At 38.3% G+C, this 72,089-nt stretch overlaps 3 protein-coding genes and 1 long non-coding RNA gene across 7 annotated transcripts; 2 read left to right on the top strand and 2 right to left on the bottom strand.

The window, feature by feature from the left end:
* Nucleotides 1-38,428: 38,428 nt before the first annotated feature.
* Nucleotides 38,429-41,489, top strand: LOC110864487 (growth-regulating factor 8). The gene is made up of 4 exons (XM_022113564.2): nucleotides 38,429-39,037; nucleotides 39,115-39,258; nucleotides 40,302-40,551; nucleotides 40,841-41,489. The coding sequence occupies exons 1-4, from the start codon at nucleotides 38,794-38,796 to the stop codon at nucleotides 41,373-41,375; spliced, it is 1,173 nt and encodes a 390-aa protein (XP_021969256.1). The 5' UTR covers nucleotides 38,429-38,793; the 3' UTR covers nucleotides 41,376-41,489.
* A 207-nt stretch (nucleotides 41,490-41,696) lies between these two features.
* On the bottom strand, nucleotides 41,697-44,498 carry LOC110864486 (protein IQ-DOMAIN 1). 3 transcript variants are annotated; one of them, XM_022113561.2, is made up of 4 exons: nucleotides 43,958-44,498; nucleotides 43,042-43,293; nucleotides 42,707-42,793; nucleotides 41,697-42,631 (listed from the first exon to the last, which is right to left on the bottom strand). In XM_022113561.2, the coding sequence occupies exons 1-4, from the start codon at nucleotides 44,354-44,356 to the stop codon at nucleotides 41,906-41,908; spliced, it is 1,464 nt and encodes a 487-aa protein (XP_021969253.1). In that variant the 5' UTR covers nucleotides 44,357-44,498; the 3' UTR covers nucleotides 41,697-41,905. The 3 variants fall into 3 exon arrangements, with proteins under 3 accessions (XP_021969253.1, XP_021969255.1, XP_021969254.1); XM_022113563.2 differs by having other exon boundaries at nucleotides 41,697-42,589; nucleotides 43,958-44,497; XM_022113562.2 differs by having other exon boundaries at nucleotides 41,760-42,625; nucleotides 43,958-44,359.
* Nucleotides 44,499-45,102: 604 nt separating this feature from the next.
* LOC110863694 lies at nucleotides 45,103-47,559 on the top strand. Of its 2 annotated transcripts, XR_002549293.1 has the most exons (4): nucleotides 45,105-45,325; nucleotides 46,694-46,814; nucleotides 46,935-47,029; nucleotides 47,386-47,559. It is a non-coding gene; the product is annotated as an uncharacterized LOC110863694 (long non-coding RNA). The 2 variants fall into 2 exon arrangements; XR_002549292.1 differs by having other exon boundaries at nucleotides 45,103-45,325; nucleotides 46,935-47,559.
* Nucleotides 47,560-54,930: 7,371 nt separating this feature from the next.
* LOC110864485 (NAC domain-containing protein 12) lies at nucleotides 54,931-57,264 on the bottom strand. Its single transcript, XM_022113560.2, has 3 exons — nucleotides 56,994-57,264; nucleotides 56,616-56,893; nucleotides 54,931-55,550 (listed from the first exon to the last, which is right to left on the bottom strand). Exons 1-3 carry the CDS (start codon nucleotides 57,244-57,246, stop codon nucleotides 54,978-54,980), a joined length of 1,104 nt encoding a protein of 367 aa, XP_021969252.1. The 5' UTR covers nucleotides 57,247-57,264; the 3' UTR covers nucleotides 54,931-54,977.
* Nucleotides 57,265-72,089: the final 14,825 nt, after the last annotated feature.

Genomic DNA, 72,089 nt, shown 5'->3' on the forward strand with positions numbered 1-72,089 from the left:
TGTTTTGGCTAATCACAGTTAATCTTCTTTTTGTTTGGCCAATAAGATTTTTTTGATTTTTTGATTTAATTGTTTAACACTCACTTTAACATAATGTCCCACAATGCCCACATCTCCACTACACTCATTTTAGAAAAAAGCCTCATAATGTACCATTGCTGACTGGACTGCCACATGACGCACAACGCCCATGGGTGGGCATTATTCATGTATATATGTTGTGCGCGCGCGCGTGTGTGTGAAACCAAAACAATAACCCTGTTATCACTATCACTTCCTTCTTGGATGGAGCCCCATAACACTCATGGGGCGTGATGAAACAATGGTTAACCGGGCAGGGTTAACACACTGGTCTCGTCAAGAAGGGTTAATCCCTTTCTCTCGGAGATCGCTGGCTGGGTCACCGGTGGATGATCTCCTGCACAAGGAAACAAGCCGTGACTCGTAACAAGGAGGATGAGGTGGGGGGTGCTCCTTGTTACCACTCTCCGGCGTGAGAATCAGTAGTTTGCTTGGGAAGCAAAGCAAGATAGTAGTAGTGAGAGAGTTGTGAAGAGATACCTCAAACCTGGTTTGGGATTGGTATTTATAGCCGAGGAGTGAAGGAGGAGATTGATGGATGGGCTGACGACGAGCTGCACCGTTGCAGGTGTGTCAGTCTCGCCGGCCGTGGGGGTTACGCCACGTCAGCCCATTGCTTTAATAGCTCTGACAGGGGACTGTCGCCGGCGCCACTTGCCTTGTGGTGTCAGCCACTTGCCTGGCGTGTCAGTCCACTTGCTGGATATGCAGGGTGCGGTGCGAGCCGCATCGCTGCATGCGGTAACGTCTGAAGTTACCGCGTCTCCTACTTGTGATCAAGAAATACGCGAGATGCGGTGTTGGCCGCATCATCGTATGTGGAGACTATTTGCTCGCTTCCCTTGTCGTGACGAAAATGGCCATATGATGCGGTGCCAGCCGCATCGATATGCTCATCTTCTTTCGTACTTGGGTCAAGCTGTTCATCTTCGAACCGAATGGGTTCGAAGGGTGTGACCGCATGGGTGCGGTTTGCTTACTGGTAGGGGTTTGTTTGATGCGGGTAATGGTCGTTTTGGGACCATACCCCTTCAAGTCCCCCCAGTCTAGTGTTGCTCCCTTGTGCAAGTTGCACGTGGGAGGAGTACTGGACTTGTGGTGTAGGAAGGTAGTGTGGCAGTCTGGAGAAAATTCTAGGCCAGATGAAACTGGTGATCTGGTAAAAAATCCGGCTATGCCTCTTCCGTACCGGTGAAGGGATTTCGCTTGATGCGAAATTCTCAGCCGTTGCATGTCGTCAGGTGGGTTGCCACCTGTTGTTGTGTTGAAGGCCTGTTAGGGACCTTCATAGTAATGCTGCACAAACTTCGAACCAACCTCTTGGATGGTGGTTCGAAGGTTTGCACATGTTTCGAACCTCTTGGAGGTGGTTTCTTCTTCGAACCATTTGCCAGAATGGTGCACGAAGAAGAAAAGAAAAACTTGTAAACCAACCTTTGCGGTCGGGTTTGAAGGTTTTGGATGTTGTGTTAGAACTTTGCTCAAGTTCTATGTTCAGCATCCTATGATGAGATGACCATCCCTTTTTTGTGGGGTGTTCATGTTCGTTTTGATAGCTCTCAAGTAACCGTACGTTCTTTGCGGTTACTTCGTTGCGTCATTGTTGGCCGTGTTTGGTCGAACAATGTGGATCTAAACTATGGGTAAATAAACATGGTCATAGGCAAGGTGATGCCCATCGTTGTTTATTCCATGCGATCCATTGGTAGGTAAGCAAAGTCTTAAGCAGACTTGTTACCGCGGTCCGTTGGCAGGTAAACAAAGTCATAGGCAGACTTGTTACCGCTGTTCGGACACTTGCTGCTTGATAAGTGCTTGTTTAGAGCACGTATCTGCGTTCTTTCTGGAGCCACTTACCTTCACGCTCCAATACCGAGTTTATAACGAGGTAGCCTCGTTCGGTGATGTGGAGTGAGCTTTGCTCTTCCGTAGCAACCACTCTGCGGAAGCTATGGTTATGTCTGTAGCTCTTTATGGGTGTCTGCGATGTTGCAGTCCCATATTCGCTCAAAGTGTGCTTGTTGCACGGATGTAACTCTTGAAGGTTCAGGAGTCAGGGCTGCTGATGTGCGGGCGCGTAGATTCCGTTCCTTCTTTTTTCTGAAAAAGTTGTTCATGCACCCTCTGTGGTTGTGAACCGGACAGGAGGGATTTGAAGCTTGAAGAAAAGGAAGGCAATGCGCTTTGCCTGTTCCTGAGATGCGGTTCAGTCCAAAGAACCACACTGGTTCTGAGCATCTGACACATCTGAATGGGTTCATGTGTGTCAGTTCCGCATATTTCACGTGTGCTCGTGAGTGATGCGGAAAAGGTAATATATCCCTTTATAGTATAGATAGATATATTTCTACCTATTTTTTAGGGTATATAAAAAATGGTTAACCGGGCAGGGTTAACACACTGGTCTCGTCAAGAAGGGTTAATCCCTTCCTCTCGGAGATCGCTGGCTGGGTCACCGGTGGATGATCTCCTGCACAAGGAAACAAGCCGTGACTCGTAACAAGGAGGATGAGGTGGGGGGTGCTCCTTGTTACCACTCTCCGGCGTGAGAATCAGTAGTTTGCTTGGGAAGCAAAGCAAGATAGTAGTAGTGAGAGAGTTGTGAAGAGATACCTCAAACCTGGTTTGGGGTTGGTATTTATAGCCGAGGAGTGAAGGAGGAGATTGATGGATGGGCTGACGACGAGCTGCACCGTTGCAGGTGTGTCAGTCTCGCCGGCCGTGGGGGTTACGCCACGTCAGCCCATTGCTTTAATAGCTCTGACAGGGGACTGTCGCCGGCGCCACTTGCCTTGTGGTGTCAGCCACTTGCCTGGCGTGTCAGTCCACTTGCTGGATATGCAGGGTGCGGTGCGAGCCGCATCGCTGCATGCGGTAACGTCTGAAGTTACCGCGTCTCCTACTTGTGATCAAGAAATACGCGAGATGCGGTGTTGGCCGCATCATCGTATGTGGAGACTATTTGCTCGCTTCCCTTGTCGTGACGAAAATGGCCATATGATGCGGTGGCAGCCGCATCGATATGCTCATCTTCTTTCGTACTTGGGTCAAGCTGTTCATCTTCGAACCGAATGGGTTCGAAGGGTGTGACCGCATGGGTGCGGTTTGCTTACTGGTAGGGGTTTGTTTGATGCGGGTAATGGTCGTTTTGGGACCATACCCCTTCAGGGCGGCGTTCTGAACGCCATGGGGCTTTATAGCCCAAGATGACGCCCGGTCACGAGCCACTATACATGGCCTTATGATCCATTCACTTAAGGTCATCTATTTTTTCTGTCAAAAGGAATTTATTTTTATTTTTATTTATTTTTATTTATTTTTTTTTTGTTTAGTGTACAAGTTTTTAAACAAAATGTGACAGAGAGGGACAAATGGAGTTACCTCTTAGAAACTTCGAGTGGGTGAGATGGGTACCCCTCAAAATGGTGGGTTTTATGTGGAAGAGTAAACTGTCAAAATGGTCTCTGACGTTTGGTCACTTTTGTCACTTTAGTCGAAAACTCAAATCTTTTGAATCTGGGTCCCTGTGGTTTCAATTTTTTTGCCATTTTCACCAAAAATCAATTTCTAGTCAGATTTTTCAGTTAACACCCAACTTTTTTGTCTTTTTCCTCGCTTTTAAGAAAGGGCAAAATGAATAGATTTTTTTAATTTATTATAATAAAACGTTAAAAGACCATTTTTCCTTCATTAAAAAGAGAAAAAAGACAAAAAAAAAAAAAAAAAAAAAACTGGATATTAACTGAAAAATCCGATCTGATTTTGATTTTGGATGAAAATGACAACAAAAGTAAAACCACAGGGACCCATATTCAAAAAGTTTGAGTTTTTGAATAAAGTAGTAAAACTGACCAAACCTTATAGACCATTTTGGTAGTTTACTCTACATGGAACTGTTGCAACATCATACCCAACGGTGACTAACATAGTAACATCGGTATGCTAGAGGAGGATACTATAGAAAACTTGTTTTATTCATGTCATTATGATGTTGCCAAAGTATTGAATTGTTGGTGTTCATGGTAATGGAAAAACTGATCGATCAAGGATATTTTGGATATGGTACAGGGGCAATCCGAAGGGGCAGATAGTCCAAGAAGTTCAGGCTCAATCGTTCATCAACTGGATACATAATAGGTTAAGTTGGAAGACGATTGAATGGAGCAAGTGGTGTGAATCATCATATCAGCTTTTTCTAAAATGTTTTTTTGGTATTTGATTAATATACACTAGTAACCCATGCTTTTCAGCGGAAATTTCAGTCGATATTGGCTCAATTCATTACAGTATCGATTAGGGGTGTGCACGGTTCGGTTCGGTTTTTGGGTAAAATCAAAACCGAAACCGAAATGCCGGTTTTCGGGTTTTAAAAACCGTTCGGTTTCGGTTTTTTTCGGTTTTGGTTTTTCGGTCTTTACGTCGGTTCGGTTCGGTTTTTCGGTTATTTCGGTTTTTGGAACAAAATTATGTAAGATTCAAAAAATAAAAAGTATAATTTATATTATAATAATCTTTTTATATGTTTATATTTAAGTTATTATAGTTAACATCTTTAATTAATATTGTTTATATAAACCTAATCTTCAAATCTATTTTTATGTTTCTTCAAAGTTTTTATTAAATTTAGTTTTTATATTAAATTTTGTAATATCTTATAGGTAATAATAAATCATTTCAGTTATAATGTTTTTATTATAAACACTTAACATTCAAGAATAAAATTAACATTTTCTACTAACATTGGGTTAAACACTTAAACAATTTAAACTTAAACATAAAAATATATGGATTGTAACTTATCGGTTTGGTTCGGTTTTTTTCGGTTATTGAAAAAGTTTATCCGAAAACCGAACCGAAATTTTCGGTTATTAAAAGTCCGAAAACCGAACCGTCGGTTTTTGTTTCGGTTCGGTTATTTCGGTTATTCGGTTACGGTTCGGTTATTTCGGTTTTATTGCTCACCCCTAGTACTATCGATACGGTACCAGCACTCGGTATACTAGCAAAAAACAAAAATATAACAACCCAAAAGGATGTCAACACGTGTTTTACATCGATCGAAAACCATAAAAACGTATATCAGTATTGGTTCCAATAGTACCAATACCAATACTGATGTTTGGTTACCAATCTTTTTGGACCATATCAGTTTGGTTCGTTGTAATACCAGTATCGCCCTAACACTCACTTTAGCTTACGATACAAAAAAAAAAAAAAAAAAAAAAATACTATGTTGTGAATACAACTCCTTTTCCACCAAATTTGAACGTAGATAAATTTAAACATGCCACGTTGGTATATTTAGGATTTTATAAAGCATTACATTATAGAATAATGAAAAGGGTAAACAGCGTTAAAAATAGAAAAACTAAAAGTTTTGATAACATGTAGATTACTACTCACCACTCGATTTTGTTAAAATGTTATATTAAGACATAACCAACATGCTCGAAATTTCATAAAACGTTGTATTTTAAAAGATATAAAATAAATAAAATATGCTCAAAAATAATTGTAAAAACAAAATTTTAACTTAACAAAAAAAAAAAAAAAAAACAACTACACATGACATGGAATTCTAATATCAGAGATGAAGGATCATCAAGTGGACCAATAAATTGTATGATTCACGACTTCATGTTAATCATCAAAATGTTCAGCAAACAAACACCAACAAAAATACGTGGCCAGAATCTAAACATAACAAAGTTCATTGCATCAAACATGTTATATATATTTTTTTTTTTGAATGGAGAACTTCATTAAAAAACGCCTGACTCGAAACCCGAGACAGGAACCAACAACAACAAAGAAACTGAAAAAAACTACATAAAAGAAAAATTACACCAATCCGACCACGAGATGTGGTTGTTCCTTGATCTGTACTTGAACCACAAGAACCCCAGAGATTTAATATCGCAAAAGATACTCTCCACCTTGGCCTCGACACCCGAAAAGATTGCCTTGTTCCGCGCCCTCCACAAGCACCACAGAGACGAAAATACAATGCCCTGGATGACAGGCTTGGCAGCAACATTAATGTGACTGGACTTGTGCACCTCCAACAGGTCATTAAACACAAATGCAAAAATGGGAGGGATTTTACACCAATGGCTAACCTTTTGCCAAATCACAGTCGCAACGAAACACGAAGTGAATAAATGGTCAATCGACTCGGCTTCCGACTTGCATAGAGGGCAGAGACCATCACCCACCTGTACCCCTCTTCTACTTAAAGCATCCGCCGTCGGGATCCTACCCATCTCTGCACGCCAAACAAACAAATTGCATTTACCCGGAACCCATTTGTTCCACTCCAGAACATAGCTGACCGAAATCGGAGAAGCATCCACCAAAACCCTTTTAACCGAGTTCACGGCAAAGGACCCATTTGGATCTCCCAACCATCTCCACCCGTCTTCTCTCGAGGACAGCGAAACCGAAGCTATTTCCTCCAGTAATGATACCAATTCATCCGTTTCCACACCCGGGCTCGGGTCATGTTTCCATAACCAACACCCCGAAACCCGATCGCGAACCGAGCAAGATTTCACCACCTCCAAAGCAAAGATATTCGGAAATAACTCACAAAGCGGCTTCTCTTTTAACCACGGATCTAACCAAAACATAATACGATCACCTTTGCCCACCGACCCTTTAAACATGTTCCTGAGGACGACCGAGTCGGCTACGGGTTTCGAGAAAATAGAGGCAATGCTATTCCATACTCCAGAACAAGACTTTTTGGACGGAAGGAAGGACCAGTTTGTACCATTAGCATGCAAAGCATCCACCACTTTCACCCACAAACAGTCCTTCTCGCATTTATATCTCCAACCCCACTTGCATAGCAACGCAATGTTAATATCTTTTAGTTTACTAAGACCGACCCCCCCCCTTTCTTTTTGGGCAAAGCGATTCTATCCCAGGCAACCCAATGGGTTTTTCTAACTTCACTCGAACCACCCCACAGAAATTTCTTGATAAGCCTTTCTAAGTCCTCGATGACCCGTTTCGGGGCTTTATAGAGTGAGAAATAAAAGGATGGGAGACATTCGAGAACGGAACGAACAAGGGTAACTCTACCACCAAAAGACAGCAGAGCGGATTTCCAAAGGGCTATATATATAGGGTGGGGATTTAGAGAAAACGGTAGAAAGTGTGAGAACGCTTATCGATCGTCCAATCAAAACAATCTATGAACTAGATTGGCGCGGTGGCGTTTTCGTAAATAACATCAGTTTTATTACGTGGACGCGCTTCATTAAGGGTAAAAGGGTCTTTTGACTTCTCCACACAAAACGCAATCTCATGAAATAAAACGCCAAAAAAAAAAATACACAACATTCTGCTAAAAACACCATTAGATATAAAACGCCAAACTTAATTATAGTAAAATCCCGCCTAAAAAAACCGCCAAAAAAATCCTATATATACAACATCTCAGACCTTCAACTAAAAACACACACAAAAACCCAAACGCCATATTTGATATATCTCATTTGCCTTAAAAACGCCAAAAAACCCAAACATCAAATATCTTCTACCCCAAAATGTTTTTTTTTGAAATTCAGTTTGGTTGTCAGTAAGATTTCGCTCAATGAAATAGACAAAATCCTTAAGTGAGGATATTGTCCATTTCATTGAGTAAAATCTTATTGACTTATCCTCAACTTCCATCCAATTTATAACGCCAAAACATACAAAAACATTATTGAGGTTTGTTGTCAATAAAGTTTAGTTGTATGGGGTGGACAACATTGTCAGTTATCTTTCTTAACCGAGGATTAACAATGTTGTCCATCTTATACAGCAAAACATTATTGATTTTAGCATGATCAAAATTTGAGGTTTAAGGTGTTCTTATTTCGTGGCGTTCTTTTTATCGGTAAAACGCCAAAAAAGTTAAAAAAATCAAACATCGTTGATTGTAAAAATTCAAGATTGTTGGCTGAAGGGTCTAAACTCAATAACATTTTGTTGCATGAGATGGACAAATCTTTAAGAAAAAGATGCTGATGTCAGACCGTGTCTTCCAAACAGCCATACAAAAAACTACTAGAAAAACAAAAAAAAAAACAAAATGAATCATACGAAAGTCGAACCAGCCAGTTAACATGATTAAAAAAAGAAGAAAGAGACTGGTGACAGTGAAGATTTGGAAGATCAATTGTTTATGTAATCTTTTTTTTATTTTCCTTTTCAGTTAATTGTTATATAATAAAAACGTCATATATAATAAAAACGCCAAAACAGCCAAAATAATTGTTTAAACGATATCATCCCATTAAAATCAAACTTGAAAATGCAACTAGAAACAGTAAATACAAATCAGTAATACGGAAGATAGGGAAAATTTATTATATTAGAATCTAAAACGTCAAACTTGAAAGATGGGACGTGTTACAGACTTCAAAGATAAAGCTTATCAAAAACAATAATTACAAAACAGTAACTGAAAAGACGAATACTTTATTATAATAATTCATCGCCTAATTTAGGCGCCAAAAAGACATCATATAAAATGATACGTCTCAGCAACTTCCATTTGATCAAACCAAAAAAAAAAAAAACAAATGCCAATACTACTAAATACCACTCACTGTAAAACGCCAAAAAAAAAAATCAAAGATGGCTAATATACTTTCTTGGATATTCAGAATTGTTCTTCGTGAAGTTTCACTGAATGAATTGTTATCAGAGGGGAGTAACTTAGAAAGATTTTGCTGCATGAGATGGACAAAAATTCAAGAAAAAGATACTGATGCCAGTCATATGGCATTTTGTATTTTTTGTTCCTGAAGAAAGTTTGGATGAGGAGAAGAGATCAATGACACTGAAGAGTGGGTTGATTATAAAGATGAAGATCCAGATAAAGAAAAAGCGAAAAGCCACTCACACGTCATATATCTATGTCCCCAAACATCCACAAAAAAAGCCAGTTCAACAGACGAGCAGGCAAAAAAATCAAATCGATGGGTTTGTTAAGTTTTACATAAAACGCCATATATTTGGTTCTTGTACTATTAAAGAAGAGAGAAACTGATGACAGTGAAGATTGTGAAAAGAGATCCGATTATGATTTTTAATTTATTTTCTTCGCTTGTATTTTTTTTCCTGTGGTTGAAATATAATTTAACAATAGTAAAACGCCAAGATACCACAAATGCCAAAATGTTTATAAAAAATAATAGAACAATGGGTCATCTTATTTAAAAACCCCTTGAAAACCGCCATTCAAATAGATTTCCTGTCCCCCTGGGTTCCAATGGCATACGATTTGAATAAACGCCATAAACGCCAAAATGTTGATACAATGAAACCATTAAAACGCCATTAATTATTGAATTTGGTTAACGTCAAAAATCTTAAAAACCAAAAATCTTAAAAACCAAAAATTAAAACAATATTGGGAAATTCGGAACTGTAAAAGCAGAAGATGAAAGGACAAAAAAGCCCCTCCGCCCTTTTCTAAGCGGCGTGACACGTGTTAGGCCAGGAAGCGTTCTCACCGTTCTCACACTTTTGAGCGTTTTCTCCTGATCCCGTTTCTATATCCGTTTATATATATATATATATATATATATATATATATATATATATATATATATATATATATATAGGGGAAGGATCTGTTAGTAACCACCCTTTATTGCGATAACCGCGAGAACCAAAAAAAATTTAGTAGTAAAAAAAAATCGCTACTTTTAGTAGCCAAACTTTTTTTTTAAATACTAAAAGTAGTTATTTAATGTAAAAAATATAAAAAAAAATTTGTGTATGTTTTTTTTTATTTTTTTAGGCTTTTTTTGGGGTTTAGTTTTTAGCATTTTAGCTTGGGGGGGGGGTTGGGGGGGGGGGTGTTTAGGTTTTTGGGGGGTGGGGGAGTGGGTGTAGGTTTTTTATTGTGGGGGGGGCGCGGGGGGGGGGGGTTAGGGTTTTTTTTAGGTTTTTTTGTGGGGTTTAGTTTTTAGCATTTAGCTTGAGGGGTTAGTTTTTTTTTTTTTTTTTTAATTTTGAGTGGGGTGGGTGGGGGTTAGGTTTTTTAGGTTTTCTAGCTATTTTAGGTTGTGTTCACATTGGTTCTCGTGGTTCTCGCAATAAAGGTAGTTCTCGCATGAACCTTATCCTAACTTTGTTACCTTTTTGCAATTAGTACCTAATAGGTTTTATAACTTTTTAACATGTAAATGAGGTGTTAATCCCTCAAAAGGGCACCTTCTAATAATCACGTTTGCTTGGTCAATTGTCGGGTCAAAGTTATTAATTTAAAAAGTTAAATGGGTCAGTTCTTAAAATAATTCATAACTATTAATGTAGGTGTTATAAAATGTGTTTTATCACTTTAATAACTTGGTAAATATTATTAGAACATGTATAAACATCTTCAACCCGACAATTACAAGTTTAGAGTCGGTTCGCAACCGAAAGTCGCGAAGTTTGACTTCTACTTTGACTTTCAGTTCTGACCCGAATTAGCATAGTTTCTTTCTGTTTTAAGGTTCCCTTGTGACCATGTTATGTTGTAGTATAACCCTCTAAGGTTATAATATTCCGTTATTATGCTTAAATGTTGACTAATATGCCCTTTTATCTAAAAACAAGGTTTTAATTATAAATGAGCATGTAAATGAGTTAGGTACTAATTAATAAACATATTTAAAATATTTTGACATTTATGTTCTTGTCATAAACTGAGTTTACTTATATAATCGTAATTTAAACTTTTAAAAGGACTAAAATGCACTTTACATGCAAATTGAGTTTTAAACATAATTTCTTTATAAAACGCGATATCTACTGATATAATATCATATTTAAGATTATTTGGGATGTCAAGTCAGATTACTTACTGAGTTTATGCACATGTCCTTGTATAGTGTTATTAAATGACGATAATGCCCTTTTAACACATAAATTGAGATTTAAATATAATATACATGCAAAACCTTTTTGCTATTGATATGTTATGACAAATATCTAGGTATTGTTCATACCTCCACGTCAAATGCTATGTTCCTAACTATAAACAAGATTTAGTAAGGAAACAGGAGGTGGGATCATAGGTTCTGTAACCTTTTTGATGAAAATCATGTGTTTGATAATGGTTAAATAACACAGATGAAAATTATGTGTTTGATAATGGTTAAAGTTAACACGGTTTGAGAAAGCTTATATGGTGATGGAGATGGACGTTGAAGGGGTTTTCACGAAATATGGTAGCCGGAAAAAAAACTGTTGTCGCCGAAACAAGGATGCAAGAGACGAAGAAGATGGGTGGGGGTTGAGGTATATTTTTATTTTGTTTTTTTTTCATAATCGGACTAAAATGGCAATTTAGAAAACTTTTTGTGTTAATGCCAAAAATACCCCTGATTATAACCAGGTTTTTAGATTGAGTTAGGCAATGTGATCAAAACAGCAAAAAATAGAAAACTCAGGGACCCAGAGGATAAAAAAAATATTTGGGCTAAAATGGCAATTTGGACAAACGTCAGGGACTAAAATGGCAATTTACTCAATAAGTACTCCTTCCTCAGTACCAGCTGAGTATCCTGAGGGATTTGACTGAGATGAGGTTCCTTCATCGTTTGGGGAACTAGCTAATTGACGATAAGCGTCGGATGTACTTTGCTCACTCATACTGTAAACTAACAAATTGTCAAATAACACAAGACATTAATATATATATTTACATATAATCACATAAATTATTTCCTAACACAGTTTATTTAGAATTTAAGTGTCAGCGGAACACTTCATTGGCTTAAACCAGTGGTTGTAGCCCTGATACCACCTTCTCTCGCAGCCCCCCGACCCCTGCCCCAGAAGGCGGGAGGCCGCGGACGATCACACATAGTGGGTGGTATCGATGTTTATTAATTTGGCAGCGGAAATGAGACATAAGGACCGTAGTTAGAAAATATTTTATCGGAGTTAAAACAACAAACTTTTTATAATAAATAAATTGAATAAAACCCAAGTTTCCATTACAATACATTTATAGGGATAAACCCTAGTTTATTTGAAAAGAAAACTCCTTTTTATTTAGGTAACTTTTATAGACACTTTTCCAAGCCTTCAGTGCTCTCCAGCTGGCTTCTATTAGCTTCACATTAAGTTACCTAAAATGCGTTTTAAAAAGGTTTTATCAGCAAGAAATACTGGCGAGTGCATCCCATTTTTATCAAAACAACTTTTATAACTTTACAGTATTGAGAGCGATTACAAAGTTTATATCTACACAGTTACTGTCACACCCCGATTTCCACGTGTCTCACCGGTGGGCCCGGTGGGGGATTACCGTGACGTAGTTGGCAACAATATAGTCAAACCACACAATTATATGAATGCACAGCGGAAGCATAAAGATAAATATAATTCAACCATTGATTGTAATATCGAATGTATCACAAATAGTCGAATGGTATCCACAGGGGGATCAAAATAATAAAAAGTATTGTTCAACAGACAAGGCATCAAAAGCTTGCGAGACTCTTTCAGATGCTAAGGAGTTATAGCCAGCCGATTACGTTTAGTACATGCAGTTAATCTTTTTGGGAAAATACGTCAGTTTACACTGGTAAATACATTCAACCGACACTTTTGTAAAATGTTTATTAAAATTGATTTGAATGCACAAGGCACAAACTCTTTTATAACTTGGGATAATTTATAATTAAATCTTGTAAAGAATTACATGTTTGCTATGCGTTCGGTCGCCCGGGTCGTGCCGGGTTAAAGTTTAATAGACACGCCACATAGCGTAAAACCGAGGTGGGTAAACCAACGGTTACACCTTTAATTAATATAGACATAATGCCGGGTGTACGCCTACACCCGGATGTCGAGGTCGTGGCCATTTCGTAAAATGATGCCAAGGATATCCGGGACATGGTCATTAAGCCCCCAAAGGCGTTAAGCCAACAAAACAAGTTTTAAGCGGGTCACATCGATAATACCCAACTACAAATGAGTTGGGGTCAATTGCCTGACCAAGCGGTATTTTAGATACCGTAACCCAAGCCCGTAATACGGAAAATAAGTTAAAAGTATTTACCTTTGCAAGTATAGTCCTTAATTGATTAAATCACAGATATCTTTTACTGGGCTCCTATTCTGGAATGAAGGTTTTCAAATAACCTATTAGAATCCTAACGGGTCTTTATATTTGCCGTAGCTTAGACCGGTCGGTTTCAAAGGATAGTTACGGTTTAATCGCGTGAAAGGCGAAAACCGTGAATGGAGTGTGATTTTGACCCAACAAATTTGAGACTTGTTTTATATGGGTATAATAATCATACTCTGGATTTTTGGGGTCGAAATAATATGGTTTGACCCGTATCGGCTAATTTATGTAAACTAGTTATATAAGCCGAACCGTGCGCGCAATAGGCGCAACGGTAACCGTAAGAGTCCTACGCTGTGTTCCTAAGTCAATATACTTTAAAGAGGTTGTGGTATCAGTAGGATACCTTCCATAATGCCCGTAACGAGTTTTAAGTTCATTATACGCCCCGTAGGGGTTTTTCCGTCATTTTAAAGACTTTTAAAAGAGGTTTTAGAGTTCTACAGGAAATCTGAGTTTCCCGAACAGTTTATAAAGTCTAAAATACTTTATTTATTATTTAAAATCAGTAGCAACTGGAATCGGGTCAAAAGACCTTATAGAACTCAAGTTATGGCCGAAAAGGGTATATTCGGTATTTACCGAACCGTTGCCATAACCGCAGGTTATGAGCAGGTTAAAAATAATTAAAAATCTTTAAAAATCCCAAAATATTATTTTACATCAGTGAGTAAGAGGTTTGGTGTCGAAATCCGGGTTTAGGTAGACGTTATGCTAATTGCGCTATTTAATTACTAAAGTTTCGTAATTTGCGCTATTTAGCATAACTCTTATTCTGGACCTCGGATTGACACGAAATTTTAGGGACATGCTTAGAAGTCAGTAACCAAGGTTATGATCCCTTCACGTGTCCGTAATACTCGTTTTATTTTGATAAGGGCGTTACGGTCAACTTTTAAGCAATTAACGGAAATGCGTAAAAGACTCGGACAAACAACTAACCGGTCACCGAGGGTTATACCATCATGTGACCTGGTCCTAAGAGAGTCCTAAGCATATCTACATTGCACTAAAACGGGTCAGAACTGAAGTCAAAGCAAAAGTCAAACTTTTGCGACATTCGGTTCCGAACCGGGTCAAAACAATAAATGGCCGGATCAAACAAGCTTAGACTTGTTAATACACTTATTATCATATTTTATGAGTGTTTAAACAGGTTGCATATTATCTATATTACAGATTATATGTAAAATCGCAAAATAGCTTTCTGTTGACTTTTTCTAAGCATGTTTGACTCGCCATTTGAACTAGTTAGAGTGGTGATCAGGAGGAACCCTTTTAAGGGTTTATTACCCACATAAATACCAACACATAACTATCTTTGATTCGGTAAATCACTGGACCATTTGTGATTAACCGTTAAGTCAACCGTTAGTTACGACGGATTGACTTTTAAGCTAAAACTAAGCAAAAACTAAACCACAAAGGGTTGAACAAACTTACAGAAGCTTTATGCACGAAATGTGAAGCTTAGAATGAAGTATTGAGCTCCAGGGATGATCAGAGATGCAAGAGAAGGTGTGAGGAATACTTGTTGCACAAAGTGGCCTTTTATAGGCAATTTAGATCATCAAGATCATCACAACAAGGTCTACCCATGCTCCCTGATCATCAACATGTGTCCTATAGTGCTAGGGAGTGATTAGGGGTCGCCCATACCTCTGGGAAACCCATACATTAATGTTCTACCGCTTTAAACAGCCAACAGCCAACTTTCTGTCGCTGGGCATCGCTTACGAACCGTATGGCTTGGGCCTTGCGGTCCGTAAGCCTGTGGCGGAGACAAGCTAAATCTTTCACCCCCTTACGGTCCGTAAGGCAGGACCTTTACGGTCCGTAAGGGTTGTTTTTAAATCTTTTTAAATCTTTTGTAATGATTAACGAAATCTTCGGTAATTAATAATCTGACCTTTCGGGTTTGAAGGGGTAACTTTGCGATTTGGCCCTCGGTTAATTACAATTAAGGGCCTCGTGCCTTTTACCCGTACTGTTAAGCCCCCGGTTAGTTTAATTATTATCCGAAAAGCCTTAACTTTCATTGTTGACGCTTTTAACCCCTCTCGTACGAATTTGATCATAACTTTCTCGTTTTAAAACGGAACTTCGCGAAATTTATATAGTACATTATAGTGAGCGTATTTTACTGTTTACAAAGCCTCGGGTTCGTCAGAGGGTCACTCAGAGGTATAATTAAACATGTTGACACAGTTAACCCCTGCAACTTGTAATCTCTCACTTTCTTCCGCGTTTCGCTTCCGTACGATCCATGATTTATTCGTTTGAAGGTACGAGCATCGTTTTAGGTTTGCTATATTTACCCTTTGTTGGCATTTATAACCCTCGAATTTACATACTTTCAAGGTTTGTCAACTTTAGTCCTTTATTTCATATCTAATGACACGTGTTAACACATTATTGGACCCAAAATTTCGAGGTGTTACAGTTACTCATTCTGTACTGTCAACACCTGACTTGTGGGTCATTATACTCATTGGCTAACTCTTTGTCCAATAGTAACGGATTACAATAATGTATACAAAACCCCAACATATCGGCAGTAATTGTAGAATACATAGACTCAATGTCACACCCCGGTTTCCACGTGTCTCACCGGTGGGCCTGGTGGGGGATTACCGTGACGATGTTGGCAACAATATAGTCAAACCACACAATTATATAATGCACAACGGAAGCTTAAAGATAAATATATAAACTTCAACCTCTGGTTGTAATATCAAATGTATTACAGAAGTTGAATATATCCACAGCGGATCAAAATAAATAAATGTTGTTCATTCAGATACGGCATCGAGTTTGCGAGACTATTCGTGATGCTTAGGCAGCTAATACCAGCCAAATTCGTATAGTACCTGCACTTAATCTTTTTGGGGAAAATACGTCAGTTTACACTGGTAAATACATTCAACTGACACATTTTAAAATGTTTATTAAAATTGATTTGAATGCACAAGGCACAAACTCTTTTATAACTCGGGAAAATTATAATAAAATCTTGTGAACGTTTTACATGTTCTTTTATGCGTTCAGTAGCCCGAGTCGTGTCGGGTTAAAGATTTATAGACACACCACATTGCGTAAAACCGTAGTATAAAAACCAACGGCTACGTCTTCTAATTTAATGTCGACACTTTATACCGGGTGTACGCCTACACCGGGATGTCGATGGTCGTGGCCATTTCGTAAAATGATGCCAAGGATATCCGGGACAACGGTCATTAAACCCCCCAAAGGCTTATAAGAAACAAAACTGTTTAAATGAGCCGATCGTATTATTTAATTAACCACCTAAGCGATGGAAGAATACAATGCTCAATCAAGCGGTATTAATATACCGTAACCCAAGCCCATATAGGGGAAATAAGTTAAAGTATTTACCTTTGCAAGTATATTTCCTTAATTGGATTAAATCACCGATAGCTTTTACTGGGGCTCCTAATCTGGAACGAAGGTTTTAATTAACCTCTTAGAATCCTAGCGGGTCGTTAAAATGGCCGTAGCCTAGACCGGTTGGTTCCGATATATATATATATATAGATATGGTTTAATCGCACGAAAGGCGAAAATCGAGAATGGAATGTGATTCCGCCCCAAACAAGTTCAGAGACTTGTTTTATATGGGTTCAAGGTTCACACTCTGGATTTTGGGGTTCAAATAATATAATTTGACCCGTATCGGCTAATTTATGAAAACTTGTTTCATAAGCCGAACCGTGCGCGCAATAGGCGAAACGGTTAACTATGAGAGTCGTACGCTTATTTCCTGAGTCAATACGCCTTAAATGGGTTGTGGTATCAGTAGGATACCTTCCGTGACGCTCGTAACGAGTTTAAGTTAATATTATGCCCCGTAGGGGCTTTTTGGTCATTTTAAAGACTTTTAAAGAGCTTTTCGAGTTCTACAGGAAATCTGAGTTTCCCGAACAGCTTATAAAGCTTAAAATACTTTATTTATTATTTAAAACCAGTAGCAACTGGAATCGGGTCAAAAGGCCTTGTAGAACTCATGTTTTGGCCAAAAAGGGCATATTCGGTATTTACCGAACCGTAGCCATAACCGCAGGTTATGAGCGAGGTAAAAATTATTAAAAATCTTTAAAATTTCCAAAATATTATTTTAATACAGTGGGTAAAAGTTTTGGTGTCGAAATCTTGGTTTAGATGGGCGTTATGCTAATTGCGCCGTTTATTACAAAAGTTTACTTTAAATGCGCCATTTAGCATAACTCTCATTCTAGACCTCGGATTGACGTGAAACTTTAAGGACATGCTTATAATTTAGTAAGCAAGGTTCTGGTCCGTTCACGTGTCCGAAATACTCGTTTTATTTTCAAAACGGCGTTACGGTCAATTTTTAGGCGATTAACGGAAATGCGTAAAAGACTCGGGTAACTCATGAACCGATCACAGAGGTTTATACCATCATGTAACCTGGTCCTAAGAGTGTCCTAAGGTATATCTATACCTCACTAAAACGGGTCAGAACTGAAGTCAAAGCAAAAGTCAAACTTTTGCGACATTCGGCTCCGAACCGGGTCAATATAGCAAATGATCGATTCAAACGAGCGCAAACAAGTTTATATACTTAATATCATGTTTTATAAGTGTCAAAACAGGTTTCATAACATATACATTACAGATTGTGCATAAATCGCTAAAATAGCTTTCTGTTGACTTTTTAACCGCACGTTTGACTCGATATTTGACATAGTTAGAGTGGTGATCAGGGGGAACCCTTTTAGAGGTTTATTACCCACATAATTACCAACTCAAAACTACTTTTGATCCGTCATAAGACTGAACCATTTGCAAGTTATTGTAATGACAACCGTTAGTTACGACGGTTGTGTTTATGAGCTTTAACTATGGAAAGGTATGACCAAAATGGTTATGAACGACTTACAGAAGTGTGTTCTTGCTTATAGAGCAGAGATGGATGCTAGAGAGCTCTTAGAATGATCAGATAGAAGTGTTTGTGTTGTGGTGAATGTTATGAACCAATGTGGCTATTTATAGTGTTCATAAACCTTCAAGATCATTACAACACATGCTACACTTGATCATGGATCATGGGCAGGTGTCCCTAAGGGGTATGGGTCGAGTAGGGGGCACCCATGCTCCATTAATTGGTTGTTTGATCGTTCAAAAGCTCCAAACGGCAAGAAGTTACAACTTTCTGCATCTGGGCACTTTACGCGACCCGCATGGAAGTTCCATGCTCCTTTAACGCGGGTCGCCTAATATTCAAATATCAGGCGTGTAATTTAGGAGGCTCGCGGCCCGCCTCAACTTAACCCATAACACAACGCGGGTCGCGAGAGGTCAGATTTCCAGAAATTCTAAATCTTTTGTAATGATTATCAGAATCCGGTAATTAATAACGAAATCTTTCGTAATGATTTACCTGACCTTTCGGGTTTGAAGGGGTAACTTTGCGGTTTGGCCCTCGGTTATTTACCGATAGGGGCCTTGTGTTATTTACCCGCATTATTAAGTCCCCGGTTAGTTTATTAATTATTTGGAAAGCCTTAACTTCCACTGTTGACGCTTTTAACCCTTCTCATACGAATTTGAGTATAACTCTCTCGTTTTAAGACGGAACTTCGCGGAATTTATACAGTATATTCTAGTGAGCGTATAATCCTGTTACGAAGCCATGGGAACGTTAAAGGGTCACTCAGAGGTATAATTAAACATGTTGACACAGTTAACCCCTGTAGTTCGTAATCTCTCACTTACTTCCGTGTTTCGCTTCCGTACGATCTACGATTTATTCGTTTGAAGGTACAAGCATTATTTAGGGTCACTATACAGTATATTTACCCTTGTTGACATTTATAACCCTCGAATTTATATACTTTCAAGGTTTGTCAAAATTAGTCCTTTATTTAATATAAATGCCACGTGTAAACAAATGACACGTGTTAACACATTATTGGACCCAAAAATTCGAGGTGTTACATCCTCACCCCCTTAAAATAAATCTCGACCCGAGATTTACTCAAATAAATAGGGGTACTTTTCTTTCATTGTAGCTTCGACTTCCCACGTATATTCAGGACCTCTACGAGCATCCCATTTGACCTTTACAATTGGTACGTGCTTTCTGCGAAGCTTCTTTACCTGTCGATCCTCAATCGACAAAGGTTTTTCTATAAACTTTAAGCTCTCATCTATATGCACATCTGTGTGTGGAATCACCAATGATTCATCGGCGAAGCACTTTTTGAGATTTGCAGATGTGGAACACATTGTGAATTCCATTGAGCTCTTCAGGCAAGTTCAATTTATAGGCAACCGATCCGACTCGTTCAATGACCTCAAAAGGTCCTATGTATCTCGGACTCAGCTTGCCCTTCTTGCCGAAACGCATCACCCCCTTCCAGGGTGACACCTTAAGTAATACCTTTTCACCCACTTCGAAGTGAAAATCCTTACGCTTTGGATCAGCGTAGCTCTTCTGCGTATCGCGGGCAGCCTTGAGACGTTCCCGGATCTGGACAATCTTGTCCGTCGTCTGGAAAACTATCTCTGGTCCTGATAATTGGACCTCTCCTACTTCTGCCCAACAAACAGGCGATCTACATTTCCTACCGTATAATGCCTCGAAAGGCGCAGCCTTTATGCTGGTGTGGTAGCTATTATTGTAGGAGAATTCGATTAGGGGTAGGTTCTTATCCCAGTTACCACCTAAATCGATCGCACATGCACGAAGCATGTCTTCAAGCGTTTGGATAGTACGCTCACTTTGACCGTCCGTCTGTGGATGGTAAGCCGTACTAAAGTTTAGATGCGTGCCCAAAGATTGCTGGAAACTTTTCCAGAAGTGAGATGTGTATCTAGTATCCCTGTCGGAGATAATAGACACAGGTATACCGTGTAAGGCTACAATCTTATCAACATAAAGTTGGGTTAACATATCGGAGCTATATGTCTCCTTAATGGGTAGAAAATGAGCTGATTTAGTCAGCCTATCGACTATGACCCATATTGTATCGTTTCCTTTCCTGGTTTTGGGTAACTTGGTTATGAAGTCCATAGTTACGCATTCCCACTTCCACTCGGGAAGTTCAGGCTGTTGTAGCAAGCCAGACGGCTTTTGGTGCTCGGCTTTGACTTGAGTACAAGTCAAGCACTTTGCTACATGGGCGGCTACAGACTTTTTCAAGCCTATCCACCAATAATTTGCCTTTAAGTCTTGGTACATCTTGTCAGCACCAGGATGGACTGAGTATTTGGAACTATGGGCTTCCTGGAGGATAACATCTCGTAGTCCTCCATAAGTGGGAACCCATATACGTCCGTTCAGCCTAAGAATTCCATCCTTGCTAAGAGTCAACTGCTCCTCAGTTACTCCCAGTTTTTCATTAGGGTAATTAGCTTCCAACACAGCCTCTCGCTGTGCAGCTAATATCCTTTCAATTAAATTGTTCTTGACTTCAATGCTCTTGGCATTGATTCGAATAGGTTTTACCCTTTCTTTCCTGCTTAAGGCATCAGCGACTACATTCGCTTTGCCGGGATGGTACCTGATCTCGCAATCATAATCATTCAGGGTCTCCATCCAACGGCGCTGCCTCATGTTCAACTCCTTCTGGTTGAACAGGTGCTGGAGGCTTTTGTGATCAGAATAAATCACAAATTTAATACCGTAAAGGTAATGCCTCCACAACTTTAGTGCAAATACAACGGCACCCAACTCCAAATCATGGGTGGTGTAATTCTTTTCATGCACCTTTAATTGCCTTGAAGCATAGGCAATCACCTTACCCTTCTGCATAAGCACACACCCCATGCCCGTGTGTGATGCATCGCAGTAAACTACGAATTCATCTGTACCTTCAGGTAATGTCAACACAGGTGCGTTGCTCAGCTTTTGCTTCGGGATTTCGAATGACTCTTGCTGCTTTGGTCCCCAAATAAACTTTTCTTTCTTCTTGGTTAGGGAAGTCAAGGGCGCAGCAATCCTCGAAAAATTCTCTATAAACCTCCTGTAGTATCCTGCCAATCCCAGGAAGCTACGGATTTCGGTAGGCGTCTTTGGCTCTTGCCAGTTCATGACTGCCTCTACCTTAGCGGGATCCACTTGGATACCACGCTCACTCACAACGTGCCCTAAAAAATGAACCTCTCGTAGCCAGAATTCACACTTCGAGAATTTGGCGTAGAGTTTCTCACGCTGTAGTAATTCGAGAATGCAACGGAGGTGCTTCTCGTGGTCAGCTTGGTTCTTGGAATATATAAGGATATCGTCGATGAAGACTATGACAAATTTGTCCAAATACGGCTTGCAGACGCGATTCATGAGATCCATGAACGCAGCCGGTGCATTTGTGAGCCCAAAAGGCATCACTAGGAACTCGTAATGACCATAGCGAGTCCTAAATGCTGTCTTATGTACATCTTCATCTCTGACCCTGAGCTGATGATAACCCGACCTTAAGTCGATCTTTGAGAAATAGCTTGTTCCTTGTAGCTGGTCGAACAGATCATCGATCCTTGGCAAAGGATATCTGTTCTTTATGGTAACTTTGTTCAGCTCTCGATAATCAATGCACAACCGCATTGATCCGTCCTTCTTCTTTACAAACAGGACAGGAGCTCCCCAGGGAGATGAACTAGGTCTGATTAAACCTTTCGCCAGCAGTTCATCCAACTGTGTAACACCTCGAATTTTTGTGTCCAATGATGTGTTAACACGTGTCATTTGTTTACACGTGGCATCTATAATAAATAAAGGACTAATTTTGACAAACCTCGAAAGTATATAAATTCGAGGGTTATAAATGTCAACAAGGGTAAATATACTGTATAGTATCCCTAAATAATGCTTAAACCTTCAAACGAATAAATTATAGATCATACAAAAACAAAACGCGGAAGAAAGTGAGAGATTACAAACTACAGGGGTTAACTGTGTCAACATGTTTAATAATACCTCTGAGTGACCCTTTAACGTTCCAAAGACTTTGTAACGGTATTATACACTCACTAAAATAATATATATGAATTTCGCGAAGTTTCGATATGAAACGAGAAAGTTACGATCGAATTCGTAGAAGAAGGGTTAAAAGCGTCAAAAGTGAAAGTTAAGGCTTTCCAATATAATTAATAAATAAACCGGGGACTTAATAGCGCGGGTAAATAACACGAGGCCCCTATCGGTAAATAACCGAGGGCCAAACCGCAAAGTTACCCCTTCAAAACCGAAAGGTCAGGTAAATCATTACGAAAGATTTCGTTATTAATTACCGGATTCTGATAATCATGACAAAAGATTTTAAAAATCTGAAAAACAGACTTCTCGCGACCCGCGTGAAGGTTAGGCTTAAGTGTAAGCGGGCCGCGAGCCTCCTAAATAACACGCCTAATATTTAAACTTTAGGCGACCCGCGTTAAAGTGCATGGGAACTCCCATGCGGGTCGCGTAAAGTGCCCAGATGCAGAATTGTTGTAACTACTTGGCCTTTGGACCATTTGAACGATCAAACCTCAATCAATGAGGCATGGGCACCCTACAATTGACCCATATCACTCAGGGGACACCTACCCATCATCATGATCAGTAGTAGCATGTTGTGTAATGATTTTAGGCCTTGTTCTTGGCTATAAATAGCACCATTGTGCTCACAACATTCATCACATTCAAAACTCACTCATCTGATCATTCCAAGAGCTCTAAAGCATTCCCCTGTGTTCTTAAGTCTTCTCTTAAGCTTCTGTAAGTAATTCAACCTTTGTGGTTCCACATTTGCTTAGTATTTAGCTAAAAACCAAACCGTCGTAACTACGGTTTGACTTTACAATAAATCAGTAATGGTTCAGTCTTATGACGAATCAAAAGTGGTTATGAGTTGGTATTTACGTGGGTAATAAACCTCTAAAATGGTTCCCCCTGATCACCACTCTAACTATGTCAAATGTCGAGTCAAACGTGCGGTTAAAAAGTCAACAGAAAGCTATTTTAGCGATTTATGCATAATCTGTAATGTATATGTTATGGAACCTGTTTTGACAATCATAAAACATGATAATAAGTAAATAAACCTGTTTGCGCTCGTTTGAATCGATCATTTACTATATTGAACCGGTTCGGAGCCGAAAGTCGCATAAGTTTGACTTTTGCTTTGACTTCAGTTCTGGCCCGTTTTAGTGAGGTATAAATATACCTTAGGACTCTCTTAGGACCAGGTCACATGTTGGTATACGCCTCTGTGGTCGGTTCATGAGTTATCCGAGTCTTTTACGTATTTCCGTCATTCGCCTAAAAGTTGACCGTAACGGCCTTTTAAAATTAAAACGAGTATTTCGGACACGTGAACGGACCAAAACCTTGCTTGTTAAATTATAAGCATGTCCTTAAAGTTTCACGTCAATCCGAGGCCTAGAATGAGAGTTATGCTAAAAGGCGCACTTTTAAGAAAGTTTTGTAATTAACGGCGCAATTAGCATAACGCCCATCTAACCCAAGTTTTCGTCACCAAAACATTTACCCACTGTGGTAAAATAATATTTTGGGAATTTTAAAGATTTTTAATAATTTTTACCTTGCTCATAACCTGCGGTTATGGCTACGGTTCGGTAAATACCGAATATGCCCTTTTTGGCCAAAACGGGAGTTCTACAAGGTCTTTTGACCCGATTCCAGTTGCCACTGATTTTAAATAATAAATAAAGTATTTTAAACTTTATAAACTGTTCGGGAAACTCAGACTTCCTGTAGAACCCGAAAAGCTCTTTAAAAGTCTTTAAAATGACCGAAAAGCCCCTACGGGGCATAATATTAACTTAAACTCGTTACGGGCATTACGGAAGGTATCCTACTGATACCAAAATACTTTTAAGGCATATTGACTTAGGAAATAAGCGTACGACCCTCATGGTTAACCGTTTCGCCTATTGCGCGCACGGTTCGGCTTATGAAACTAGTTTTCATAATTTAGCCGATACGGGTCAAATAATATCATTTGAACCCCAAAATCCAGAGTGTGAACCATTAACCCATATAAAACAAGTCTCTGAACTTGTTTGGTCGGAATCACACTTCATTCTCGGTTTTCGCCTTTTCGTGCGAATTAACCATATCTATGTATCGGAATCAACCGGTTTAAGTTACGGCTAATATAAGGACCGTTAGGATTCTAAGAGGTTAATTAAAACCTTCGTTCCAGATTAGGAGCCCCAGTAAAAGCTATCGGTGACTTGATCTAAATTAAGGATTTATACTTGCAAAGGTAAATACTTTAACTTATTTCCCCTATATGGGCTTGGGTTACGGTATATTAATACCGCTTGATTGAGCATTATATAATTCCATCGCTTAGGTGGTTAATTGATTAAATATGATCGGCTCATTTAAACAGTTTTGTTGCTTATAAGCCTTTGGGGGGTTTAATGACCGTTGTCCCGGATATCCTTGGCATCATTTTACGAAATGGCCACGACCATCGACATCCCGGTGTAGGCGTACACCCGGTATAAAGTGTCGACATTAAAATTAAAAGACGTAGCCGTTGGTTTTTATACTACGGTTTTACGCAAACGTGGTGTGTCTATAAATCTTTAACCCGGCACGACCCGGGCTACTGAACGCATAAAAGAACATGTAAAACGTTCACAAGATCATTATGAATTTTCCCAAGTTATAAAAGAGTTTGTGCCTTGTGCATTCAAATCAATTTTAATAAACATTTTCAAATGTGTCAGTTGAATGTATTTACCAGTGTAAACTGACGTATTTTCCCCAAAAAGATTAAGTGCAGGTACCTAAACGTAAATTGGCTGGTATTAGCTCCCTAGCGTCGGGATAAGCCTCGCAAGCTTGATTGCAGTATCTGATGGAACAATACTTTATGATTATTTACGATCCACTGTGGATATTCAACTTCTGTAATGCACTGATATTATCACCAGAGGTTGAAATATATATATTTATCTTATGCTTCCGCTGTGCATTATATAATTGTGTGGTTTGACTATATTGTTGCCAACATCGTCACGGTAATCCCCCACCGGGCCCACCGGTGAGACACGTGGAAATCGGGGTGTGACAAACTGGGTCCTCAGTTCTTTCATTTCCGTTGGAGCTAGCCTGTAAGGTGCTCTTGCTATCGGAGCTGCTCCAGGAATGATGTCTATTCTGAACTCCACTTGTCTATCTGGTGGCAAGCCAGGTAGCTCTTCAGGAAAAACCTCGGGGTATTCAGAAATGACAGGAAGATCCTCCATCTTCGGTTTAGGTTCTTCAATTATAACCTGAGCCATGTAAATTACACAGCCTCTGTTCAAACACCTTGAAGCTTTGAGCATAGATACGTCTTCGGGCAATCCGTACTGCGTATCCCCTCGAATGGTAAGTGATTCACCACTCGGAGTCTTTAGCACTATATGCCTCTTGCCGCAAATGATTTGGGCCTGATTACGGGATAACCAGTCCATGCCTAGCACAATGTCAAAACCCGCTAATTTGAAAGGAAGTAGAGATAAAGGAAAAGAATGGTTCCTAATGGACATTTCACATCCTTCTAGAACAGTTGAGACGGTCTCTATCGTGCCGTCTGCTAACTCTACTTCGTATTTCATATCGAGGGTTTTGATAGGCATATTTAGTAGTTGGCAAAATTTCTGGTCTACAAAGGATTTATCGGCGCCAGAATCGAATAGTACTCTTGCAAATATATTATTTACGAGAAAAGTACCTGTAAGCACATTGTCGTTCTGGACCGCTTCCTTCGCATCCATGCGAAAAACTCTCGCATTTGACTTCCTTGTTTCTTCCGCCTTCTTGGCATACTTAGGGCAGTTACTCTTGATGTGCCCTTTTTCATTACAACCATAGCAGGTTGCATCCTTGATTTTCTTGCACTCCACAGTCTTATGATCCTTGGACTTGCATAGTCCACAGGAAGGAGTCTTTGATTGCGACTGTGAGTTTGATGCAAATCTGCATTTCCCAGAGTGGGGTTTCTTGCAGATCTTGCAGTTGGGCCTTTCACCAGTTTGCCCATCTTTCTTCGCCTCCGACCCTCTTTTGCCTTCACCGTTTCCACGGTGCTTCTTCCCTGATCTTCGTGAGGTATCATCCTCACGTTTTCTTTTCTCAGCCTCCTTGCTCCTTAGTGTCCTCAGACGGACAGCATCTAAAGTTAGAGACAAGGAGAGGTCAGTAACTGACCTGAAGGTCGTCGGCCGAGAGGCCTTTACATCGCCTTTATTGCGGGCTCCAAGCCCCCAATAAAACGGGCGATTCTTCGAGGTTCTGGGGTCACAAGGTACGGGACCAGACGAGACATTGTATTGAAACTCGTCAAATATGCCTGGCAGTCCAGGTTCGTCATCACCAGTGACACAAAGTCAGCCTCGATCTTCTCAACTTCATGCTGAGGGCAGTAGTTTTCTTTAATGAGAGCAATAAATTCCTCCCATGTCATTTTGTACAAAGCAGACTTACCAGATGCCTGCACCAACGCCCTCCACCATGCCAGGGCCTCGCCCTTAAAAGACTGGGACACATACTTCACCACATCCCTCGCTGCACACCCGCTGATGTCCACTATAGTGTCCATCTCATCTAGCCAGGTGATGCAATCAACAGCACCTTTCTCCCCTGTAAATTCCCGGGGCTTACACGATACAAAGTATTTGTAGGTGCAACCCTTAGCATTTGATGCATCAGTATATTCTCTATCACGATGAACGCTGTTCTCAGTGGACGAGTGTTTGTCGTCATCTTTCTTGGGTTGAGAGGGTGGTTTGGAGTGTGTCTTTGGTTTAGAGGGTGGCTTTGACACGGTTCTGCCTTGGGACTCAGTATATTGATGATCAAGAGCTGCCTGAACAGCATTGTCAATCAGAGCCTTCAGTTGTGCGCCTGTCAATTGCACTGGCGTATTGTCGTAGTCATCTTCATTAGTATGGCTATTTTCTCCGTTGGGATCCGCCATTGTAACTTGAATCTGTTACAGAAGATAACAAAATTTTACTCAGGAGATTATTATATAATTGTCTTTTATGACAATTTGTCAACCATGGTACAGAGACCATATTTGGTTATCTTATTATTTCATTACATATTAGGATTTGAATATATCCTATTTCAGCTATATAAATAGTACTGGTGGCATAAAGCCTAATCACGAGGATGTTTTATAATTTTAGCCGAGATTCCAGAGAATCAAAGGCATAGAGATTTGAACCGTAGTTCTTTTATCTTTTTCTGACAGGGAGTCATAGACCACCACTGTCTTTTGTCGTTATAAGACAATTAATACGGCCCATAGGCACTACACCTCTAATGGATGTTTTAATATGGTTGGCCCGTAGGCACTACATCTCTAATGGATGTTTTAATATGGTTGGCCCGTAGGCACTACATCTCTAATGGATGTTTTAATATGGTTGGCCCGTAGGCACTACATCTCTAATGGATGTTTTAATATGGTTGACCCGTAGGCACTACATCTCTAATGGATGTTTTAATAATACTGGCCCGTAGGCATTACATCACTAACGGATGTTTTAATAATACTGGCCCGTAGGCATTACATCATTAATGGATGTTTTAATAATACTGGCCCGTAGGCATTACATCACTAATGGATGTTTTAATAATATTGATCACCTTCATTGGTGATTTAACCCATGATTTATAAATCATTTATTTGGGTTTTGGAATCCTTAAAGGATTATCGTATAAGAATGACGTGCGTGATTTTAACGAATCACGTCTGCCATGAATGTTAACATGCGTACAGAGGTTAACAGGGGATCAGAATCTTTTTAATTAGGTCGTACCATCTTGACTGGATCTTAAAAGACACCAAGCTAGGTTTCACCTTTTAAGATTCTTTATCTAGGCAGATCAATATAAAAGGAATGGTTTTGATTTATTTTTATACATATTAAAACAAAACTCGTAACATACATTCCATAATCTCAAATACAATTACATATTGCCCTAAACGGGTCTTTCAAATAGTACATACCTCCATAGAGGTTTTTAAAATAAGTGACAAGTCCACGCAGGGACTAATACAAGATAGGTGTCCATGTAAGGACTAAAAGATAAGTCCACGTAGGGACTGAAATACGATAAGTGTCCACGCAGGGACTTATTTCAAAGTAGAAATTACATTAGTACAACTATTAAGGGCTAATGGTCACGTTTCTTCTTTTTGCCCTTTAGTAGGTTCGCCAAGCCCTTGAGAAATCCTCGGTGGCTCTTTTTCTCTTCTTCAAACTCTCTCTCCACACGATCTAGTCGGTGGAGTATCTCTTCCTGTTCAGGAGGAGAGAAACGTGGTTGTGGCGCTTGATGCGGAACTGGAGGTCTGGGAGGTATTGGATACCCATGAGCTGAGTAGTCCGGTGGTCCCATGTTTCCATGTGCTCCGTCGGGGTAGCGCGCATTATATCTTGCCGACACAACATATGGGTCGCGCTCATAGCCGTAGTTGTATTGTGCTTGTGACGGTTCAAACGGGTTGTAAGCCGTTGGACCCGTGTAAGCAGGTATGGGTTGGTCATACCCAAATGGTGGCGAATTTTGTGCAGCTGGTGCGGAGTTCGCCTCCTGTATAGGACTTGAAGGTCCTTCTTCTTGTAGTGGCGGATAGTGGCTACTACTAGAATGTCGAGGAGTGCTGAAGTGGATACCCCCTCCTCCTCGTGTAGACATACGAGTATTTGTCCTCCTACGCCTTGGCGGATCAGGTATTACTGGTTGCGCCGGTGGCGGAGGTGGTGGCGTAACTGCCTCAAAGCGTGAATCCTCAGAGGGATCCTGTGGATGTCGCGGTTGTTGAGATGTCTGTTGAGGTGGTGTGTAGTACCACTCATGTCGGTCAAACATCGCTTGGAAACTGTCAGGTCCTTGATAGGGCGTGCCATGGAAGGATGACCCATCAGAGACTTCTATCGGATGCGTGGGCGTACCACGCGCAGGTTCAGTTGGATCAGTATCTTCATCCATATGGTCCTCGGAGAAATGATCTTGTGGCCCTAGTGGAATAAAACCTGAAGGTTCCTGTATGTAGTCAGCTGGATTAAACTGACCTATGTAGTAGGGAGTAGGGTCGTCATAATTCCGGGTCGATACCGAACGTTGTAGAGGTATGAAGGAAGGTTGTGGTTGTTGGGATCATTTTCTGAATTTGGTCCAAAGGAGTGCCGGTAGGATGGCGTCGAGCTGTGTGAGGTGGAATGCCTCGCGGGTTCGTAGAGATCTCTTCGTCGTTGTGGTTCTTCGCTCCGTATCATCGAAGGATGTCTTGTACCAGATGGTCCAGCTTCGTTATCGTGATGTGTCACGACTTCTCCTCTGCCTCTTCTTCCTCTCCCTCTTCCTCGGAATATAACAGGTGGCATTTTCCTGCTTAATAAAACTTTAAATACAAATAATAAAAGAAAAGACAAAATTGGAATAACAATTCGAATTTGTCCTAAGTTCTTGTCTAGACTCAAGTATGTGCAATTGTGTCATTGAGATTAAACACAATAGGGTAGTGTTTAATTCACTCAATGTTGGCTCTGATACCAACCTGTCACACCCCGGTTTCCACGTGTCTCACCGGTGGGCCCGGTGGGGGATTACCGTGACGATGTTGGCAACAATATAGTCAAACCACACAATTATATAATGCACAGCGGAAGCTTAAAGATAAATATATAAACTTCAACCTCTGGTTGTAATATCAAATGTATTACAGAAGTTGAATATATCCACAGCGGATCAAAATAAATAAATGTTGTTCATTCAGATACGGCATCGAGTTTGCGAGACTATTCGTGATGCTTAGGCAGCTAATACCAGCCAAATTCGTATAGTACCTGCACTTAATCTTTTTGGGGAAAATACGTCAGTTTACACTGGTAAATACATTCAACTGACACATTTTAAAATGTTTATTAAAATTGATTTGAATGCACAAGGCACAAACTCTTTTATAACTCGGGAAAATTATAATAAAATCTTGTGAACGTTTTACATGTTCTTTTATGCGTTCAGTAGCCCGGGTCGTGCCGGGTTAAAGATTTATAGACACACCACATTGCGTAAAACCGTAGTATAAAAACCAACGGCTACGTCTTCTAATTTAATGTCGACACTTTATACCGGGTGTACGCCTACACCGGGATGTCGATGGTCGTGGCCATTTCGTAAAATGATGCCAAGGATATCCGGGACAACGGTCATTAAACCCCCCAAAGGCTTATAAGAAACAAAACTGTTTAAATGAGCCGATCGTATTATTTAATTAACCACCTAAGCGATGGAAGAATACAATGCTCAATCAAGCGGTATTAATATACCGTAACCCAAGCCCATATAGGGGAAATAAGTTAAAGTATTTACCTTTGCAAGTATATTTCCTTAATTGGATTAAATCACCGATAGCTTTTACTGGGGCTCCTAATCTGGAACGAAGGTTTTAATTAACCTCTTAGAATCCTAACGGTTCGTTAAAATGGCCGTAGCCTAGACCGGTTGGTTCCGATATATATATATATATATATATATGGTTTAATCGCACGAAAGGCGAAAACCGAGAATGGAATGTGATTCCGCCCCAAACAAGTTCAGAGACTTGTTTTATATGGGTTCAAGGTTCACACTCTGGATTTTGGGGTTCAAATAATATAATTTGACCCGTATCGGCTAATTTATGAAAACTTGTTTCATAAGCCGAACCGTGCGCGCAATAGGCGAAACGGTTAACTATCAGAGTCGTACGCTTATTTCCTGAGTCAATACGCCTTAAATGGGTTGTGGTATCAGTAGGATACCTTCCGTGACGCTCGTAACGAGTTTAAGTTAATATTATGCCCCGTAGGGGCTTTTTGGTCATTTTAAAGACTTTTAAAGAGCTTTTCGAGTTCTACAGGAAATCTGAGTTTCCCGAACAGCTTATAAAGCTTAAAATATTTTATTTATTATTTAAAACCAGTAGCAACTGGAATCGGGTCAAAAGACCTTGTAGAACTCATGTTTTGGCCAAAAAGGGCATATTCGGTATTTACCGAACCGTAGCCATAACCGCAGGTTATGAGCGAGGTAAAAATTATTAAAAATCTTTAAAATTTCCAAAATATTATTTTAATACAGTGGGTAAAAGTTTTGGTGTCGAAATCTTGGTTTAGATGGGCGTTATGCTAATTGCGCCGTTTATTACAAAAGTTTACTTTAAATGCGCCATTTAGCATAACTCTCATTCTAGACCTCGGATTGACGTGAAACTTTAAGGACATGCTTATAATTTAGTAAGCAAGGTTCTGGTCCGTTCACGTGTCCGAAATACTCGTTTTATTTTCAAAACGGCGTTACGGTCAATTTTTAGGCGATTAACGGAAATGCGTAAAAGACTCGGGTAACTCATGAACCGATCACAGAGGTTTATACCATCATGTAACCTGGTCCTAAGAGTGTCCTAAGGTATATCTATACCTCACTAAAACGGGTCAGAACTGAAGTCAAAGCAAAAGTCAAACTTTTGCGACATTCGGCTCCGAACCGGGTCAATATAGCAAATGATCGATTAAAACGAGCGCAAACAAGTTTATATACTTAATATCATGTTTTATAAGTGTCAAAACAGGTTTCATAACATATACATTATAGATTGTGCATAAATCGCTAAAATAGCTTTCTGTTGACTTTTTAACCGCACGTTTGACTCGATATTTGACATAGTTAGAGTGGTGATCAGGGGGAACCCTTTTAGAGGTTTATTACCCACATAATTACCAACTCAAAACTACTTTTGATCCGTCATAAGACTGAACCATTTGCAAGTTATTGTAATGACAACCGTTAGTTACGACGGTTGTGTTTATGAGCTTTAACTATGGAAAGGTATGACCAAAATGGTTATGAACGACTTACAGAAGTGTGTTCTTGCTTATAGAGCAGAGATGGATGCTAGAGAGCTCTTAGAATGATCAGATAGAAGTGTTTGTGTTGTGGTGAATGTTATGAACCAATGTGGCTATTTATAGTGTTCATAAACCTTCAAGATCATTACAACACATGCTACACTTGATCATGGATCATGGGCAGGTGTCCCTAAGGGGTATGGGTCGAGTAGGGGGCACCCATGCTCCATTAATTGGTTGTTTGATCGTTCAAAAGCTCCAAAAGGCAAGAAGTTACAACTTTCTGCATCTGGGCACTTTACGCGACCCGCATGGAAGTTCCATGCTCCTTTAACGCGGGTCGCCTAATATTCAAATATCAGGCGTGTAATTTAGGAGGCTCGCGGCCCGCCTCAACTTAACCCATAACACAACGCGGGTCGCGAGAGGTCAGATTTCCAGAAATTCTAAATCTTTTGTAATGATTATCAGAATCCGGTAATTAATAACGAAATCTTTCGTAATGATTTACCTGACCTTTCGGGTTTGAAGGGGTAACTTTGCGGTTTGGCCCTCGGTTATTTACCGATAGGGGCCTTGTGTTATTTACCCGCATTATTAAGTCCCCGGTTAGTTTATTAATTATTTGGAAAGCCTTAACTTCCACTGTTGACGCTTTTAACCCTTCTCATACGAATTTGAGTATAACTCTCTCGTTTTAAGACGGAACTTCGCGGAATTTATACAGTATATTCTAGTGAGCGTATAATCCTGTTACGAAGCCATGGGAACGTTAAAGGGTCACTCAGAGGTATAATTAAACATGTTGACACAGTTAACCCCTGTAGTTCGTAATCTCTCACTTACTTCCGTGTTTCGCTTCCGTACGATCTACGATTTATTCGTTTGAAGGTACAAGCATTATTTAGGGTCACTATACAGTATATTTACCCTTGTTGACATTTATAACCCTCGAATTTATATACTTTCAAGGTTTGTCAAAATTAGTCCTTTATTTAATATAAATGCCACGTGTAAACACATGACACGTGTTAACACATTATTGGACCCAAAAATTCGAGGTGTTACACTCAATCACTGTTAAGTATAATTAAAAACATTTGAGTGTTTTAGTAAAAAAGTGACAAAAAGTAAGATGTACTCACATTGTTTACTTAGGTAAAACTAAAGCTTCCTAATGAATCTCCTGGTTATTATCTATTAAAAATTAAACAATGCACATGTGTTAGTAAGATAACACGAATCACATTAACCGTACAACTCGAGACAAAACTCCAATGACTGAGTCAGGCAGAGCCTTTACATACATTACGGAGTCCTAAATCAATCGGGTGTAACACGAGATAGAACTCCAACGACTGAGTCAGGCAGAGCCTTGACATGCGTTATAGTGCCCTAGATCAATCGAGTAGGGTAACAAATACGTGATCGGGGGTTATAATACTTACAACGAGGTAGAGCTTCGCTTTATAGGGGTATAATCCCGAGAGTTTTGACTAACAGAAGTTGAGAGAGAATTCAGAAATTTGAACGATGACAAATGAGGCTCTTGACTTCTATATATAGCTTGGCCGAAGGGCAGCTCACGCCCCGCGAGGGTTACAGGGTCGGCCTTTGCGGCCCGCGGGGTAGACTGGCTAGGCACTAGCCTTGGTGAGTCAAAGGTGTAGCCTTGATACGTAACCGGACACGTGGTGGACTTATTGTCCGTCAAGTCAACTAGCTCGCACCCCGCGACAGTTAAGGGGGTTCGGGTCGCGGCCCGCGACAACCCTGTTTTTGTTTGATTTTTATAAATATTAGGGTATTCTAGGCCCGTTTTTCACATACGGGGTATATTTTAAGACGTTTAGGGGTGTCAGGGGTGTTTTAGGAAGGTTGTTATAACTTGTATATGACTCATCCGGTTACACGTTGATGCTTATACGCGTTCGGTTCGACTTATGTAACTAGTTTGCATAAATTAACCGAAACGGGTTTAACCTCATCATTTAAACTTCAAATTCCATAATCTATTTTATTTACCCACATTATACAAGTCTTCAGACTTGTTGGGTCAAAATTTCATTCCATTCCAGTCATCGTTTAATCTAGCGTATAGTATCGTAATTCGTTCTTTAATCTAGCTGGTCTAAGTCTACGACTTAAATAGGACCCATTAGCAATCTAATTGGTTAATATTACCATCATTCTAGACTAGGAGCCCCGGTAAAAGCTATCTTCACGTGTCTTAGTGAATTATACGGCTGAGTAGTTAACTCTTGCATTTAAAATCAAGTTATAATTCAGGTAAATACTTTTAACTTATTTTCCCTTATACGGGCTTGGGATACGGTAAATTATTACCGCTTGGTCAGGTATGGGATCACTTAGCCGGATTGTGGTTAACAAATCTGTATAACCCGTTTTAACCTGTTTTGTTTGATAACTTAAACATTAGGGGTTAACACGACCGTGTCCTGGATATTCTCGGCTCATTTAATTGCAAGTGGCCACGACCTATGCACGGGGTCTAGGCATACACCTGATAGATGAAAATGCTAAAATATATTTTTTTACCCACAAGGTTGGGGATAACTCCTTTGTGGGTTTATAAAAGTGGTATGTCGTTTAATCATGTCTCGGTTTCTATACTGGGCCCCATATGTATTGACAAACATGTAAAACTGTGTACAAGAAAAAATTCTTAACTGTCCCAAGTTATAAAAGATTTTTTGTGCCTTGTGCACCTAAACCAATTTTTGAAATATTTTCAAATGTGTCAGTTAATTGTATTTACCAGTGTAAACTGACGTATTTTCAAAAGACTAAGTGACAGGTACTAAACGCAATTAGGCTGGGAGTTGCTTGGTGTCAATAAAGGATCTTGCAAATCCTTAGGATGCCCAAAGTCTGTTAATCCCATTTTGAACATTTATTAGATCCGCCTGTGGATCCTTTTTACCACCGTCTGTATAATTACTATTTTAAACTTTGAACATTTGGTCTGTAATAGTAATTTCATTCCAAGCCTTCCGCTATGCTATATCTGTGTTTAATTGTCTATGATGATATCAACTACGTCACGATACTCCCCACCGGGCCCACCGGGTTATGTGGAAATATAGGGGTGTGACAACAACCATGAAGGTGATTTCATATGGTCATGAAACATAAAGTTAATGTAAACAACTCATCTAATCCACCAAGTAATCAAGTGAGCTCATACTAGACGAGTGCATTCCAAACATGGCAAATGTTTAGAGACTAGGTGTAGTTTGGACACTTTGTTACTAGAAAGTTTACTTGGTGGCTTAGGTTATGTAGAAATGGATTAACTAACTAAGTGAGGTGGAATCATAGTTGGAAGGCCAAGGCTTCCATTGTTCACACCTAATCGAAACTCAAGTCTTTTAACATTGAAGGTTGAAAGTTTGGTTGATCTCGACACTTTGTTGATCAATTGGGACCTTTAGGGCAGTAAATAATCGAGGTTTTGTACCTCTATTCTTCTGGAAATTTATCATAACACAAGCCCACAATATTGGTTTGGTTGGGAACAAGGATGGTGCAAGATTCCCCTAAGATGAACAATGAACAATGTAAGTTGTAAAAGTTTTATAAAACAGAAAATGTAACCCACTTTGGACATCAAATATGGAGTTGTACCACGTCGCTACACTATGGTGAACATTGAGTAACAATCCTTGATGTTGTCCAAGAGGTTAGAAGCAAGAATTAATGAAGAAGAGAAAGGAAAAGTAAACTTAAACTCACTTATAAGCTTAACAATTTTCTGCCCAAAGTTGCAGAATTTTAGCTTATAAAGAGAGTTTGAGGAGTGTGGAAAGTGAAATGGTGTTGATGGAGGTTTGTATTTATAATGGACGTTTAGGATTTGTGTTTTAATGGAGTTATAAGGTGATTGGGGAAGAGAGGAGGTGAAAAAAGGTGAGCAACCCGTAGCAGCAACCAACTCGCTGCGGATTGACGGTCCTCGCGTCGCGCGACCAAGGAAAGCCTTGGTCATCGGGCGACGCAGCCAGGGTATTAAATTTTCTGTTTTGTCGCCTTTAGCCCCTAAACTTATATTTGATGTTATTTTATGCTATAAACTTGTATATTAGCATATTTTCAAGTATAGGAAGTGTATATATGTGATACTTTTCGTGCATGTATAAATGATAATTTGAATGTATGTTAAGTCTCGGTTTCGCATGTAAACACGTATTTGATGATTGATTGCATATCATGTACGTATGAATAACAAGTATGATTAAAATGTATCTGCATTATGATCAAAGTCTCAAGATTACAAAGATTAAAACGAAGTTCGAAAACAAGCTTACTAAAAATAGAAAGTATGAAATATGGATCGTTACATACAACATTCCGGTCAATGTCGTATTCATCATATTAACATATTGCGTGACCTTCATCCTCGATATATATATTATGCAATAAGATATAAACATGCATTATAAATCTCAATTTGTTTTTTTTTTTGTGTGTGAATCCGCGTGTCTGGTGTTGCACAATGTGCCATCATTGCTTTAGAACACCAAATAACCGTACATCTTTTCTTGCTGATTCTTGGCGTGCTACAAGTTTCTTTCTTTTTTAATCATCCGGATACGACAAACTTTCAACAACTGCTATGTACTAAGGATATATTCCGTCAACAAGATAATACACGTGCTTGTATTCCACTCCTTAAACCATAAACAAAGAATAAGATTTGGTACTAGGGGTGCAAATGAGCCGAGCTCAAGCTCAACCAGGTTCGAGCTCGAGCTCGACTCGGTTCGAGCTTTGTTTATAAAGCTTAAGCTCGGCTCGAGCTTTATTTTTAAAGCTCGAGCTCGGATTGTTTGTAGTTTCTCAAGCTTGAGTTCGGCTCGCTTATTATATGCTAATTAATATTTCATAAAAATAATATAAATAATAGATTCGTTTAGCCTCGCGAGCTCGATAAGTGAAGCTCAGGCTCGTTTACTAAACAAGCTTATTTTTAGGTTCGAGCTCGGCTCGTAAACAAGTTTAAATAAGCTTGGCTCGTTTACTAGTCAACTTTAACTAAGGGGTAAATGTTATAATATATTAAGAAAAACTAATAGAGTTAATTACGTTTTTCGTCCCCGTGGTTTGTCAAAAATCACTATTTCAGTCCATTCGTTTAAAAATTGCCAAAACAGACCCCATGGTTTCAATTTCGTAACTATTACAGTTCACCCTCACTAACATGATCCATATATTCTGTTAATTTATTTGAAATGACCATAATGCCCCTGTTATTAAAATTCAAATTAAAACAAATAGAGTTTGTTACGTTTCATATTTCAGGTTTCAGCTCGGGCTCGATAAATAAACAAGTTTTTATTTTAAGCTCAAGCTCGGCTCGAGCTCGATAAAGCTTGGCTTGTTTTGAGCTTTTTCTCAAGTCGATCTCAAGCCGCTCGACTTGTTTACACCCCTACCTGGTACCACTTACGATAGTGTTAACACAAAGGAGTGATTTGCAATGCCGATTAAGATCTCATGTTACCTTTAATAGATTATTGGGTTGTTTGTTTACCTCTTAATGAGGCTCTTAATGCTTCAGACCTCTTACTGGTTCAACACTTAATGGTTCAAACTGTTTGTTTCGCGAGCAGATGTCTGAATGGTTTAGACATTTGCCTCTGAATGGTTAAGTATTATACTGAGTCTGAATGGTTAAGACCTCTAATCTGAATTGGTCAGACATTTACCTCTGAATGGTCAAGCATTATACTGGCTCTTAATGGTTCAGACCTCTTACTGGTTCAGCACTTAATGATTCAGAGCTCTTACTGGTTTAGCACTTAGGGGCTGTTTGGCAACATCTGAATGGTTAAGTGATGAACCAGTAAGAGGTCCGAACCATTAAGTGTTGAACAGGTCTGAACCATTAAGAGCATGTATAATGATTAATCGTTCAGAGGCAAATGTCTGACCAATTCAGATTAGAGGTCTTAACCATTCAGACTCTTGTATAAATCATAACCATTCAGAGGCAAATGTCTGAACCATTCAGACACCTGCTCGTGAAACAAACTGTCTGAACCATTAAGTGCTGAACCAGTAAAAAGTCTGAACCATTAAAAGCCTCATTAAAAGGTAAACAAACAGCCCCTTAATCATTAATCATTCAGAAGTTGCGAAACACAGCTACTATGTGAAATAAATATCATAAATGAGCCACAAATCTTTAGAAATTGAAAATCAAAGTCAAACAACCCAACTGCGAATAGGACCGTAGGATCATAGACATGGGCAGATCTAGATTTCTTGCGTTGACTGTTTATATCACCAATTGGAGTTTGGTGAGCAAGGGGGTGACTGCATCCTGTCAACTCCTTTTTCTTTTCATATGTTTTTCCTTATCACACATTTGAGCACACTCCTGATAAAAGAAAAAGGTTCACCTTTTTCAATTGAACACTTCCAAATTATCTCATCTTTCACCCCCCAAAAGTTAGAGAGAGAAACACCACAACAGGTGTAGTAGGGGACCAAGATTTTAAGTTTTTTGTTTCAATTGTTTGTCATTGTTCTTTAATGGGGGTGAATGTAGGAATCATGGGAACCCTTTTATTATATTCATAGGGTAAGGATACAAGAATCTTTACAAGAAATCTAGCTTTTGTATTTCTTGAAAACCCAAAAAAAAAAAAAAAAAAAATAAAAAAAAAACAATGGGGAATGGGGACACAAACAGAAGCAGTGGAGGGGGGAGTGGAGGATTTGATGATGATTCTAGTGAGGTGGGTAAAGATTCGTCTTTGTATCAGCATCGGTACCAGTATCAGTATTATCGGGACGATCATCACCAGGGTCAGAAGCATCAAGATCCAGTGGATATTGGTGGAGTGTTTGGTAATGAAACTGGTGCCATCAACCATGTTGCATCTGGGATTTGTTTGGAACAACCCAGTACAGGTTTTTAATCTTTTAAATGAAATCTTGAAGCTTTTGTGGATCTTTGTGTCAGAAATTAAATTTTTTAGTTTATACAGGGTCAAATACTACTACTGGGAAAGTGCTTTTCACAGCGACTCAGTGGCAAGAACTTGAGAGGCAGATGATGATCTACAAGTACATTATGGCTTCTATCCCTGTTCCTCCTCAGCTCCTGATACCTTTATCCACTCAATCCAACAGTACTTTCTCTTTTTTTTTAATTAATATTATTATTTTTTGAATATTTTATTTTCATTCTTTATTATTCCTTCTGTCCTCAAAACTATTTGTTTATTTGTGACATTCTTCAAGAAAGTATAAAACTGTCTTGGGATTTCACAAAAATCTTTCTTTTTTTGGTTGCTGATTGTTGTGTGTGATGTAGTGGTGACATTCTTCAAGAAAGTGTAAAACTTTTAACATGGGATTTTACAAAAATCTTTTTTTTTTGTGGTTGATGATTTTGTGTGTATTGTAGATGTGACATTCTTTAAGAAAGTATAAAACTTTGACATGGAATTTTACAAAAAAAAAGTAATAATAATAATAAGGTTGCTGATTTTGTATGTATTTTAGAGGTGACATTCTTCAAGAAAGTAAAAAACTTTGACATGGGATTTTACAAAAATCTTTTTTTTTTGGTTGATGATTTTGTGTGTATTGTAGAGGTGACATTATTTAAGAAAGTATAAACTTTGACATGGGATTTTACAAAAAAAAAAAAAAAAAAAAAAATTGGTTGATGATTTTTTATGTATTTTAGAGGTGACATTCTTCAAGAAAGTAAAAAACTTTGACATTGGATTATACAAAAATCATTTTTTTTTTTTGTTGCTGATTTTGTGTGTAATGTAATGTAGAGGTGATACTCTTCAAGAAAGTATAAAACTTTGAAATGGGATTTTACAAAAATCTTTTTATTTGATTGCTGATGTTGTGTGTATTGTAGAGGTGACATTCTTCAATAAAGTATAAAACTTTGACAATGGATTGTACAAATATCTTTTTATTAGTATTATATTTTATTTTGCTGATTTTGTGTGTAATCTGGAGGTGACATTCTTCAAGAAAGTATACAACTTTGACATGGGATTGTACAAAAATCTTTATTTTTTTGGGTGCTGATTTTGTGTGTAATGTAGAGGTATCATTCTTAAAGAAAGTATAAAACTTTGACATGGGATTTTACAATTTTTATTTTTATTTTTATTTTTTTTATGGTTGATGATTTTGTGTGTTGTAGAGGGGGGTATGGACTTGAGGTTCTCAAGCGGGTCGGATCCAGAGCCGTGGCGGTGTAGGAGAACCGATGGTAAGAAATGGAGATGTTCAAGGGATGTGGCACCTGACCAGAAGTACTGTGAGCGTCACGCACACAAGAACCGACCTCGTTCAAGAAAGCCTGTGGAAATCCAATCTCATAACAACACCAACAACATTATGACCACTAGTGGCCTCAATATTACACCTACTTCCTCATATCAACATCCCAGGTACCATTAATAGATGTGTTTCATATATTCAATGTTTGTTTTGTGTAATTTAATGTTGATAGTTTTGATGTTTTTGTTTGTTATCAGGGGCGGAACCAGAGGGGGGTCAAGAGGGTCCGCTGACCCCCCCGAACATAGAAATTTGCAAGATTTTTATATGTACAATCTGAGATTTTTCTAGGAAAAAATATGTTTTAGACTCTCTAGTTGTAGCCGGTAGTAAAGAAAGTCTTATGATGACCCCCTGACAAAAAAGTTCTGATTCCGCCACTGTTTGTTATGAATGCAGGTGCAATGAATGGTTTATGAAGAGTGGGACTATCCCTGTTGTGTCTTCATCCAACCAACAATTTCAGCAATCAATGAGTTCCGATTCACCTAGAGTCGGATCCAAACGGACCCACATTTTCCCACAAAACTTCGACGAAACTCATCAACATGATTCCCACCTCAACTACTGTAATCTTCAGTTAGATTCGGCAGGTGCTAGACGACAGCATTTCATCGATGCTTGGTCGAAAACCGGAGGCGGAGACAATTGCTCGCTTACTTTGTCGATGCAATGTAGCGGTGGGATCGATGGGAATGACGATCATAGTTTCGGTATAGGAAGTGGAGATGATTTGAAATCACATGACCACTGGTTGAGCCAGGGTTCTTGGATGGGCTCACCGCCTGGTGGACCGTTGGGTGAAGCATTGGGCCTAGGGGTGGCTAGCACTATTAATGGGCCTCTGAATGTGCCATCTAGTTCAACTACAACTACAACTACCACTACAACTACAAGCAGTTCTTGTGATCATGAGTTTAGCTTCATTAGGTAATTTGTTCAGATCATTAGGTGATGTTTTCTAGTTGAATTAGATTTCATTTTGACTTGACAATTTGTTTGTTAATGGAAGATAATCCTAATGCTAATGAATTATGAATTGTTAATTTTCTGTTGGCTTGATCAGGGGCGATGCTTTGAAGGGGCCGGGAGGGGCGCCCGACCCCCCGAACTTTTCGGCCAGTATTGTTATATATGTAGTTTTCGTATAAAAGTTTTTGGGTATATATGTTTTCGACCCCCCGGTTCTATAGAAATTTTTGGGTATATACGTTTTCGACCCCCCCCCCCCCCCCCCCCCCCCCGCGCCTGTAAAAAATTTCAAGCTTCGCCACTGGGCTTGATCATCCATTATTGGTTTGAATCCAGAGTCAATTAATTGTCTGACAATGAACAGAATACATTTAATACTTGATATATGAATGCTGCTACTTCTGATCACTCAACAACTAAACTAGATGTGATAACTCTTAAGTTATTCTGACGGGAGTTCGGTTGGGTCGGGTCGGGTTGAGTCAGGTTAGCTCACCTTAGCCATCTCCGTAAATCAGTAGTAGAACATGGAGAGCTTTCACCGCCGGTGGTGCTGTCCCCCGAACACCATTGTTGTCCCATACCAACATGACCAACTTGAACACTCTTAATACTCGGGCTCCTTAGGTTCTGACCATAATCACAATACCGAACATTGTAATTATCGCATGGATCGGGGACAGGGTAAGCGAGTCGTTTCTTCACAGACCCAACTCGTTCCCTTTCGGGTGTTGAGGGTCTTTGTCTAGGTGTGCTTTGTGACCGTATTTTTGCTTTAGCCGATTCGGTTACACTCATGTAGTTAGGTACAGTCATGTCGTTTGCACACGTACTGTAACGACACATGGACCCCATGACACGTGGGGTTATGCGTAAACTTTGTATGTTTGCATTCAAGTGGCTTCTTTCCTCTTTCATACACCTTGGGCTTGCGGACCGTATTTGTAATGGTACTGTCTTAACCGGTGATGGTGTGATGGGTTGTTGACCAGGTGAAGGACTGTAGTTTGACCTTCGACTCGGTGAGTAATTAGAGATCGACGGTTTGTGTACACCCGAGCGGGAACCGGGCCTTGGGCTATCAATTTCAATGGTTTTTATAGAATCCCTTCTTTGGTTTTCCCATTGTTTTGCTTTTATCCATTGATCTAACCAACTAGCAGTCTCTTCTAGCTCCTTTTCATCCATAGTAGACATGTTTCTGTTAGATATCTGAAACTTGACGCGCGTTTTAATTAGTTTAATAAAACGCGAGTCTAAAGATTTAGACTCGACCATGAAAATTGTGACTACCTTTCGGTTATGCAGTTTGGCATCAAGCTCCTCAAGATTATGTGGTCTGTCACTCCAGTCATCCGGGACACAATTCCCGTCTCTTGACTGCGATACACGATTATTAAAGAGTCAATTACACAGACTGTCCTTGTGGTTTATTGAAAATAACAGCTTTGAGGGTTTTTTTTTTTTTTTTTGTTTTTTTTGTTTTTTGTAACAGTTTCTGTGGTTTTGATTTTGTTAACTCAAAGGTGTTTTCAATAAACCATAAGAACTATCTGCGTAATTAACTCATTATTATTAAATGTAAGATTATTTTAAATATCTATCATCAATGTGGGATGAGTTGTTACCATTCCCATAGACTTCCTCCGTCTTATGTCTTGAACATATTTCGACTCACAAAAAGAAGCGTTTTCATACATCAACGACCTTCTACTTCCATCGTGTGAGAGCCTGGATCGTTGATCATGCACCCGAGATTGAACCCTTAGAAGCGCTTGCATGCATCTTAAAGTAACGACGGCTTGCTTCCTTACATTTTGTCCGCGAATCACCGCTTGAAGCATCACTATCCCCCTCAATGCCTTTGATGCTCTTCTTGCCTTCAATCAAACATGTAACAAAATTTCAAGCATCATGTTTGTCACGTGACTTTTTTAAACCGTTAAATAACTATCTACACAGAAGAAAACATCATATAAAACATGTCTTGTAAGTTGTAACAAAACATCTTTTAAATAACTACCAGCCAAATGCCATACAAAACATGTCTTGTTAACATTATATAAATTCCATGTTACTTTGATACTATTGATATGAACAGTGTTATCTGCATCCAGTCAGTCTTGTTTGTTTATCTTTTTAAAATGGAATCTTTTCATTATGATTACTTGTGCAATGTCACGTGAGTTTCTGCACCATCAACTAACAGTCCAACAAAAGTTTATCATTGTTAAGCATATATGTTTTAAATCTTAAGTAAACATAATTAGTTATAACTTAATGTACGTATAGTAGATTAAGGTTTTGTTTTCACTAGATAGATGTAACTTTGTGTACGGAAGAATCCACCTTAATTTTACAAAAAGGTAAAAACAAGTACTAATGACTAAGAAATTACATAAACAAGTATAATTAAGATTAAAGATTTCACGGTTGTCGACGAGAAAGGTTGGAAGTTCAAATCTTGTAGAGTACAGGTCGTGTTGTATGTATTCTAGAAAAATTTAAGAATATTAAAAAAATAATAATAAAGTAGAAAATTACCAGGTAGCCACGAAAAGATGTCTGAATGATAGTGGCAGCAAAATGATGCTTGACGGAAACAGAAGAAGGTTTAACGGCGAGACGCATAATCTCGAGCGCTGCATGGGGGGTCGTGGTAGCGGCTTTCGCGGTGGCTTCCTTCGTTAAGACGGCGTGATTTTCCTCATGAGAAGTATCATGACTTGATGTATTAACTTTCACTTGTGTGATTTCATGTTGTACATGACTAGTTAATGATTTTCTTGATGACTTTCCAAACAACCATCTTGATCTCTTCTCTCTTTTGTGCAAGATGTTGTTGTCATCAAGATCATCATCTAGTGTTTTGGTAAAAGATTTGTGAGGAGTGAATGCTCTCTTGACTCTTGTGAGCCATGAACCACTTGTTATCTTTCCCATTGATGCTACAAATGAAGTGAAATATTGGTTTGTGAATATGTGATATTTAAGAGGAAAGTGAAAAAGTTTTTAATTGTCCAATGAGGTACCCACTCCAATGGTACAACTACTAATGGATGAGTAAGAATCCAAAGTCCATAGTGCATAAGCCATGAGCCACACCCCATAATTTAATAACAACAAGCCAACATGAGACCATAAAACTAAGCCTGACTGATTTCACGTGGTCATGTACCACCCTTGATCAATGGGTTATGTGGGTCTGGGTCTGGGTCATATACTCTCTCTCATAATCTAATTATGGGTCCTGGTTGGGTGGTTGACTGGGTCAAATGGTTACTTTATATGGTTTGACTTTTGTCTTATTATTTTTTTGGTCCCTCTATTTGTGGTTATGGGTTGGGCTTTTTTAGTTCTAGATGCTTACTTACTATCCAACAGGAATCAAAGTGGTGATTTTCTATGTCACACCAGTCCAATAATAACCCACCAAGTTTGGTTTGTTATATTCACGGTGTGAAGGTATTATTATATTTATTGTTAATAAGATGCAACAAATGTGTAAATGTTTGCAAATAAATATAATAATTCTGTTAGTACATTCTTATTGAAAGTTAATAAGAGAAATCTTGATATATACACTTGATGGTACTTTTTTTTGGCAGGAGTATTGATCTTGCTTGACGGCGAGATAAATATGAGTAGGTGGTTGCACCAACCAACTTGGTTTCTAATGGGCCTACATTAATTCTTCCTCGTAATTAGATGTTAGCCATGATATTAGTTTGTCAAATTAAGAAAAATATTTGTGGCGAACGAGGGAGTTAGTGGTGGAGTGGTTAGGGAAAGACTTGTTGTTTCACTGTCGTGTCTTTGGGCGGGTGGAGGTCGGGTTTCCGCGCATCTGGGAGAGCCAAGGGGCTGGCGGCGGTCGAGTAGTCAACCTTGGCCATAGCGCCTGGTGTCACGGTAGTTGCATGTCGTTCCTTGCCGTTCAAAAAAAAAGAAAAATATTTGTGGTGGTTAGAAAATTTGAGTGAATCCGTTAAAATACGCGAATTCGTATTCGAATTTTCGGATATTAATATTTACTACTAGATTTTTGGATATCTAAAAAACGGATTATCCAATCTTGAACGCACCTAGTTGTAATGTATTTGGACACAAATAATCATACGGGTTTTGGATCTTTTTTATGAGAGTTTTGTAACGAATTACCAATTCTCGAAACACTTTGTTTGATAGGACAAATGTTGTAAGGAATTTTGTAAGATCGTATACCATACATGAGGATAAATGATTATAAAAGAGTCATGTACATGGATGGTCTTTGTGATTTACCAAAATTTTGGATTTGGTACATAGATTTCCAAAATTACAAAGATGGTCCATGTGTTTTATACTTCTTAACGTGTTTAATCGTCAATTTTTTTCCAAAAGTACATGGATGGTCCATGTGGTTTGCCATTTGTGACACATATAGTCCTTAACTTGAACATGCTAAAACACTTTAAATTTGTTGATTGGGAACTAAATGCATTACAAAGTGCAAACCATAGGAACCATCCATGTACTTTTGAAAAGCTAGGATGGGTCATCCGTATACTTTAATCTAAGTAAGAAATCAACATGCTTCATAAATATGTTTAGTTGTGCTGTGTTATGTTTTACGTCAATTCCTACCCTATGAGATAGACGTGTTCTTAGAAAAAGATACGAAATTGTTTCAAGAGAAATGTTGCAAACACAAGGTCTACCATTCTACTTCTATATCTTATTGTTGTTTGTTGAATTCAAATGTAATTCGTATCCAAATTTATTCTATTGTAGTTTCTTTTCCAAAGTGTTTTATTAAATAATTGTGAACAACATTCTTCTATAGTAGTCATATATAATTATATATTTTGTTTTGTCGTCATGTTAAGTTCCATCACTCCGATTTGCTGTGATTGATCGTCCCATATGTGAATTCTCGAGTTTTATTCTTAAGATGGAAGTAAGAACAAATGCAAAAAGTTATTACGTTCTCGGTCGGTTTATAAATCCTTAATTGATATATCTCTTTTACTATAGTGTTGTTATTATTATAAGATAGTATCGGATGCGATGGAAGTTGTTTTTAAGGTATCTTATTGATAATTTCTATATTGTGTATTGGCTTTGTTAGATATTTAGGTTAAAGCACTTTATGTTGTGGTAAATTGGATTAGAGGAGGTAGTTTTTTTGTTTTGCATATTTCTAAAATTATCATTTTTTGTTTTGTTTTTATAAATGTTCATGATGCTTGAAGGGAATAATATTAGTCCGTAGTTAATCAACTTCAGTGAATGTTGCAGCCGATACTCCCTGCAGAAGGAAGAGTGCCACCTAGGATAGGTAATGTTGGCACATGACATGTATAGCAAACAAACTTATTGAACATGGGGCTATTATCACTTATATAGTGTCATATTGCAGGTATTTCTATTTCTTTGTTTTTTTTTTTTTTTTGACATTTTCACTTATCATTCATGTTTTTGAAATAAATCATAGCATTTGGTTAAATCTCAAAATGATTCCTTTTTATCATGGTGACAGTGAATGGGTAGAGTGGCATACCTGTCTACTTGCAAGTACAGATTATGCTTCAAGCTGTCTTGATCTCTGTGGAGGCAGATAAGTGGCTTTGGGAGGTATGAACAACAGAATTGATATATTTAGGGAAAATGTGGTTGAAAGATGATAACCCAACAGTTAAGGATCTCATTCTACAACTTCGATAAATTAGGGGGTTTTTTCAAATAATGCTTACTAGATGTTTGAAGACCGACAAATGTCCAAAGAAGCAACACTGTGGACATTTGTCCAAAGAACGACAAATGTTCACAGTGCTACTTATTTGGACATTTGTCGGTCTTCAAACATTTCGGAAGCATTATTTGAAAACACGCCTGCATTTATCGGAGCTGTAAAATGAGATCCTTCACTGTTGGGTTATCATCTTTCAATCCCATTTTCCCTAAATTTATCGATTTTGTTTTTCATGCAGGGATGTAATGAAATGATTCCTTTCAATTGAATAGACGGTCACTTGCATCCTCTCGAAGGGTTATGGAGTGCTTTATTGAAATCTTTTGTGTTTTATATTAAAATGCCGAAGTTGTTGTTGAAATATTATAAGTAAATAATACGGTTTTGGATGAAGCCGCGCATCGCGCGGGCATTAACCTAGTTATCTATAAATTCAATTACGCTTTTGTATTTTCAATTCCTCAATTTTCAAAACATTCTCTTTAACTCGTTTTCTCTCTTTTTTTTTCTTTTAAGTGAGTTGAACCTCCCTAAAGCTACACGCCGTGTTGAACACTTGTCCAAAGGGACTCACCATTTGAGTAGGGGACCAAGACCGTCAGACTTGTGGCCAGACCAACCTCACAACACGGGGAAGGTTTGTGGGAGGTGGTTAGGGTTTTTCGAACTTCTCCACCTCAGCCGCGTTGTGGATGCTCTAGTTACAATTCATTACATTCATTAAGAATTTTACCAATGAGAAGGTAGAAGAATGTGACATGTGATGATTTACCATTCAGAGGTTACCTTTTAACCATTTAGACTTGAGGTTACCTCTTATTCATTTAGAGGTTTTAAACCATTAAGAGGTAGCATCTGAATGGTCATTAATAGCCTACCAAACAGCCCCTAACATTATATAGTAAGGATCAAAGATATTTTACAAAACCTGAAATAAAATAAATAAAAAAGCTAAGAAGTCATCATACAATGACAGGTGTTTAAGGTGGGATTAAGTAAGAAGGGTAATTTTGTCCAAGAGAAATGTCCGTAACATTGCAAGTCACATGCCTCGAAACATGCACATGCAAATCAAATGTTACCCCTACCCATTTTATAAATGTCCGTAACTTTTTTATACATCATTTATTTAAAAAAAATTATACCACAAAATCAAGCGTCATTTTATCTTTAATATCAACTATATTGTTATACTTTTGGAAAACAAATTTGAAAAATGTATAAAACACAATAAACATGACGTAAAACGAAATAAGTATTAAACCAAAAAACACAATGGAAAGTAGAGTAAAAACACAACGGAGAACAGATAAACACGATGTACAGCAGACTAAAACACAATTGACAATAGACTAAAACCACAATGGACAACATACATTAGATTAAACACAGTGGACAACAGAACAAAAAACACAATGGAAAAACAGAGTAAAACACAAGAGGGACTAAACACAATTACTAGAACCTATAACACAATATACAGAAAACTCACCTGGTTGAAAGATACAATAATCAAAACTAATAACACAATGTATATAAAACTCAAACATAACACCATCTTCACTATGGCATACATTGTATTATATTATAAGTTCTGATAATAAATACACAATGGACAGAACCCAAAATAATATTGTCCTATAAATTCTGATAATAACACAATGTGTAGAAACCCTAATAAAAACGTAATAACCAAAACTCAATTAAAAAACACAAATACCAGAAAATTAAACACAATGTATTAAAATCCTATCTTCATTGTGTCATACAGTGTGCTATTGATTCTGATAATAAAAACACCATGGACAGAACCCAAAATAACATTGTGTTATAGGTTCTGATAATAACACAATGTATAGTAACCTTAATAAAAACGTAATGACCAAAACCCAGTTGAAAAACACAATGACCTAAACCTTTAACACAATGCAAAGAAAACACATCTTCATTGTGTCATACATTGTGTTATATGTTTTGATAATAAAAACACAATGAACAAGAACCCAGAATAACAGTGTGTTATAGGTTCTAACAATAACACAATGTATAGAAACCCTAGTAAAAACGTAATGACCAAAACCCAGTTGAAAAACATAATAACCAGAACTTTTAACATAATATCTAGAAACCCAAAAATGTAATTTTTTAATTTTATTTTTATATAGAAATATCATACTCATATTAAAGATAAAAAAACATTCGTTATTATGGTGATTTTTTTCTTTTGTAAAAACAATATTGTATGAAAAAGTTACGGACGTTTTAAAACAATGAGGGAATTGACACGTGCCTTGCATGTGAAAAAGAAAGTTAACAAATATAGGATATTATCTTTATGCCCTTCTCCTATTTGTTTTCATCTAAAATTAATCTCAACTCTCTATATCTAAGATTTTTTTTTATTTCGTTTACTTCTTTTTATATGCCAAATATTTAATCACACACGAGATTATGACAATATAACTACATTATAGCTTAGTGGCATCTTGAGGGTGGGACAAGACTTATGGTCATTAGGTCATGGGTTCGATTCCCACAAAGGGGGTTTTCCCAGATTTATTGGGTTTCCTCGTGAATTGGTGTATAGGCATTATTGCCTAGTGAAGATGGATATGATCGGATGGTTCCGCTGGTGGTACAATGATACTCTAGTGGTTCGTCAGTGATCCAAATTTTGCCGTTCAAAAAAAAAAAGAAGTAAACGAAATAAAATATTGCTATAAAATCAAGTCTTTTAGAAATTATTGATATTTCACACGATTATATAAAATGCTAATTATACTTAATTTTTCTATTTTAGGTTTTAGTTATATGTGGTGTACAAAGTTTTTCTCTCAAGTTAACACTAAAGTTATGATATATTTTTTTCTAATTAGATTAGATCTATTCTAATAACTAGATTGAAATTTGAAATCAAAACTAGAAATTTGAAATTTGCTCCCAGTGCAACTTATATACGATTTATTACATTACTAATCTTTCTATACTAATAAATGAAAATCTTTTTCGGACGCGTGTCACTTTCTAGTGTTTTCTCACCTTATTTTCCTATTTATCTCTCATATTAAATAATAATAATAATAATAATAATAATAATAATAATTTTAAAACAAAAATTAGATAAGAACAAATATTTGTTTTCTATAAATAAATTTAAACAAAAATTTAGATAATAAACATATTAAATAATAATAATAATAATAATAATAATAATAATAATAATAATAATAATTTCAAACAAAAATTAGATAAAAATAAATATTTGTTTTTGTATAAATAATTTTAAAAAAATTAGATAAGGATCATATTTAATAATAATAATAATAATAATAATAATAATAATAATTTCAAACAAAAATTAGATAAGAATTAATATTTATTTTTTTATAAATAATTTTAAACAAAAAATTAGATAATGATAAATGTTTGTTTTAATATCATTGAATATTTTTAATGTATTATTCAATGTAAGTGTAAAAAAATTTTCGAATACAATTATTCATTCAAAATTTATATATTAGCATCTTATTAAAAAGATATTCGGTTAAACATCAAAGTAAAATATTCGAAATAGGAATATGTATATGTTATTTAAATATTGCTTATAATATATCTCTATATGATAACGGTATTCATTTTTATAGTTGATGAAATATATAAAACCATGGGGATCAATCTTTATGTTTTTGTATCGTCTCTTGAATACAAATTTGAGATGAGTGTTTTATGACTAAAATAAACAAATAACTAACTAAGGGGCTGTTTGGCAACTTCTGAATGAGTAAGGGGTTGTTTAATAGGTAAATAGTACATCAAAGTTTATTTTTAAAACATAAATTTTGACCGCTGTATCTGTTAACATATGACATTATATTTTATTCAACACGTGTAATACACGAGTATTTTTAAAGATATATCTTTTTATTATTTATTATATATTATATAAAATTAAATTTATGCATCCCGTGTAATGTACGGGGTTTAAACCTAGTTTATTTTACAAAAACAGATTTAAAGAGGGAAGTTCACCTGTCAAAAAAATAAAAAAATTAAAAGAGGGAATTTTATATATCATCCTCTAAACTTTCAAAATACTATATTTGCTTAAAACATCGATTGATCGATACATAATATGTAATGCTTTTTAAGCATGATTTAAAGAAATCTGATAATCTATAAGTTTAAAAATGGAATTAACATAAATAATACTTTCAGGCCGCAGCTAGGTTTGTTCGCAAGCCGATCCGAGTCGGGCTAGGATAAGTTCGGGCTTGGCTCGATTATAAACCGAGCCGACTCGACTCAAATTTGAAATCGAACTGAAAATCTTAGCTCGAGCTCGGCTTGGTTTTAACCGAGCCGACCCGGATTTAAAAATAAATATTAATACATAGCTAAATATCATTCAATAGTTTAAAACGACATGTCAAAAAAAAGTTCAACCTACTATGTTACAAGCTAAATTCAAGTTCAACATATACAAAATAAATTCTAATTGAAAATACAATATAAGTTCATTAACATCCTAATCAACCCTTAAATATATCATAGATTCATAACTGCACTTCGAAATACTTGCAAATAATAACTAATTTAGTAATATATATATATATATATATATATATATATATATATATATATATAGGGGACCGCTAGAATGAGAACCACCTCGAGTTGTAAGAACCGCGAGAACTACACCCCACGGAGGGGCGTTCGGCGCGATTTTTTTTTTTACAAGTAGATGTGTGCATTATAAACACGGCCGTAAAAAATCACGGCGAACGCCCCTCCGTGGGGTGCAGTTTTTTACACCTCAAGTTTGGTGTTTTTTAATTTTTTTTTCTTTTTTCTTTTTTTTTCACCAAACTTGAGGTGTAAAAAACTACACCCCACGGAGGGGCGTTCGCCGTGATTTTTTACGGCCGTGTTTATAATGCACACATCTACTTGTAAAAAAAAATCGCGCCGAACGCCCCTCCGTGGGGTGTAGTTCTCGCGGTTCTTACAACTCGAGGTGGTTCTCATTCTAGCGGCTCCCTATATATATATATATATATATATATATATATATAGGGGTGGGATCTGGGAAAAACGACTAAAAGTGTGAAAACGGTGAGAACGATTTTGGTGTTGACATGTGGCGTTGATGCTAACTTACGCTAAGAGTATTATTCTCAAAAAGTCCATGCACATGCCACTCACATGCAAAAAACCATCCACATGCAAGTCATATGCATATTTCACCATCCTTTTTAAACTCCCGTAACTTTTTATACATGATTATTTTTTAAATAAAAAATACACCATAAAATCGAGTGTTTTATTATCTTTCCAACGAGTATACTGTTGCTATACTTTTGAAATAAAAAAATGACATGAACTGGCTGTTCAAATAAAAACGCTAACACCCAGTTCAGAAAAACGTCATGAAAATACCTAGTTGAAAACGCCATAAAACACATAGTTCAAAAAAAAACCCATGAAAACATAGTTGAAAACGCCATAAAAACACTCAGTTCTGAAAACGTCATAAAAAACTAGTTGAAAATGCCATAAAAATACCCACTTCAGGAAAACGCCATAAAACACTCACTTTAGAAAAACGCCATAAAACGTTGAAAACACCATAAAACGTTGAAAACGCAATAAAAAAACAAAGTTCAAAACCCCACAAAAAACCCAGTTCATTTTTTTCGAAAAATATATCAATAGTATACTTGTTGGAAAGATAAAAAACACTGAGTTTTATGGTGTAATTTTTTTTAGAAAAATAATCACGTATAAAAAAGTTATTGGCGTTTAAATATGATGGGGAAAATGACATGTGATTAACATGTGCACCCTTGTTTGGATCTTCCAATTTTACCCCTCCTGGTAGTTCTAAGGTTCCCATTATTTAGAAAAATGTCACCGCATCATCTTAGACACAAATCACAAAGACCTTATGGCTGAAAATCATTCTCACGGTTTTCACACTTCAAATCGTTTCCTCTTGATCCCAACACTATATATATATATTTAAGTTTAAATAAAGCATATTAAAAGTAAAATAATCCGAGTTAAGCCGGGCCGAGCTAACAAGCGAGCCGAACCGAGCCAGTTTAGCTCGTTACGAACCAAGCCGAGTCGGATCAACTCAGTTTCAAACCGAGCCATATCGAGGGAGCTTTTTGTGAGCTAAATCCAAGCGAGCTTCGAACCGCGACCTTTTTGTACAACCTAGCCACAGCTATGGGATAAAATATGGGTTCAAGAAAAAGAAGAAGACTAGACTAAGCTGGGCTGAATTGATATTGGGCTGAACTAACTACGTGGGCCGAACCACCTTAAAAACAAGAAAAAAAGAATCAAATATAGTCAAGAATTTCTAGCGGTTGTGGAACACAAAGTCAGGTAAGATTATATGTTTTAATATTGAGATTCAATGATGTGTGATCACAACAACGAAAATAGTAAACGAGGAATGTTGTTCAAGGAGAAAATTATTATATTATTCGATGCATAAATCATTTGTAATAAGAACTAAGAATTTAAATGAGACAATTAAGAAATTAAGGACAACTAAATAGAAATTCAAGGAAATCTTCAAAATCCGTCTGAGTTGTATTGCCGTTTTTTATTCACACGTCTGTCACACTATTCGTATATGATTCATTAATTGAGCTATTTGTCCTAGTCATGTATGATTATAAAATTGTGAAAATTTGTATTTTTATAGATGTTGTATGGTTTTTACTCGTAAGGTTAATTATTGCTGATTTTTTGTGTCATTTCATCTTACTGGTTTGCTATGAGTAGTGTCTTACTATTGTAAGTTTTGGGACAAGTTCGAGATAAGCTTATTTAATCGTGTTTGAGCTAGGATTGCCTAAACTCATCCCAAACCGCAACTCCCCCCCCCCCCCTCCCCCCTCCATTGCCATCCCTAAAGATAATTATTTATGTGTAGTCGAAATTGGAAGTGATTGTTTGTTTCTCATCTTCGTAACCGGTCTCATCTCTCACATGTTTTTGTGTGTTTCGTGTTTCTTCATTTCAATTCAATTGAATGATAGTGTAATTTTATTTAATTAAACTTTTGAACTTGCTTTTATAATCCAAGAATATGTGTAATCCTAACCATATGATTCTTGTGGGCATGATATCCTTCTTACACTACATATCTAGGTTATTTAGATTTTTCATAACCCGAAGAGGGTCATTCAAGATCCAAAAACTAGCCCTGAACAAACAAAAGTATATTTGGATCTTGTAAGAGTTGAACTGAAGTTATTGAACTATTAAAACTACCAAACAAAATCCGTTAGGCTCGTCGCATAGGTGGGAGAGTTACTCTGCGACCACCCTCCGATGGATACGTATTTGGAGATGAAGGAAAGAATAAGAAAGTATGGTTCGGTGAGGAACCTTTTTTGTACTTGTGAAAGGGTATTTATACCTTTGGTAAATTGATGACGTATGACCGTGGTCTCCACCGGACCTATCGGTATTAGAGTTAGTTATCCGGTGGGACCCATGAAGCCGGAGCATGTGTGACTTTAGTAAGTGAGTAACGGCATTTTGGGAAATCGGAGTAGGTTATGATCCTGCCTAGAGAGTCATTACCTCTTCAGTCATCATTGTTACCCATCAAATTTAGATATCCGTTCTTGGTAAACATGCATATACGTATGTATGGATAACCTTAGCAAGTAACCGGAACTTAGTTCATCACGATATTTTCATCATTTGACTTTAATTCCAACAACTTAAACCTTATATAATTTATTCTTTTGTATCCAAGTATATATTACATTACATCGTATATGGTATCCTTAAAACATATAAACATTATACCGACAAGTTATATAGCGGATCAAGCGATGATCGCCTACCTAAACTCCAAACATCTACCTCGTTAGACCCCGAAAGATCCGTCACATTATGGTGATCAACAGAGAAATTACACAAGTTCTCGTCGGATAAGTGTTTGGCTTCCTCCATTTGGCCATCAAGCTGGGAAGCCACAAACCTGTCTACATCTGCCCAATTATTACACTGATCAAAATCATCACACATGGAATTATAGTTCTTGAGACTTGGCCCTTGGTCGAAAGTGGTTGAGCTCACAGGAGGAGATGTGGTCATCGTGGGACTGTTAAGTCCCGGGAGGTGAGCGAATTGGTCGCTGATCATAGGGTTCATGAATTGTTGCATATCATCTTGGGTGGTGTTAAAATTCTCAATTTCTTGCTTGCAAGAGTGGCTACCATCCATGTACATGAGTAGTTGTTCAAGAACACTATCTTTGTTTAACGATCGATGGGGAATATCGAAGGATTTGTGGTAGTTTTTCTTCTTGAACACGCGGCATACCACCCATCCTTCTTCATGAGCACATGAGTCGCACAAGCTAGAATGTGCCTGAATCACAAGTACATTTTTAAACACAAATTAGTCCTTGTTGATCATAAGTGTATTGTATACATATATATCATAATCAAAAGAAACAATAATGACACTACCGGATGGAAGTTTTGTATTAGTAGGTGGTTTAGAAACTGAGACTCGTACTTCTAGGTGTAATCTGACTTTTCTAGTACTTCTAGGCAACTTGTCACGTAGGAAATCTGTCAGCATTTCTGACTCATTTCCTACGGATTTTAATAAATTTGTTTTAAAATATCATATAAAATGTATAACATATATATTTTTTATGCATTCCGTAAGTAATTTGTCGGAATTTCCGACACTCATCCTACGAATAGTAATAAATAAATTCAAAAATAACATATATTTTTTATAAATAATAAAACTTTATATTTTAATATCATTTATTTTATTTATTATGAATATTTTTTTTATAAATTGGAATCCTACACATTTCCTACTAATCGTTAAAATGAAAACGAATTCCATCTGAATTCTGTGGGGAATTTCCGACACTTTTCTTACGCATACCAATTCCTACAAATTTTCGACAAGTGCTTAAAATAAAAACGAATTCCGTAGGAAATACGTGGGAAATTTCCGACACTTTTCCTACGCATAACAATTTGTGGCTTTTTTGTCGCTTTTTTTGTCACAAAACTAAGTCCCTTTCTTCTTCGTTGGAATTTCGTGGGAAAAGTGTCAGAATTTCCGTTTGTAGAAAATGCGTAGGAAATTTTGATAGAAATCGTAGCAGTTTTCTAGTAGTGTACCACTATATGCGAACTTGACAAGTTCGCTTAGGTTGCGAGTGAACTCCATGAAGTTTGGTGAAAAACTAACTCTACTGAGTTCACTTGTTGCCCAAGCAATCTCGCCGAGATCGCTTATAAAGTAGAGAAGTGTCTAAAAGTGTAAAAAGTTCCAACAAACACGTAGAAGTACAATTGTTTTTCCTATACTACCTACTTCCAAAAAAATCAAGACACCTACCCCCTCAACTAACATCATGTGAATGTTCAAAGTCTAATTAAGTTATTTTGAGAAACAGAAACTTACAGTTGAATCTTGGGTTGGAATGATATTATCATCAAGCCTATATTCATGCATAATCCAATCAGATTTCTGGCCATGAGGTGCCCTCCCTTTGTAAAACACAAGGGTCTTCCTCATCCCAATTCTATGAAGGCTACTATGTATCACCTTATCTCGTCCGGTGGCTTTCCAGAAACCAGCGGCTGTGGCGCGATTCGTTCGGGTCCCAGTCGGATACTTCTTGTCTTTGTGACTAAAAAAGTACCAATCATTCTGAGGGGTGGAGCCTATATTGCATTTATCTACAAACACAAACCGAAAGGTCAACTTGTTTTTCCAAAAGGAATTATCAAAATCATGATGATTAAATGAATGAATGAGGATTGAGGAAGTTCAAAATACCTTGGATGTCCCAAGGTTCAAGCTTATTAAGATCAACCTCTCGAATAACATCAAGATCAATCGTTTCGCAAGCAACCTTCTTCCTCAAGTAATAATGAAGTAACTCTTCTTCTGTCGGGTGGAAGCGAAACCCTGGAGGCACCTTCGACTGACCATTTACGTTCATCGATAGATTAATCCCTTCTTTTGACATAGATATTGATTTGGAATATGATGTATCAAAATATGTGCGTAAACATGGTTGTAGTGACATGAATTTATATATGTAGAGAAAAGGGTTAAAAAAAAGGCATAAGATAGTAACATAGCAACCACCATTTTTGAACAAGTATTTTTTATCATTGAAACACTTGTAACAACGATTAGTTATAACTTACAGGTGATGTGAGTACACTTTCACTAACCAGAAAACAGTACATCATAATCAGCAAAATACTATAAAGAGACCCCACTAGGGTTGAAAACAACAAACTACCTAAACACAACAACAACACACACATGAAGAAAATAATAGTAATAATAATAAGTGGTATGTGGGAATGTGAGCAGGAGACTTGCCTCCATCTTGACAATGACATTGGACCTTAAAATCTCTAAGAAAACAATCACTCAAACAACCGAGAGAGAGAGGACGACAAACTGTAACATAGTTAAGATATAATAAATTATTTTGAAGATGAAAATGATGATGAGGGTTTGAAGAAATTTCCCACTTTCATCATTCTAGTAACAACTATAAGAAAATCATAACCAACTTTACAACTTTTTACCACTGATGTCGTTGGTTACTAATCATCAACAGTTGACATTTCGTTGTCGAGCTTGTATTATCAGTATAACGTAGAGGTTACAAGAACTATTAGGGAGACATTTATTTGCTATTGAATTTTTGCTGCACGAGAAAATCGACGGCAACTTTTGGTTGGATTAGCTACAGACATATTTTGCTAGGTTTTACTACAAAAGTTCCGTCTTGAAAGAAACTTGTAGTAAAACCGAGAAAATAAATGTTTATAAAAATAGTTTAATAAATATGGGGTAAAACTAGTTAAATAAATCACAAATAAGAAATAACTAGAAAATAAAACAAGATCTTCGTTATGTGTTAAGTCTCTTAAATATATTGTATGTTTGGGAATTTCCATACCTGTCTTTAAGTTATGCTATTCCAAGACAAAAGGCTTCTTAGATTATTGATAACAGCTTATTATATACATAATTCATGCATAACATGCACCTAGTTTACCTTTGAAATTTGAAGGGTGGTAATTAATATTGTTTCATTGTTTGGTGGTTTGAGCATTGAGATAAAAGAATTAAGATTGAAGAGGAATAACACAAATTGTAAAATACGATTTCAAATCGTAATCTTACAATTCATTACACACTTAGGTAGTGTTTGGTATGCAGGAATGAGAGATGGAATGGAATGAGTGATTACGAGTGAATGAAGAAAATAGTGTTTGGTTGGTCAATGGAATGGAATCACCCATTCCAAAATGCATTCCATTCCCTCAAAATCATTCCTTCCACCCCCCATGTTTTTTTTCATTCCGTCCCCTCTTGCACCATTCATCAACAACACCACAACCCACGACCTTCGCCACAACCCACCACCACCACCCACCACCGACGCCATCGCTGCCACCCGCCACCACCTCACCCCGACAGCCGCCACCGCCGCCGCCGCCACCCACTCGCCACCGTTATCACCCACAGCTGCGACCAACCGCCAATGCCACTTGCCGCTGCCGCCAACCACCGTCGATGCCACCACCACCGCCACCAGCCGCCGCCGCCGCCGCCACCTTTGCTGCCACCCACCACCAACGGCCACCTTGTCGCCGCCACCACTCGTCGTCACCGCCGCACCGCCACTCGCCGCCACAACCACCACCACCACCCATCACCGCCGCCGACACCCACCACCGCCACCTATAGCCACCCACAATCACTACCACCGACCACCACCACCACTCACCGCTAATTTTATTACTCCGTTTTTCATGCCTACTGTACAATACACAATAATAATTCATTCCATTCACATGGTAACCAAACAAGACATGGAATGGTAATGATCCATTGCATTCACTCGTCCATTCCATTACCTCGTCCATTCCATTCATTCGTCCATTCCATTACCCCATACCAAATAGAACCTTAGCTCTATTAGACTAACAATATTTACGGATATTATGCATATATTTTAGGAGATAATTATGTATCATTATTGTGATTTATCCTTTCCTTGTATTCTGTATATTCCATCCCTATTTAGAGGGATCTTGTGAATGAGAGGAGGCAACCCGAAAATCATAGAAACATAACAAGTTTTATGGTATCTGAGCCCTAGCCGTCGCCATCCTCTTTGTTTCCTGCTTTCTTTTTTTTTTCCCGGCCTGCAACCTGTTTCTACGGCCATGACTGACAAACAACAGGCCCCTCCTTCGTCCCCTGCTACTACCAAACAACAGTCCCTACATCCAGCCTACACCGTTACCAACATCCAGACGAAAGTTCGAACTCTTGATGGCACGAAGGTCTCCTATGCCTCGTGGGTCAAGTTGTTTAAACTTCATGCCAGGGCATACAAAGTTCTGGATCATATTGATGGTTCGGATCCTCCTGAGGAATCCGATGATAATCATGAAAGCAGGTTTGAGATTGATGCACTTGTCCTTCAATGGATATATGCGATTGTGTCTGATAATCTCGTCGTTCGTATTTTTGACAACGACGGTACCGCACGTTCCGCGTGGGTAAAGCTTGAGAATCAGTTTCTCAATAACAAAGGGTCGCATGCCACGACTCTTGAACATGAGTTTACTACTTTGACTCTTGGGGCATGTTCCTCGTTAGAAGAATATTGTCAAAAGTTGAAAGAAATCGCTGACCAGTTGGGTGATGTCGGATTTCCTGTCAGTGAGGGTCGGCTGGTGATGCAGTTAGTCCGAGGACTGCCTGCGGAGTATGACGTCACAGCGGCTATTATTAACCAAACCTCTCCTTCGTGGGATGATGTAGTCCTTGAAACAATGGACAAGATTGTCCAAATTCGAGATCGTCTAAAAGCTGCCAGGGATAGGCAGAAAAGTTATGCTGATAAGAGGCGAAAACCTCTAAAGTTTGAAGTGGGCGATAAAGTCTTATATCACCCTGGAAAGGTGTGATGCGTTTTGGTAAGAAGGACAAGTTAAGCCCAATGTTTATTGGACCATTCGAGATTATCGAATGTGTCGGCAGTGTAGCTTATAAGCTAAACTTGCCTGAGGAGCTAAGTGGGATTCACAATGTGTTCCACATCTGTAATCTAAAGAAGTGTCTAGCTGATAAATCGTTAGCAATGTCTCATAAAGAAGTACAGATTGATGAAAGCATGAGGTTTGTTGAAAGACCTATATCGATCGAGGATCGGCAGGTTAAAATGCTCCGAAGGAAGCATGTACATATAGTAAAGGCTAAATGGGATGCCCGTAGAGGCCCTGAATATACGTGGGAAGTTGAGTCCACTATGCGACAAAAGTACCATCACTTATTCCAGTAAATCTTGGGGTTGAGATTTCTTTTAAGGGGGTGAGGATGTAACACCACGTAAAAACGTGTCCAATTATGTAAAGACACGTGTCCTAAACTCTAAATATGTGAAAGATTGAGTTTAAAGGACTAAAGTCGCCAAACAATGAAAATATGTATGCGAAGGGACTAAAAGTGTCAACATGCCAAACTTGTGCCTCTGAATGACCACACATGAAGAATATATTCTTAAACGAGTGATTAATTGGATATAAGAAGCCGTTTATGAAAATAATCGAAAGATTATAAACTACAGGGGTTAAACGTGTCAACATGTTAATTCTTACCTCTGAGTGACCTTTTGTGACAACTCGTATTTAGAACCTATCGTTGTGTAACATATGTGAACTTGATTGACTAAGCGAATGATTATTGAATGTTATGTGATATGTGTTTTAGTGATTATGTACATGATACGTTATGTGTATGTATATAAGTTACATGAAACTCGAACCGCACAACACCTACACACTCGACCGCACAAGCCTTTGGGCCGTATCACTTGTATCCGGTTAGATGGCAGCCCAAGTGATGGGTTCGGCCCATCCTACCTTAGCCGATTAACATAAGGGGGTGTTGTAACCATTCCCCACTTTTTACAAAATCACAACACACACACTCAAACCCTAGTTCCTTCTCTCTTCTCAACCCGACGGCAATACTCATTCCTACCAACCGAAGATCATTCCCTGTTCGGATCATCCTTGTTCCTTCTCTAATCCGGTTAGTATGTTAAGTGTTTGTTGTTGTTATTTGATGTTGTGTTATGGCTATTAATGTCAAGATGAATCGGCTTATATGTGTTAGCAAATATAATCGGATTGTTTGATATATGAAACCGAATGATGTTTGTTAACCGGATATAGGTTCATATGAATTGGATGGCATGTTATTATGAAACAGATTATATGTTAACCTGGTTACCATGTCCTGTTGATTGGATTGCCGTTTGTTAATTGAACCGTAGATGAATATGATCGACTATGTCGGGTTATTGTTCACATGATTAGATTAGGGTTCATACGAATTAGTGATTTATTTGCCTGTTTGATCGATGTTTAGCTTGAATGGAAGTTGTTGATTGATTGTATGATTGGAAACTTTGTAACTGATTAATTAGATTAGCATGTGAAACTGATTTCCATAAGTTGCGGGTATATTAAAACCAATCGCACAACACAAAGTTAATCGCACAAGAGGAGTCCATTCATACACGGCTCCTGGTCGCACAAGGCCTGCTTATTGGGCCGTGTTTATAGCTCATGAAGGACTGTTATTGTTGTTGGGCCGGACCGCCCAAGGCCCCACTCGCACAAGATGGATTGGATCGTACAACCCAATCCAATCGCACAACATAATTCCCAGTCGCACAAGAGGCATGAACCGCACAAGTATTATGTTGTTAACTTTGGGCCGGAAGGTTAATTGGGTTGGGCTTGTTTGGATCGCACAACCCGTCCGGGTCGCACAAGATCGACCGGACCGCACAAGTTATTTGCATGCTATTTGGGCCACATTGTTTTTGGATCATATATGATATGGGACTTCTTTTATGTTGGGCCGTTTACTTTTGGGCTAATAGTTTAGACGCACAAGTATGATTGCATTGTACTCTTGACTGTTTACGTGCTACGTGTTTGCTATGATTCCTACGTGCATTACTTGAACCAAGCCTGACTTGTATGATAACCCTGTTAGGACGTGTTGACCAACCTTAGTTCAAGAACTCTTTTCTTTGTGTATCTGCCGAGCAACCCAAGGTGAGTTCACACAGCCAAGGCATGGGGTTCCCAGGGTGGGAATGGGATTGGATGATTAATTCGTGCGTACATAGTTAACGGAACCTAATGATATAGTCCTCAGGGTGAGGATGGTAAATGATAAGATACGGCTAGACTAGTATACCTACTTGAACAGATCTTCGCACACACGCCAAGGGTTGGCTGCGATAATTATGACTGATCTTCGCACACATGCTTCGGGGAAGCTGCGAACTATAGAGAATAAATCTTCGCAAGTTATGCCAGGGTGGCCGCGATACAAATATACATAGTCTAGGATATTTGGGAGTATTAACCCAAATCTTCGCATACATGCCGAAAGGGCCCGCGATGGAAACCAATACTATACATGAACAATGAACGAACATAATACGACACATACAATTACTGTTACTGAACTTACTTTCTGTGAACTCGCTCAACTAGTTGTTGACTCTCTGCTGCATGCCTTGCAGGACCTTAGGTACTTTATGGAGCTTGTACAGGGAGGAGCAGGTCGTTGTGGGCAAAGGATCGTGAATGCTATTTGAACACTTATGATATTTCACACATTAATACTTATGTTTGGGTTTACTTAAATGCTTCCGCTATACTTAACTATGTTGGTTTGATAAACACCTTTCGTATTGATGGATAACTATTACTATTTATTTACATGTTCAATATGATTGGTGGCTTGATCCTGGTCAAGTCACGCTCCCAAGCGGTGATACTCCGCACGTGGATTTTGGGGGTGTGACACCTTTTAACAAACCCGAGGCTTCAAAATATTCAAATATACTCTCAAGAATAAGTGATATACATTTCACGAGGTTTCGAGATCGTTATGCGTTGTTTACGCAAATTCCCAAGAATTAGGGTTTAAAGCGTCAACGAGGCGAAACTTATGTTTTCGGTGATCAATTAACAAAACCGGGCCTAACGGAGTTTGGTTATACTCCCTAGATCATCTACAAACTAACTACAAGGTCCAATAGTGCTCAAAATGAAAGATATAAGGCTTGAAAAGGTGCAGGGACTGAACATGTAAAGAATGAAACTTGTTTGGCTGGTAACCAGGGTGGTCACGTGGCGCGACCTTGAAGCCTCTCTGCCATCACGCAACGAGACGGCATTGTTTCGATAGTCTGCTATGGCCAGGTGCAGGTTTGTTCCTTTCCTTGAGCTCCAAACAAATAAATTCGAAAACAAGGGCCTTGTAGCTGATATTAGAAACCACCAAGACACCTGTAGAGACCTGATATCATCCTTAAACACCTGTTATCATCTGGAGCCACTTGAATTCAGTATATATAGAGCCTTATGTCCAGCTTTTCCTTTGCCCATTCACTCAAATATCACTCTCAACTCTTCAAACTTGTGTTCTGAGCATCTCTGGAGGTTCTTGAATCAAGGGAAAGCTTATTTTTGTGGAAAAGATAGCTAGGACCCTTTGTAAGTGTCTTAGCCCCCTTCCTTAGTTCAGTTTTTAGTTTAAAAACCGAAAAGTCAAAGATATCATAATTTGACTTTGACTTTCGGTTTAATCACTAATGGTCCAACTACTGTCCGAATTGATAGTGGTTATGTGACCATAATAAGGTAGGTGATTAACCCTTAAAAGGGGACCTCCTAATTATTTCGTTTGCCTAGTTAATTGCCGGGTCAAACTATTAAGATAAAAAGTCAAACTGACCAGAATTTTAAATAATAATTATAACTAACAGTGCAAAGGTTATAAATCATATTTTATCATTCTAATAACTTGGTAATTAGTATTAGAACATGTTTAAGCATGTTGAACCCGACAATTATCAGTTTAGGTTCGGTTCACAACCGAAAGTCGCAAAAGCTTGACTTTTGCTTTGACTTTCAGTTCTGACCCGATTAAGCTTAATCCTTCCATGTTTTAAGCTTCCATTAGGACCACTTTATGTTGTAGTATAACTCCCTGGAGTTATATTACCTGGTCCTAACTAGTTTGAATTATATGCTAATCTCCGTTAATATGCTTATAAATGCCCATTTTGCCCTTTTGACATATAAACAAGATTTTTAGAAATGTGAGAGGACAAACCTTTGTTACTGATATATAAGTATGTCCCGAAAATTTAACATCAGTTCTTGGTCTCAAACAGAAATTATGCTCGATATCGCAAATTGAAGCTTTTTATTAAATTACGATATCTTGCATAAGTCATGTTTAAGCATAGGTTTTGGCCCAAAACTCATTACCTACTATTAAGATATTATTTTTAAGGATTTTTGGAATTTTTGATCAGATTATAATCTGATCATATCATGAAGTTCTTGTATGATTCGGTAAATGACGATAATACCCTTTTATGCATAAAATGAGATTAACAAATAATTTGAATGCCAAACCTTTTCCTAGTGTCTTTATACATTAAATAAATGATGATAATACCCTTTAAAACTTATCAAAATCTCAGATTTCCATAAAACACCTTAATTATCGTTAATTAGCGATTTTTACGCTAATTAGGTGCATAGTATGGTTTTAAACCATATTTAACACCTAAGACTTATTACCTATTGAATTTTTAAACAAATTTTAATATTATTACAGTAAGTATAAGTCATGAACTCAGACTTCCAAAAATGTCCTTAAAAGCATATGTGAAATGACCAAAATGCCCTTTCGGGGCATAGTTTGGCCATAAATAGTAAATATCACATATGTATGATATCTTACTGATATGAATTGATAAAATAAATATTTTTACTGATTACCAAAGGCCAAAACCTCAATTTAGTGTAAAATCTCTTTTATAACCATTAAAATGACCAAAATGCCCCTACGGGACTTAAATTGATTTTAAATACTTTTTGGACATATATTTTAACATCCTACTGATGTATTAACATATTCTAAGCATAATAACATTTGATACCTGTATATAATTCATTTGGTTACCCGTTACGCATTTACGCGTTCGGATCGGTTTATGTGACTAGTTTACATAAAATAGCCGAAACGGGTTTAACCTTATCATTAAATCTTCAAAATCCAGAATGTGTTTAGTTTACCCATATTATACAAGTATCCAAACTTGTCGGGTTTAAATCACATTCTATTCCGGTCTCCGCTTAATCTAGCGTTTAGAACTGTAACGTATCTTTCAAGCTAACCGGTCTAAGTCTTTGACTTAAATAAAGACCCATTAGTATCCTAATAGGTTATTAAACCTTCCATACAGATTGAGTAGCTTCAGTAGAAGGTATTTTTATAAGACTTTAGGAATATACGGATGAGTTACTTCTTCACATCTAGCTCAGGTAAATACTTTTAACTTATTTTACCTTATACGAGCTTGGGATACGGTATTATAATAATACCGCTTGGTCGGGTATGAAATCATTTAATCGGATTGTGATTAATAAATTTACATAACCCATTTTAATCTATCTTGTTTGATAACATAAACATTGGGGGTTAATACGACCATGTCCTGGATATCCTCGGCTCATTTCATTTGAAAACGGCCATGACCTATGCACGGGGTGTAGGCATACACCTGACAGATGCAAATGCTAAAATAACCCACATGTTGGGGATAACTCCTTTGTGGGTTCTATAAGTGGTGAGTCGGTTAATCATGACCGGCTTCCAAACCGGCACCAATTGTATGACAAACATGTAAAACTGTATACAAGATTATCTTAAATAATTGTCCCAAGTTATAAATGGTTTGTGCTTTGTGCACTTAAATCAATTTTTATAAATGTTTTCAAATGAGTCAGTTAATTGTATTTACCAGTGTAAATTGACGTATTTTCCAAAGACTAATTGACAGGTACGTCACGTAAATAGGCTGGAGCTACTATGTGTCAAATAAGAAGATCTTGCAAATCCCTAGATACCTGTAGTCTGTTATTTCAGTTTTCTTGTATTTTATTTTATGATCCGCCTGTGGATCTCTATTACAACTAAGTCTGTATATTCTTTTATTTGGACACTCGGACAGTATGGTTTGTAATTAGGGGTGCAAATGAGCCGAGCTACTCGCGAGCTACTCGAGCTCGACTCGAAAAAAAAAGCTCGAACGAGCCGAGCTTAAACGAGCTTGAGCTCGAGCTCGAGCCCGAGCCTAAAAACAAGCTCATTTAGTAAGCGAGCCCGAGCCCGAGCTCCGCTTATCGAGCTCGAGCCGGCTCACGAGCCTAAACGAGCTTTCTGTTTATATATTTTTTATTATTATATTAAACATATATTTATATAATAATAATTACCATTTATATAAATATAAAAAATAACTAAATTATATGTATAATAATAATTATAGTTAATATAAATTAATTAATAAATACTAAACGAGTCGAGCCCGAGCCGAGCTCGAGCTTGAAAAATTACCTTCGAGCCGAGCTCGAGCTTTAGAAATAAAGTTCGAATCGAGCCGAGCTCGAGCTCGAGCTTTCATATGTTAAACGAGCTCGAGCTCGAGCCTGGTCAAGCTCGGGCTCGGCTCCGCTCGTTTGCACCCCTATTTGTAATAGTAATTATTCACCAAGCCTTCCGTTGTGCTATTATATTGTGTGTATTGACTATGATGATATCAACTACATCACGATACTCCCCGCCGGGCCCACCAGTAATATGTGGAAATATCAGGGTGTGACAGTACAACAATCAGCCCTCCTCCTACGGCCCACATCACCCGAACCAACCCTCCTACAACCCTACCAATCCACCGGCCCAATACACTTCCTGGATTACTCCCCCAACACCCTACCCGTCCCAGGCTTGGGCCCCAACTCACCCTCCCAATCCACTTCAACAGCAATTCAATCAAGCCCATTTAGCTTATCAACAGGCCAAGTACCAGACCTCCGCCCAACAGCAACCAAACCTCTTTCAACCGGCCCAACAGCCCACAAACTTTCCTGACCCAAATGCCCTTAATGCTTTAAGCCCAACCGACCTTGGCACTGCGCTTTCTTCGATGCAGGTACAGGAATTCCCAGATCAGACTTGGAACATGGATACAGGTGCATCCTCTCACATCACGGCTCACGCTGGTAAGATATCTACTCCCTTGTCTAATTCCTCTAGTACTATCCTCGTTGGTAACGGCCAAAAATTGCCAATTAACGGATCCGGTAATACCACCCACACCGTCTCGAACAAAACATACCATTTAAATAATATCCTTCACTCACCAACCGTTATCAAAGACCTATTATCTGTTAGAAAATTTACTCGTGATAACCAAGTTAGTGTTGAATTTGATCCATTTGGTTTTTCTTTGAATGACCTGAAGACGGGCACCTTCCTTTCTCGCCATGATTGCACGGGGGACCTTTATCCATTTACACCACCCTCATATGCTTTTGTAGCTGCTTCTCCACCAACTCCTTGGCATAATCGGCTAGGTCATCTAGGAGCTACTATTTTAAATTTTCTCTCAACTAATAAGTTTATTCATTGTAATAAGACTCATGATTCTTTTGTTTGCTCATCTTGTCAAATTTCCAACAGTCAACGTTTGCCTTTTAATAATTTTGTTTTTGTTACTTTTGCTCCCTTTGATATTATACATTGTGATCTTTGGACCTCTCCTATTTATAGTAAATCTGGTTATAAATACTATATGGTTCTTATTGATAATTTCACACAATATATTTAGGTTTACCCCCTCAAATTTAAATCAGAAACCTTTGCCACCTTTACCAAATTTCACAAACACATACACACCCAATTTAATCGCCTAATTAAAACGTTTCAGTGTGACCTTGGTGGTGAATTTGACAATCATTAATTCAAAAATTTTTCTTCTGAAAATGGCATGGTTCTTCGTTTCTCATGTCCTCAAACTTCACCACAAAACGGCAAAGCCGAACGGATGCTACGCTGTCTAAACAACATCATTCGGGCTCTCCTCGTTCAAGCCCAATTACCACCCACCTTTTGGGTTGAAGCCCTCCACCTTTCCGCTTATCTTCACAACATCCTACCCACCGCTAAACTTAATTACCTTACACCAGCCTTTGCCCTTTACCAACGCCATCCCACCTATGACCATTTACGCGTTTTCGGGTGTGCTTGCTACCCGAATACGTCTGCCACTCAGCCAAATAAACTTCTTCCCCGGTCCACAAAATGCATCTTCCTTGGTTACCCCTCGAACTTTCGAGGTTATCGATGCCTTGACCCACAAACCGGTCGGGTCCACATTTCTCGACATGTGGTCTTCCACGAAACAAACTTTCCTTACTCGAACAACACCCAACAACCCAACTATGACTTCCTTGACAATGACCAATACCCCTTCGGCCTATCTTACACTCCCTCACCAGGCCCATTCCATCAACCTCCAACCACACCACACTCGGCCCAAACACCCACAAGCCCAACACCACCCCATTCAACCTAAATTCCTTCGGCCCAATCACCTCCAACGTCTCAATCCACCACATCGATCCTTTCTCCTGAACCATCTCCACCACCCACACACAACCACCATCCCATGGTCACTCGTGCTAAATCCGGCATCTCTAAACAAAACCTAAAATTTAACCTTCATACAACCACCACTTCCGCCAACATCTCACCCCTTCCCACCTCGTATGCAAATGCCTACTCGGATCCAAATTGGCTAACGGCTATGACCAATGAATTTAGTGCTTTGCAGGAAAACAAGACTTGGGAGTTGGTACCTAAACCAGTTGGGCCACCTATTATACGATGCATGTGGTTGTTCAGGCACAAGTTCAAGTCTAATGGATCATTGGAAAGATATAAAGCCCGACTAGTGGTAAATGGGAAGTCACAAACCGTGGGTATTGATTGCCATGATACATTTAGTCCGGTTGTTAAACCGGCCTCCATACGTACCATACTAAGCCTTGCCGTTTCCCAAAACTGGCATATTCACCAACTGGACGTAAAAAATGTGTTCCTTCATGGTAACTTGGATGAAACTGTTTATATGCATCAATCTCCTGGTTTTGTGGACAAACAATTTCCAGACTTTGTATGTCGTTTACGAAAACCATTATATGGCCTCAAGCAAGCCCCTCGGGCCTGGTATACACGGTTCTCTGGCTTTCTTATTTCTTATGGTTTTCGGAGCAGCACATGTGACTCGTCACTATTTATCTATCGAAGGGGTACTCGCATCGCATACCTTCTTCTTTACGTGGATGATATTGTATTAACAGCCTCAGACTCCACACTCTTGAGCTCCATTATCTCCATGCTTTCCAGGGAATTTGCAATGACGGACTTGGGCAACCTTCACCATTTCTTAGGCATCACGGCCACAAGAGACTCGTCAGGCTTATTTTTGTCCCAATCACAATACACGCGCGACATTTTACATCGTGCAAATATGACCGGTTGCAAACCATGTGCAACACCCTGCGATACTAACTCAAAGCTCTCGGCCTCTGATGGTGAGCTTATTGAGTATGCTACCTTATACCGAAGCCTAGCCGGTGCATTACAATACCTAACATTTACAAGACCGGACATTACGTATGCCGTGCAACAAGTCCGTTTATTCATGTATGCACCACGAGAACCACATTTTGTGTTCCTTAAACGCATTCTTGTAACACCCCGAAAATATGAAACGTTATATTAAAATTTAAAAGTATAAATAAACGGGAAAATGTACTAACTAGAAACTTTTAACCTAGTTAGTTAATAGACTAGAAATAGCTTATGAAGGGTTAAAGGCTACTAAACAATAAGTAAAACAAAGTTGAGGGGCCTAAGTTGTAACAATTAAAAACTTAATTGTTAGTAACATATAAATCAAACCAAACACCCCACAAAAGGGATGTCTGGTCGATCAATACATCAGGGGCGATCCCCACTTCTCCAAAACCCTAGAATCCCATTAATCTTGCAAAATTGAAGGATTAATCCAAGTAGAAATCGAGAATTGAGCCTAAAATCATAATCCTCATCACAAGAGGATTGTAAGGTATGTAAAATCTAATGAAATCTTTTAACTTGAATTTCTCATGATTTTGGAAAATCTGAAGAATTATGTTGCATGTGTGATTATTGGTTTGATTAGAATTGATAAGGTGTTTAGAAGTGAAACCTAGCTAATTTCATGCGAAATCATGACCAAATTCAGGAAAATTCCATGAACACCTTGAAGGTGGGTTGTGGGTTTTACATGGTGATGATGAACACTAGGGTTAGATGATTATCCTAGTGTAAATGGATTATAGAAAAGTGATTTCAGGAAGGTATTGATGTGTGTAAAATGCAACATATAAAACACATCAATTAAGGCATAAAACTAACCCTTTTTAAGTACTAATGTTGGAAAAAGAGTGTTTTTGTCTTCCTTTTGTATTTTCAGGATGAAATGAGCTCAAAATCACAAAAGAAGCAAAAAGACCCCTAATTCTATCATAATTACAAGAAAAGGAACAAAAGCGAACTGCCCGGACCCTCAACGGCACCTCCCAAGACAAAGAGAAGAGAACAGACGTCTGAACACGCCCCGTGTCGGGTGAACACGGGGGCGTGCCCAGGAAGCAGCAGAAAAGACAAACCAGTAGAAGCTTCCATTGCTCACCACGGGGCCGTGCCCAGCGGACACGGGGGCGTGTTGAAAGTACAGCAGGCGCATTAATTGTAATTCGCAATTACAATTAATGAAGAGAGAGAATGTCAGACGGGCACGGGGCCGTGTTCAGCGAACACGGGGCCGTGTCCAGCGTTCTGTTCAGCCTATAAATAGAGGAGCTTGGTTTCATTCTCTCTCATCCCTTGGCACACCACCTCTCTCACACTTCATCCACCACCCACCACCACCATAACACCATCATCCACCACCATCATCCATTGTCCATCATAGAGTGTGTGAGTCGTCTCGGGATCCAAGATTGATCGTAAGAGTTCTTGACAATCAAGGCCATGTTTGCCTAAGTCTCTTACATCACTTGGTGAAGACAAGTGTTTAGTATAATACTTTTTATTTTTAATCTTTTGCACTTTTTATTTGGTTTTGTATTAATGACTTTAATAACTAGTTACTTATGTTGAAGGTGATCTTTCCTTATCGTTTGTCCGTGGTGTCTTGGCATTATTTTACTGTCTATATAAAATAAAAGATTTTCACCATTCATATCTCCACGGTCTATATGGAGGTATGTTGGCTACCTGGTCGGGGGTTAAGGGAACGGTTTGGTAAAGGTCTTGCCCTTGTTCAGCGTTTAGAGGTCCTGCTTGGGACCTGGGTCAAATTTAGTAGGATCTCCTTCAATGCCCATAGGTATTGGATGGCGGGGATCCAAACTCTTTGACCCCCTCATAAGCTAACTACTATTAATACTATAACCCGGCTATTTAGGACTGTATCCCTGCTGACTCAGACTACTTAGCCGAGGGTAACGTCACCGCCAAAAGCGGGGCCTACCATAATTTGCATTAATAACTTAATTCATTATCTTTCAATAATCCAACCCTTTAGGATTGTATCCTTGCTGACTCAAACTACTGGGTTGAGGGTAACGTCACCTCCGAAAAAGGGGCCTACTACAATAACTAAGATAATCTCTTAAACAAGTGCAAAAGTGCGAAAATAATCAAAGGTTATACTAATACACGTGTCGGATCCAAGTGATTCATCTTGTCTATCTGTTTTTATTTTATTTTATTTTTCAGCATTTAGTTAGTTTTTATTTTCTTAGTTTAAAACATTTTTCTAACTTTTTGATTTGATTAGACGTTGAGGATAAACCGGTATTAAAAGCTCTTGTGTCCTTGGACGAC

This window comes from Helianthus annuus, chromosome 6, assembly GCF_002127325.2.
Source record: "Helianthus annuus cultivar XRQ/B chromosome 6, HanXRQr2.0-SUNRISE, whole genome shotgun sequence".
Classification (NCBI taxonomy): domain Eukaryota; kingdom Viridiplantae; phylum Streptophyta; class Magnoliopsida; order Asterales; family Asteraceae; genus Helianthus; species Helianthus annuus.

Bases quoted from the DNA above. Each gene is read 5' to 3' on its own strand.
- LOC110864487 (XM_022113564.2), top strand. From the start codon at position 38,794: ATGGGGAATGGGGACACAAACAGAAGCAGTGGAGGGGGGAGTGGAGGA. The intron at 39,038-39,114 runs GTTTTTAATCTT...TAGTTTATACAG, and splicing joins TTTGGAACAACCCAGTACAG to GGTCAAATACTACTACTGGG. The intron at 40,552-40,840 runs GTACCATTAATA...TTATGAATGCAG, and splicing joins TCCTCATATCAACATCCCAG to GTGCAATGAATGGTTTATGA.
- LOC110864486 (XM_022113561.2), bottom strand. From the start codon at position 44,356: ATGGGAAAGATAACAAGTGGTTCATGGCTCACAAGAGTCAAGAGAGCA. The intron at 43,294-43,957 runs GTAATTTTCTAC...GTTTGATTGAAG, and splicing joins CATCTTTTCGTGGCTACCTG to GCAAGAAGAGCATCAAAGGC. The intron at 42,632-42,706 runs GTAGTCACAATT...ACGCGCGTCAAG, and splicing joins CCAAACTGCATAACCGAAAG to TTTCAGATATCTAACAGAAA.
- LOC110864485 (XM_022113560.2), bottom strand. From the start codon at position 57,246: ATGTCACTACAACCATGTTTACGCACATATTTTGATACATCATATTCC. The intron at 56,894-56,993 runs GTATTTTGAACT...TTGTGTTTGTAG, and splicing joins TGAACCTTGGGACATCCAAG to ATAAATGCAATATAGGCTCC. The intron at 55,551-56,615 runs GTAAGTTTCTGT...CTTGTGATTCAG, and splicing joins TTCCAACCCAAGATTCAACT to GCACATTCTAGCTTGTGCGA.